Raw genomic sequence first — 50,700 nt, 5'->3', positions numbered from 1 at the left:
TGAAGCATCCCCCCTCCCTCCCTCGGTCAGCGGAACGTAGCCCCACTGGGAAAACACCAAGATCCCGCCTCTTCCCCCCCCCCTTCTCTTGTCTCCCGCTCGTCCACGCTGCCCCGGCCCCCTCCCCTCCTCCTTTTACTGTTGCTCTACACTCACACTATACTGCTGCTCTTAACCCCTCACTGCTATACTGCTGCTATACCCCTCACACCCCTCACTACTATATGCTGCTCTACCCCTCACTACTATACTGCTGCTCTACCCCTCACTACTATACTGCTGCTCTACCCCTCACTACTATACTGCCTGCTCTACCCCTCACTACTATACTGCTGCTCTACCACCTCACTCCTATACGCTCTCTACCCCTCACTACTATACTGATGCTCTACCCCTCACTACTATACTGCTGCTCTACCCCTCACTACTATACTGCTGCTCTCCCCCTCACTACTATACTGCTGCTCTACCCCTCACTACTATACTGCTGCTCTACCCCTCACTACTATACTGCTGCTCTACCCCTCACTACTATACTGCTGCTCTACCCCTCACTACTATACTGCTGCTCTACCCCTCACTACTATACTGCTGCTCTACCCCTCACTACTATACTGCTGCTCTACCCCTCACTACTATACTGCTGCTCTACCCCTCACTACTATACTGCTGCTCTACCCCTCACTACTATACTGCTGCTCTACCCCTCACTACTATACTGCTGCTCTACCCCTCACTACTATACTGCTGCTCTACCCCTCACTACTATACTGCTGCTATACCCCGACTACTATACTGCTGCTCTACCCCTCACTACTATACTGCTGCTCTACCCCTCACACCCCTCACTACTATACTGCTGCTCTACCCCTCACACCTCTCACTACTATACTGCTGCTCTACCCCTCACACCCCTCACTACTATACTGCTGCTCTACCCCTCACTACTATACTGCTGCTCTACCCCTCACACCTCTCACTACTATACTGCTGCTCTACCCCTCACACCCCTCACTACTATACTGCTGCTCTACCCCTCACTACTATACTGCTGCTCTACCCCTCACTACTATACTGCTGCTCTACCCCTCACTACTATACTGCTGCTCTACCCTCACTACTATACTGCTGTTCTACCCCTCACTACTATACTGCTGCTCTACCCCTCACTACTATACTGCTGCTCTACCCCTCACTACTATACTGCTCTACCCCTCACTACTATACTGCTGCTCTACCCCTCACTACTATACTGCTGCTCTACCCTCACTACTATACTGCTGCTCTACCCCTCACTACTATACTGCTGCTCTACCCCTCACTACTATACTGCTGCTCTACCCCTCACTACTATACTGCTGCTCTACCCCTCACTACTATACTGCTGCTCTACCCCTCACTACTATACTGCTGCTCTACCCCTCACTACTATACTGCTGCTCTACCCCTCACTACTATACTGCTGCTCTACCCCTCACTGCTATACTGCTGCTCTACCCCTCACACCCCTCACTACTATACTGCTGCTCTACCCCTCACTACTATACTGCTGCTCACCCCTCACTACTATACTGCTGCTCTACCCCTCACTACTATACTGATGCTCTACCCCCTCACTACTATAACTGCTGCTCTACCCCTCACTACTATACTGCTGCTCTACCCCTCACTACTATACTGCTGCTCTACCCTCACACCCTCACTACTATTACTGCTGCTCTACCCCTCACTACTATATCTGCTGCTCTACCCCTCACTACTATAACTGCTGCTCTACCCCTCACTACTATACTGCTGCTCTACCCCTCACTACTATACTGCTGCTCTACCCCTCACTACTATACTGCTGCTCTACCCCTCACTACTATACTGCTGCTCTACCCCTCACTACTATACTGCTGCTCTACCCTCACTACTATACTGCTGCTCTACCCCTCACTACTATACTGCTGCTCTACCCCTCACTACTATACTGCTGCTCTACCCCTCACTACTATACTGCTGCTCTACCTCACTACTATCTCCTACTACTACTGCTGCTCTACCCCTCACTACTATACTGCTGCTCTACCCCTCACTACTATACTGCTGCTCTACCCCTCACTACTATACTGCTGCTCTACCCTCACTACTCTGCGCTCTACCCTCACTACTATACTGCTGCTCTACCCCTCCACTACTATACTGCTGCTCTACCACCCCTACTATACTGCTGCTCTACCCCTCACTACTATACTGCTGCTCTACCCATCACTACTATACTGCTGCTCTACCCCTCACTACTATACTGCTGCTCTACCCCTCACTACTATACTGCTGCTCTACCCCTCACTACTATACTGCTGCTCTACCCCCTCACTACTATAATGCTGCTCTACCCCTCACTACTATACTGCCTGCTCTACCCCTGATCCCCTACCTATACTGCTGCTCTACCCCTCACTACTATACTGGCTGCTCTACCCCTCACACCTCACGCTATACTGCTGCTCTACCCCGTCACACCCCTCACTACTATACTGCTGCTCTACCACCTCACACCCTCTCACTACTATACTGCTGCTCTAGCCCCTCACTACTATACTGCTGCTCTACCCCTCACCCCCCTTCACTATACTATACTGCCTGCTCTACCCCTCACACCCTCAATACTATACTGCTGCCTCTACCCCCTCACTACTCTACTCCTGCTCTACCCCTCACTACTATACTGCTGCTCTACCCCTCACTACTATACTGCTGCTCTACCCCTCACTACTATACTGCTGCTCTACCCCTCACTACTATACTGCTGCTCTACCCCTCACTACTATACTGCTGCTCTACCCCTCACTACTATACTGCTGCTCTACCCCTCACTACTATACTGCTGCTCTACCCCTCACTACTATACTGCTGCTCTACCCCTCACTACTATACTGCTGCTCTACCCCTCACTACTATACTGCTGCTCTACCCCTCACTACTATACTGCTGCTCTACCCCTCACTACTATACTGCTGCTCTACCCCTCACTACTATACTGCTGCTCTACCCCTCACTACTATACTGCTGCTCTACCCCTCACTACTATACTGCTGCTCTACCCCTCACTACTATACTGCTGCTCTACCCCTCACTACTATACTGCTGCTCTACCCCTCACTACTATACTGCTGCTCTACCCCTCACTACTATACTGCTGCTCTACCCCTCACTACTATACTGCTGCTCTACCCCTCACTACTATACTGCTGCTCTACCCCTCACCCCTCACTACTATACTGCTGCTCTACCCCCCCTCACTACTATACTGCTGCTCTGCCCCTCACTACTATACTGCTGCTCTACCCCTCACACCCTCACTACTATACTGCTGCTCTACCCTCACCCCTCACTACTATACTGCTGCTCTACCCTCACTACTATACTGCTGCTCTACCCCTCACTACTATACTGCTGCTCTACCCCTCACTACTATACTGCTGCTCTACCCCTCACTACTATACTGCTGCTCTACCCCTCACTACTATACTGCTGCTCTACCCTCACTACTATACTGCTGCTCTACCCCTCACTACTATACTGCTGCTCTACCCCTCACTACTATACTGCTGCTCTACCCCTCACTACTATACTGCTGCTCTACCCCTCACTACTATACTGCTGCTCTACCCCTCACTACTATACTGCTGCTCTACCCCTCACTACTATACTGCTGCTCTACCCCTCACTACTATACTGCTGCTCTACCCCTCACTACTATACTGCTGCTCTACCCCTCACTACTATACTGCTGCTCTACCCCTCACTACTATACTGCTGCTCTACCCCTCACTACTATACTGCTGCTCTACCCCTCACTACTATACTGCTGCTCTACCCCTCACTACTATACTGCTGCTCTACCCCTCACTACTATACTGCTGCTCTACCCCTCACTACTATACTGCTGCTCTACCCCTCACTACTATACTGCTGCTCTACCCCTCACTACTATACTGCTGCTCTACCCCTCACTACTATACTGCTGCTCTACCCCTCACTACTATACTGCTGCTCTAGCCCCTCACTACTATACTGCTGCTCTACCCCTCACACCCCTCACTACTATACTGCTGCTCTACCCCTCACACCCCTCACTACTATACTGCTGCTCTACCCCTCACTACTATACTGCTGCTCTACCCCTCACTACTATACTGCTGCTCTACCCCTCACTACTATACTGCTGCTCTACCCCTCACTACTATACTGCTGCTCTACCCCTCACTACTATACTGCTGCTCTACCCCTCACTACTATACTGCTGCTCTACCCCTCACTACTATACTGCTGCTCTACCCCTCACTACTATACTGCTGCTCTACCCCTCACTACTATACTGCTGCTCTACCCCTCACTACTATACTGCTGCTCTACCCCTCACTACTATACTGCTGCTCTACCCCTCACTACTATACTGCTGCTCTACCCCTCACTACTATACTGCTGCTCTACCCCTCACTACTATACTGCTGCTCTACCCCTCACACCTTCCTCACTACTATACTGCTGCTCTACCCTCACTACTATACTGCTGCTCTACCCCTCACTACTATACTGCTGCTCTACCCCTCACTACTATACTGCTGCTCTACCCCTCACTACTATACTGCTGCTCTACCCCTCACTACTATACTGCTGCTCTACCCTCACTACTATACTGCTGCTCTACCCCTCACTACTATACTGCTGCTCTACCCCTCACTACTATACTGCTGCTCTACCCCTCACTACTATACTGCTGCTCTACCCCTCACTACTATACTGCTGCTCTACCCCTCACTACTATACTGCTGCTCTACCCCTCACTACTATACTGCTGCTCTACCCCTCACTACTATACTGCTGCTCTACCCCTCATCTGCTGCTCTACCCTCACTACTATGCTGCTGCTACCCCTCACTACTATACTGCTGCTCTACCCCTCACTACTATACTGCTGCTCTACCCCTCACTAACTATACTGCTGCTCTACCCCTCACTACTATACTGCTGCTCTACCCCTCACTACTATACTGCTGCTCTACCCCTCACTACTATACTGCTGCTCTACCCCTCACTACTATACTGCTGCTCTACCCCTCACTACTATACTGCTGCTCTTACCCTCACTACTATACTGCTGCTCTACCCCTCACTACTATACTGCTGCTCTACCCCTCACTACTATACTGCTGCTCTACCCCTCACTACTATACTGCTGCTCTACCCCTCACTACTATACTGCTGCTCTACCCCTCACTACTATACTGCTGCTCTACCCCTCACTACTATACTGCTGCTCTACCCCTCACTACTATACTGCTGCTCTACCCTCACTACTATACTGCTGCTCTACCCCTCACTACTATACTGCTGCTCTACCCCTCACTACTATACTGCTGCTCTACCCCTCACTACTATACTGCTGCTCTACCCCTCACTACTATACTGCTGCTCTACCCCTCACTACTATACTGCTGGCTCTACCCCTCACTACTATACTGCTGCTCTACCCCTCACTACTATACTGCTGCTCTACCCCTCACTACTATACTGCTGCTCTACCCCTCACTACTACCTCCTCACTACTATACTGCTGCTCTACCCTCACTACTATGCTGCTGCTACCCATCACTACTATACTGCTGCTCTACCCCTCACTACTATACTGCTGCTCTACCCCTCACTACTATACTCCTGCTCTACCCCTCACTACTATACTGCTGCTCTACCCCTCACTACTATACTGCTGCTCTACCCCTCACTACTATACTGCTGCTCTACCCCTCACTACTATACTGCTGCTCTACCCCTCACTACTATACTGCTGCTCTACCCCTCACTACTATACTCTGCTCTACCCCTCACTACTATACTGCTGCTCTACCCCTCACTACTATACTGCTGCTCTACCCCTCACTACTATACTGCTGCTCTACCCCTCACTACTATACTGCTGCTCTACCCCTCACTACTATACTGCTGCTCTACCCCTCACTACTATACTGCTGCTCTACCCCTCACTACTATACTGCTGCTCTACCCCTCACTACTATACTGCTGCTCTACCCTCACTACTATACTGCTGCTCTACCCTCACTACTATACTGCTGCTCTACCCCTCACTACTATACTGCTGCTCTACCCCTCACTACTATACTGCTGCTCTACCCCTCACTACTATACTGCTGCTCTACCCCTCACTACTATACTGCTGCTCTACCCCTCACTACTATACTGCTGCTCTACCCCTCACTACTATACTGCTGCTCTACCCCTCACTACTATACTGCTGCTCTACCCCTCACTACTATACTGCTGCTCTACCCCTCACTACTATACTGCTGCTCTACCCCTCACTACTATACTGCTGCTCTACCCCTCACTACTATACTGCTGCTCTACCCCTCACTACTATACTGCTGCTCTACCCCTCACTACTATACTGCTGCTCTACCCCTCACTACTATACTGCTGCTCTACCCCTCACTACTATACTGCTGCTCTACCCCCCCACTACTATACTGCTGCTCTACCCCTCACTACTATACTGCTGCTCTAACCCCTCACTACTATACTGCTGCTCTACCCCTCACTACTATACTGCTGCTCTACCCCTCACTACTATACTGCTGCTCTACCCCTCACTACTATACTGCTGCTCTACCCCTCACTACTATACTGCTGCTCTACCCCTCACTACTATACTGCTGCTCTACCCCTCACTACTATACTGCTGCTCTACCCCTCACTACTATACTGCTGCTCTACCCCTCACTACTATACTGCTGCTCTACCCTCACTACTATACTGCTGCTCTACCCCTCACTACTATACTGCTGCTCTACCCCTCACTACTATACTGCTGCTCTACCCCTCACTACTATACTGCTGCTCTACCCCTCACTACTATACTGCTGCTCTACCCTCACTACTATACTGCTGCTCTACCCCTCACTACTATACTGCTGCTCTACCCCTCACTACTATACTGCTGCTCTACCCCTCACTACTATACTGCTGCTCTACCCCTCACTACTATACTGCTGCTCTACCCCTCACTACTATACTGCTGCTCTACCCCTCACTACTATACTGCTGCTCTACCCCTCACTACTATACTGCTGCTCTACCCCTCACTACTATACTGCTGCTCTACCCCTCACTACTATACTGCTGCTCTACCCCTCACTACTATACTGCTGCTCTACCCCTCACTACTATACTGCTGCTCTACCCCTCACTACTATACTGCTGCTCTACCCCTCACTACTATACTGCTGCTCTACCCCTCACTACTATACTGCTGCTCTACCCCTCACTACTATACTGCTGCTCTACCCCTCACTACTATACTGCTGCTCTACCCCTCACTACTATACTGCTGCTCTACCCCTCACTACTATACTGCTGCTCTACCCCTCACTACTATACTGCTGCTCTACCCCTCACTACTATACTGCTGCTCTACCCCTCACTACTATACTGCTGCTCTACCCCTCACTACTATACTGCTGCTCTACCCCTCACTACTATACTGCTGCTCTACCCCTCACTACTATACTGCTGCTCTACCCCTCACTACTATACTGCTGCTCTACCCCTCACTACTATACTGCTGCTCTACCCCTCACTACTATACTGCTGCTCTACCCCTCACTACTATACTGCTGCTCTACCCCTCACTACTATACTGCTGCTCTACCCCTCACTACTATACTGCTGCTCTACCCCTCACTACTATACTGCTGCTCTACCCCTCACTACTATACTGCTGCTCTACCCCTCTCCCCCTCACTACTATACTGCTGCTCTACCCCTCACTACTATACTGCTGCTCTACCCCTCACTACTATACTGCTGCTCTACCCCTCACTACTATACTGCTGCTCTACCCCTCACTACTATACTGCTGCTCTACCCCTCACTACTATACTGCTGCTCTACCCCTCACTACTATACTGCTGCTCTACCCCTCACTACTATACTGCTGCTCTACCCCTCACTACTATACTGCTGCTCTACCCCTCACTACTATACTGCTGCTCTACCCCTCACTACTATACTGCTGCTCTACCCCTCACTACTATACTGCTGCTCTACCCCTCACTACTATACTGCTGCTCTACCCCTCACTACTATACTGCTGCTCTACCCCTCACACCCCTCACTACTATACTGCTGCTCTACCCCTCACTACTATACTGCTGCTCTACCCCTCACTACTATACTGCTGCTCTACCCTTCACTACTATACTGCTGCTCTACCCCTCACTACTATACTGCTGCTCTACCCCTCACACCCCTCACTACTATACTGCTGCTCTACCCCTCACTACTATACTGCTGCTCTACCCCTCACTGCTATACTGCTGCTCTACCCCTCACACCCCTCACTGCTATACTGCTGCTCTACCCCTCACACCCCTCACTACTATACTGCTGCTCTACCCCTCACACCCCTCACTACTATACTGCTGCTCTGCCCCTCACTACTATACTGCTGCTCTACCCCTCACACCCCTCACTACTATACTGCTGCTCTACCCCTCACACCCCTCACTACTATACTGCTGCTCTACCCCTCACTACTATACTGCTGCTCTACCCCTCACTACTATACTGCTGCTCTACCCCTCACTACTATACTGCTGCTCTACCCCTCACTACTATACTGCTGCTCTACCCCTCACTACTATACTGCTGCTCTACCCCTCACTACTATACTGCTGCTCTACCCCTCACTACTATACTGCTGCTCTACCCCTCACTACTATACTGCTGCTCTACCCCTCACTACTATACTGCTGCTCTACCCCTCACTACTATACTGCTGCTCTACCCCTCACTACTATACTGCTGCTCTACCCCTCACTACTATACTGCTGCTCTACCCCTCACTACTATACTGCTGCTCTACCCCTCACTACTATACTGCTGCTCTACCCCTCACTACTATACTGCTGCTCTACCCCTCACTACTATACTGCTGCTCTACCCCTCACTACTATACTGCTGCTCTACCCCTCACTACTATACTGCTGCTCTACCCCTCACTACTATACTGCTGCTCTACCCCTCACTACTATACTGCTGCTCTACCCCTCACTACTATACTGCTGCTCTACCCCTCACTACTATACTGCTGCTCTACCCCTCACACCCCTCACTGTGTCCCACTGTGCTTCTCATTCTCCATCTCAAAGCGCACTCCCTCAGTCTGCTTTTAAAAATCGTTCTCTCTCACAAACACACACATGCTGAAAACAGTCCCTTCTTCCACCCCTTTCCTTTCCCAAGACCACCTGTGTGAGGGGATTCAGTCGGTTGGGATGCGTGCTCGCTCGTCTGTCTGGTTACTTAGCAACGGCCGATCTGTTTGCTTAGTGTATGTGCAGAAATGGGCTTCTCAGAACACGCTCACTCTAGAAAATAGAAAGTGTGTGTGTGTGTGTGGGTGTGAGACAAATGGGATCTCTGCTACATACACATGGAGAATGAAAAGGAACCACACACACCCCCTCACATAGCCGGTGGCGTCCATCTCTTTCTATCCGAACAAGTAAAACCCAATTACCTCAGATAGACAGCAGGCCTTGAGAGAGGAGAGGCGGAGGGAGGGAGAGGTGGATGGAGAGCTGGAGAAGGGTTTAGACGGAAAGATAGAGCGAGCGAAAGAGATTGTGTGTGTACTCCTCCCTCCACCTGGTCCCACTCATCTGGAGGTCGTTAATCCCTCCATACACACGCCAGACACCCAACGCCTCAGTACTGGCACTCAGCCCAGCTCTTACTGGCTCTCTGTGTTTGTGTGTACTTGGTTTGTGTGTGCTCCCAGTACCGTAAATGTCTCCCTCTCTGTGTGTGTGTGTGTCATAGAGAGAGGGAAGGAAGTAGAGATACAGTGTGGTTCCAATTTCATTTTTAGCATATTCCTCAGCATGAACCAAGCCAACAATGATGCAGTATAGACAGCCCCCTCTCTACCAAAGCTGTGGCAGGCCCCACATCTAACCTTGCTCGTCTCTCACACTTTCTCTCACACTTTCTCTCACGCTTTCTCTCACGCTTTCTCTCACGCTTTCTCTCACGCTTTCTCTCTCGCTTTCTCTCTCTCGCTCTTTCTCTCTCGCTTTCTCTCTCTCGCTCTTTCTCTCTCGCTTTCTCTCTCGCTCTTTCTCTCTCTTTCTCTCTCGCTTTCTCTCTCGCTCTTTCTCTCTCGCTTTCTCTCTCGCTCTTTCTCTCTCGCGCTTTCTCTCTCGCTTTCTCGCTCTTTCTCTCTCGCTTTCTCGCTCTTTCTCTCTCGCTTTCTCGCTCTTTCTCTCTCGCTTTCTCGCTCTTTCTCTCTCGCTTTCTCGCTCTTTCTCTCTCGCTTTTTCTCTCTCGCGTTCTCGCTCTTTCTCTCTCGCTTTCTCGCTCTTTCTCTCTCGCTTTCTCGCTCTTTCCTCTCGCTTTCTCGCTCTTTCCTCTCGCTTTCTCGCTCTTTCTCTCTCGCTTTCTCGCTCTTTCTCTCTCGCGTTCTCGCTCTTTCCTCTCGCGTTCTCGCTCTTTCTCTCTCGCTTTCTCGCTCTTTCTCTCTCGCTTTCTCGCTCTTTCTCTCTCGCTTTCTCGCTCTTTCTCTCTCGCGTTCTCGCTCTTTCCTCTCGCGTTCTCGCTCTTTCTCTCTCGCTTTCTCGCTCTTTCTCTCTCGCTTTCTCGCTCTTTCTCTCTCGCGTTCTCGCTCTTTCCTCTCGCGTTCTCGCTCTTTCTCTCTCGCTTTCTCGCTCTTTCTCTCTCGCTTTCTCGCTCTTTCTCTCTCGCGTTCTCGCTCTTTCCTCTCGCGTTCTCGCTCTTTCTCTCTCGCTTTCTCGCTCTTTCTCTCTCGCTTTCTCGCTCTTTCTCTCTCGCTTTCTCGCTCTTTCTCTCTCGCTTTCTCGCTCTTTCTCTCTCGCTTTCTCGCTCTTTCTCTCTCGCTTTCTCGCTCTTTCTCTCTCGCTCTTTCTCGCTCTTTCTCTCTCGCTTTCTCTCTCGCTTTCTCTCTCGCTTTCTCTCTCGCTCTTTCTCTCTCGCTTTCTCTCTCGCTCTTTCTCTCTCGCTCTTTCTCTCTCGCTCTTTCTCTCTCTTTCCTCTCGCTTTCTCGCTCTTTCCTCTCGCTTTCTCGCTCTTTCTCTCTCGCTTTCTCGCTCTTTCTCTCTCGCTTTCTCGCTCTTTCTCTCTCGCGTTCTCGCTCTTTCCTCTCGCGTTCTCGCTCTTTCCTCTCGCGTTCTCGCTCTTTCTCTCTCGCGTTCTCGCTCTTTCTCTCTCGCTTTCTCGCTCTTTCTCTCTCGCTTTCTCGCTCTTTCCTCTCGCTTTCTCGCTCTTTCTCTCTCGCTTTCTCGCTCTTTCTCTCTCGCTTTCTCGCTCTTTCTCTCTCGCGTTCTCGCTCTTTCTCTCTCGCGTTCTCGCTCTTTCTCTCTCGCTCGTTCTCGCTCTTTCTCTCTCGCTCGTTCTCGCTCTTTCTCTCTCGCTCGTTCTCGCTCTTTCTCTCTCGCGTTCTCGCTCTTTCTCTCTCGCTCGTTCTCTCTCGCGTTCTCGCTCTTTCTCTCTCGCTCGTTCTCTCTCGCGTTCTCGCTCTTTCTCTCTCGCTCGTTCTCTCTCGCTCGTTCTCGCTCTTTCTCTCTCGCGTTCTCGCTCTTTCTCTCTCGCGTTCTCGCTCTTTCTCTCTCGCGTTCTCGCTCTTTCTCTCGCACGCGCTTTCTGTCTCTCACTTTCACTCTCGCTTTCTCGCTCTTTCTCTCTCGCGTTCTCGCTCTTTCCTCTCGCGTTCTCGCTCTTTCCTCTCGCGTTCTCGCTCTTTCTCTCTCGCTTTCTCGCTCTTTCTCTCTCGCTTTCTCGCTCTTTCTCTCTCGCTTTCTCGCTCTTTCTCTCTCGCTTTCTCGCTCTTTCTCTCTCGCGTTCTCGCTCTTTCCTCTCGCGTTCTCGCTCTTTCTCTCTCGCTTTCTCGCTCTTTCTCTCTCGCTTTCTCGCTCTTTCTCTCTCGCTTTCTCGCTCTTTCCTCTCGCTTTCTCGCTCTTTCTCTCTCGCTTTCTCGCTCTTTCTCTCTCGCTCTTTCTTTCTCTCTCGCTCTTTCTCTCTCGCTTTCTCTCTCGCTTTCTCTCTCGCTCTTTCTCTCTCGCTTTCTCTCTCGCTCTTTCTCTCTCGCTCTTTCTCTCTCTTTCCTCTCGCTCTTTCTCTCTCTTTCCTCTCGCTTTCTCGCTCTTTCTCTCTCGCGTTCTCGCTCTTTCCTCTCGCGTTCTCGCTCTTTCCTCTCGCTTTCTCGCTCTTTCTCTCTCGCTTTCTCGCTCTTTCTCTCTCGCTTTCTCGCTCTTTCTCTCTCGCTTTCTCGCTCTTTCCTCTCGCTTTCTCGCTCTTTCTCTCTCGCTTTCTCGCTCTTTCTCTCTCGCTCGTTCTCGCTCTTTCTCTCTCGCTCGTTCTCGCTCTTTCTCTCTCGCGTTCTCGCTCTTTCTCTCTCGCTCGTTCTCTCTCGCGTTCTCGCTCTTTCTCTCTCGCTCGTTCTCTCTCGCGTTCTCGCTCTTTCTCTCTCGCTCGTTCTCTCTCGCTCGTTCTCGCTCTTTCTCTCTCGCGTTCTCGCTCTTTCTCTCTCGCGTTCTCGCTCTTTCTCTCTCGCGTTCTCGCTCTTTCTCTCGCACGCGCTTTCTGTCTCTCACTTTCACTCTCGCTTTCTCGCTCTTTCTCTCTCGCGTTCTCGCTCTTTCCTCTCGCGTTCTCGCTCTTTCCTCTCGCGTTCTCGCTCTTTCTCTCTCGCTCGTTCTCGCTCTTTCTCTCTCGCTCGTTCTCGCTCTTTCTCTCTCGCTCGTTCTCGCTCTTTCTCTCTCGCGTTCTCGCTCTTTCTCTCTCGCTCGTTCTCTCTCGCGTTCTCGCTCTTTCTCTCTCGCGTTCTCGCTCTTTCTCTCGCACGCGCTTTCTGTCTCTCACTTTCACTCTCTCTCTCTCGCTTTCGCTCTCTCTCTCTTCTCCCCGTAGATTATTTTGCTGACCTGCAGGGCCACTCTGATGACGACCCAGAGATCCACTGGGAATTCTACGGCAGTGCTGTTTGTGGTGAGTTCAGCTCTGTGTCTATTTGTGTGTGTGAGAGTTCCATTGTGTGCAAAGAGATGAGCCATGTGTGTGTGTTTGTTTTCATTGTGTATTATAACTCTGTGTACACTGCCTTCAGAAGGTATTCATAACCCTTGACTTAATCCACATTTTGTTGTTACAGCCTGAATTCAACATTGATTAAATATATTTTTTTCTCACCCATCTAAAAGACAATGACGAAGTGAAAACATGTTTTTAGAAATTTTGCAAATGTCTGAAAATGAAATACAGACATATCTCATTTACATACATTACCTTTCAAATTTTTGGACACACCTACTCATTCAAGGGTTTTTCTTTATTTCTACTATTTTCTACATTGTAGAATAGTAAAAACATCCAAACTATGAAATAACAAATATGGAATCATGTAGTCCCCAAAAAAGTGTTAAACAAATCCAAAATATATGATATATTTTAGGTTCTTCAAAGTAGCCACCATTTGCCTTGATGACAGCTTTGCACACTCTTGGCATTCTCTCAACCAGCAACACCTGGAATGCTTTTCAAATCAAATTTTATTGGTCACAAACACATGGTTAGCAGATGTTAATGCGAGTGTAGCGAAATGCTTTTGCTTCTAGTTCCGACCATGCAGTAATATCTAACAAATAATCTAACAATTTCACAACTACCTTATACACACAAGTGTAAAGGAATGAATAAGAATATGTACATATAAATATATGAATGAGTGATGGCCGAACGGCATAGGCAAGATGCAGTAGATGGTATAGAGTACAGTATATACATATGAGATGAGTAATGTAGGGTATGTAAACATGATATAAAGTGGCATTGTTTAAAGTGACTAGTGATATATTTATTACATCCACATTTTAAAATTAAAGTGGCTAGAGATTTGAGTCAGTATGTTGGCAGCAGCCCCTCAATGTTAGTGATGGCTGTTAGAAGCTGTTTTTCAGTCTCTCAGTCCCAGCTTTGATGTACCTGTACTGACCTCGCCTTCTGGATGATAGCGGGGTGAACAGGCAGTGGCTCGGGTGGTTGTTGTCCTTGATAATCTTTTTGGCCTTCCTGTGAGATCGGGTGGTGTAGGTGTCCTGGAGGGCAGGTAGTTTGCCCCCGGTGATGCGTTGTGCAAACCTCACTACCCTCTGGAGAGCCTTACGGTTGTGGGTGGAGCAGTTGCCGTACCAGGCGGTGATACAGCCCGACAGGATGCTTTCGATTGTGCATCTGTAAAAATTTGTTAGTGTCAAATTTCCTTCTTGTTAGTGTCAAAGTTAAGTCAAATTTCTTCAGCCTCCTGAGGTTGAAGAGGCGCTGTTGAGCCTTCTTCACCACGCTGTCTGTGTGGGTGGACCATTTCAGTTTGTCTGTGATGTGTACGCCATAGGAACTTAACTTTCCACCTTCTCCACTACTGTCCCGTCGATGTGGATAGGGGGGTACTCCCTCTGCTGTTTCCTGAAGTCCACGATCATCTCCTTTGTTTTGTTGACGTTGAGTGTGAGGTTATTTTCCTGACACTACACTCCGACGGCCCTCACCTCCTCCCTGTAGGCCGTCTCATCATTGTTGGTAATCAAGCCTACCAGTGTAGTGTTGTCCGCAAACTTGATGATTGAGTTGGAGGCGTGCATGGCCTCGCAGTCATGGGTGAACAGGGAGTACAGGAGAGGGCTGAGAACACACCCTTGTGTTGTTTCCTACCCTCACCACCTGGTGGCGGCCCGTCAAAGTCCAGGACCCAGTTGCACAGGGCGGGGTCGAGACCAAGGATCTCGAGCTTAATGACGAGTTTGGAGGGTACTATGGTGTTGAATGCTGAGCTGTAGTCGATGAACAGCATTCTTACATAGGTATTCCTCTTGTCCAGATGGGTTAGGGCAGTGTGATTGCGGTTTACATAGAGTCCAATGAAGTTCTTTCAGGGCAGTTGAGGTGTCTGCTTGGGGGGAGAGGTGTACACGACTGTAATTATAATGGAAGAGAATTCTCTTGAAAGATAATGCGGTTGACATTTGATTGTAAGGATTTCTAGGTCAGGTGAACAAAAGGACTTGAGTTCCTGTATGTTGTTATGATCACACCACGACTAGTTAATCATAAGGCATACACCTCCGCCCTTCTTCTTACCAGAGAGATGTTTGTCTCTGTCGGCGTGATGCGTGAAGAAACCAGGTGGCTGTACCGACTCTGATAACGTATCCTGAGTGAGCCATGTTTCTGTGAAACAGAGCATGTTACAATCTCTGATGTCTCTGGAAGGCAACCCTTCCTCGGATTTCGTCTACCTTGTTGTCAAGAGACTGGACATTGGTGAGTAGTATACTCTGGAGTGGTGGGCGATGTGCCCGTCTACGGAGCCTGATCAGAAGACCGCTCCGTCTGCCCCTTCTGCGGCGCCATTGTTTTGGGTCGTTTTCCAGCAGTCTTGAAGAAGTTCCCACATATATGCTGAGCACTTGTTGGCTGCTTTTCCTTCACTCTGTGGTCCAACTCATCCCAAACCATCTCAATTGGGTTGAGGTCAGGTGATTGTGGAGGCCAGGTCATCTGATGCAGCACTCCATCACTCTCCTTCTTGGTCAAATAGCTTTTACACAGCTGAAGGTGTGTTTTGGGTCATTGTCCTGTTGAAAAACAAATGATGGTCCCACTAAGCACAAACCAGATGGGATGCCGTATCGCTGTAGAATGCTGTGTTAGCCATGCTGGTTAAGTGTGCCTTGAATTCTAAATAAATCACAGACAGTGTCACCAGCAAAGCACCATCACACCACCTCCTCCGGGCTTCACGGTGGGAACCGCACATGCAGAAATCATCCTTTCACCAACTCTGCGTCTCACAAAGACACGGCTGTTGGAACCAAAAACCTCAAATTTGGACTCATCAGACCAAAGCACAGATTTCCAATGTCCATTGCTCGTGTTTCTTGGACCAAGCAAGTCTCTTCTTATTATTGGTGTCCTTTAAGTAGTGGTTTCTTTGCAGCAATTTGACCATGAAGGCCTGATTCACGCAGTCTCCTCTGAACAGTTGATGTTGAGATGTGTCTGTTACTTGAACTCTGTGAAGCATTTATTTGGGCTGCAATCTGAGGCTGGTAACTCTAATGAACTTATCCTCTGCAGCAGAGGTAACTCTGGGTCTTCCTTTCCTGTGGCTGTCCTCATGAGAGCCAGTTTCATCATAGCGCTTGATGGTTTTTGCAAATGCATTTGAAGAAACTTTCAAAGTTCTTGAAATTTTCCGGATTGACTGACCTTCATGTCTTAAAGTAATGATGGACTGTCGTTTCTCTTTGCTTATTTGAGCATAATATGGACTTGGGTCTTTTACCAAATAGGGCTATCTTCTGTATACCACTCCTACCTTGTCACAACACAACTGATTGGCTCAAACGCATTAAGAAGGAAAGAAATTCCACAAATTAAACTTTAACAAGGCACACAAGGCACACCTGCACACCAGGACTGGCAATTGAAATGCATTCTAGGTGACTACCTAATGAAGCTGGTTGAGAGAATGCAAAGCTGTCATCAAGGCAAAGGGTGGCAACTTTGAAGAATATATTTTGATTTGTTTAACACTTTTCGGTTACTATGTGATTCCATATGTGTTATTTCATAGTTTTGATGTCTTCACTATTATTCTACAATGTAGAAAATAGTCAAAATAAAAACCCTTGAATGAGTAGGTGTGTCCAAACGTTTGACTGGTACTGTAAGTATTCAGCAGGTAGCCTGGTGGTTAGAGCGTGGAGGCGGCAGGTAGCCTGGTGGTTAGAGCGTTGGACTAGTAACCGAAAGGTTGCAAAATCGAATCCCCGAGCTGACAAGGTAAAAATCTGTCGTTCTGCCCCTGAACAAGGCAGTTAAGCCACTGTTCCTAGGCCGTCATTGACAATAAGAATTGTTTTTTAACTGACTTGCCTGGTTTAATAAAGGTAAAATTAAAATAAAAAAATTCACACCCCTTAGTCAATACATGTTAGAGTCACCTTTGACAGTGATTACAGCTGTGAGTCTTTTCGGTTAAGTCTAAGAGCTTTGCACACCTGAATTGTACAATATTTGCATATGATTATTTTTAACCCCCTACAGGGGGGGGGGGGGTAGTTCTACTAAGCTATATGGAATTGTTTTAAGATGGTCATACCAAGGATCATTTAGCTTTTTGATTTGGAATTTTAGGACCCCTTTAGGTATAAACAAAAATATACACTACCGTTCAAAAGTTTGGGGTCACATAGAAATGTCCTTGTTTTTGAAAGAAAAGCACATTTTTTGGTCCATTAAAATAACATCAAATTGATCTGAAAAACAGTGTAGACATTGTTAATGTTGTAAATGACTATTGTAGCTGAAAACGGCAGAATTGTTATGGAATATCTACATAGGCGTACAGAGGCCCATTATCAGCAACCATCACTCCTGTGTTCCAATGGCACTTTGTGTTAGCTAATCCAAGTTAATCATTTTAAAAGGCTAATTGATCATTAGGAAACACAGCTGAAAACTTGTGCTGATTTAAAGAAGTAATAAAACTGTCCTTCTTTAGACAAGTTGAGTATCTGGAGCATCATAATTTGTGGGTTCGATTACAGGCTCAAATGACCAGAAACAAAGGACTTTCTTCTGAAACTCGTCAGTCTATTCTTGTTCTGCGAAATTAAGGCTATTCCATGCGAGAAATTGCCAAGAAACTGAAGATCTCGTACCACGCTGTGTTCTACTCCCTTCACAGAACAGCGCAAACTGGCTCTAACCAGAATAGAAAGAGGAGTGGGAGGCCCTGGTGCACAACTGAGCAAGAGGACAAGTACATTAGAGTGTCTAGTTTGAGAAACAAACGCCTCACAAGTCCTCAACTGGCAGCTTCATTAAATAGTACCCGCAAAACACCAGTCTCAACGTCAACAGTGAAGAGACCACCGGGATGCTGGCCTTCTAGGCAGAGTTCCTCTGTCCTGTGTCTGTGTTCTTTTGCCCATCTTAATCTTTTATTTTTATTGTCCAGTCTGAGATATGGCTTTTTCTTTGCAACTCTGCCTAGAAAGCCAGCAACCCAGAGTCGCCTCTTCACTGTTGACGTTGAGACTGGTGTTTTGACTTATTTACTCCTGACTGTATTTAGTCTTGACATAACAAAGGGGTTGAATACTTATTGACCCAAGACATTTCAGCTTTGCATTTTTAAATTAATTTGTACAAAATTCTAAAACCTAATTCCACTTTGGCATGATGGGGCATTGTGTGTATGCCACGGACACAGCATCTCATGCTGTAACACAACAACATGTGGAAAAGTCAAGGGCTGTGAATACTTTGAGTCATTAGAAGAGGGCAGTGGACTTGTGTTATTCTAACTGTGTATCCCTTTCTCCATGTCTCAGAGTCCTTAGAGGAGGGCAGTGTGTGTAACATGCTGGCGGATCCCCCAGGGCCAGAGGAAGATGACGAGGACAGGAGGGAGCTCTTTGAGTTTGAGTTCTCCAACCAACCCCTCCTCCCCTGCTACAACATCCAGGTGTCCTTGTCACAGGGGTGAGTGTATACACACACACACACACACACACACACAGAAATCAATATGATTGGATAGAAGGAGCGAACGAGGGAAAGAGGAGTACAGAATGAGAGAGTGAGATGTAAGTGACAGATAATAAACCAAGACCATTTGTTCATCTCTTGTGTGTGTAAATGCTTACGGTCCCGAATCCTCCCCCCACCCCCCAGGTCCAGGAACTGGCTTCTCCTCTCAGATGTTCTCCGGAAGCTGCGGATGTCGGCCCGTTCCTTCCGCTCCTCCTTCCCCCACATGAAGGTGGTGACGATGGCCGAGGCAGAGTTTTACCGCCAGGCCTCCCTCTCTCAGCTCTTCTCCTGCCCAGACGAGCTGGAGGGCTTCCAGCCAGACAGCAAGGAGCTGCTGGACCTGGTGGAGGGGAGTGCTGAGCTGGCCGCTCTGCTGGGATCCACCCTGGAGTGCCTGGATGACCGCTGGGACGAACCCCTGGAGGCTAACGTTAATGCTAAGGCTAATGTCAATGGAAACATTAGGGCTAATGCTAACGCTAAGACTAACGCTAAGACTAAAGTTAACGCTAATTTTAAAGCTAAGGCTAACGCTAACAGGAGGTTGTTATCCCTGACCCTGAACTTTGACTCTGATTTCTGAATCCCTACTCTACAGTGGGGGTCTACGATACGTGAATGAGTAAGACCCCTGCCCTGAGATCTGAGATTAACTCCTGCGCTGGACCAGTGGACTGTATGGACGAACGGACAGACAGAGCAGCAGAGACCTGAATGTGTCTGTACATCAAGCGAAGATGAAGAGGCGACTGTAAATTAACAATTGTCTTATTTTTTATAAATGTATTAATATAAGTATAAATATATAAATCTGGAAATGTTATCTTGATTTCTCTCCTGCAATTGTGTGAGCGAGAGTGTGGTTGTGTTATCATGATTGGAAGGTTGTGTGTGTGTGTGTGTGTGTGTGTGTGTGTGTTAAACAGTATAATATATGTGTGTGTGTCAGTTTATATGCCATAGTGTGTGTCTGAGCACTGAGGCAGCGCTTTGAATGTCGAATTTTTTGTTCATAGGAAGCACATGATGAGGATCAGTTGTATAGTTTTTTGTTCTCCTCAGACAGAGTTAGCACTCTCATCACCCTCAGGGGCTGTTTTGTACCTGTGTTCAATCTGCTTCTCATTTAGTCTCTAATTTCACTTGCAAAACTGAAGAGATGTGTTTTTGTATACTATTAAAGGTTTAAAGATGAGAAGATATTCGCCCTTCGGTACAGAACTTGTAAATAACAGGGTGGCTATTGCAGTACAGTAACAGTTATACTATTTGTGTTTTTTTTGTAATTAAAATATCTCATTTGTATTTATATTTTGCCAGCAAAATTATCAAAATAAATCTTAACATTTGCAAGAAAGTTTATCTGAGTGTTATGCTCCACATTTTGTTATTACTATTGAAGGGTTTACATGGACCCAGCTAATCTTTGAACATAAGGCACATTCTGGCTTTTCAAGACCAAATCTGTCTAGCCTGGACCTGTGATGACATCCAGACAGTTAGTGCAAATCCAAAGTTGGGCTACTTCAATATTTCATCTGTACACTTTTACCTACATACAGGAGCTACTTGTTTAGCTCCCGAGTCGCGCAGCGGTCTAAGGCACTGCATCTCAGGTTCGAATCCAGGCTGTATCACAACCGGCCGTGATTGGGAGTCCCATAGGACGGCGCACAATTGGCTCGGTATCATCTGGGTTTGGCCGGCATTGGCCCGTCATTCTAAATAAGAATTTGTTCTAAACTGACTTGCCTAGTTAAATAAAGATTAAAATAGTGTAGCTAGGCTATTCTGAGCCACATCCTGAATGCTCACCAATAAGGGGTTGGACGGGAGAAACAGTAGCCTACTCAAGTAAACTCAAACTCCCTCAAGCCAAATGAAGCCAACAAAGTAAAGAAAACACAGCATACCGTTTGCTATGGATAATCACACAGCTTTGGGGGGAGTACTGCTGCTACCTCACTCTCAAACCAAGGTGCTTGAATTGAGGAGCAAACTGAAGTAGAGAATATTCAGCAACTCTTAGAGAACAATGGAAGTAAATGCAAAAAGCTTGTTAATTGTTAAAAGTGAAAACACCGCATGGAGCCGACAGAGATGGTCACCTCGTTTCAGGTCCTTAGAAAACTATGGAGTAATTCGTTTTTTAAAGTTTTATTTCTGACATTGTTAGCCCAGAAAACCTCAAGTGTTATTACATACAGCCGGGAATAACTATTGGATATAAAAACGATTACGACCAGGAATACGTCTTTCCCGAAGCAGATCCTTTGTCATGGGATCTTATCCCAGAGGCTGACCTAAAACAACGAGGTCGCCACAGGAAAGGCAGATGGAGCAGCCTACTGGTCAGACTTAGAAGGCGAGCACACCATCCACCGCTTCTGAGCATATTACTCGCCAATGTCCAATCTCTAGATAACAAGGTGGATGAAATTAGGGCACGAGTTGCCTTCCAGAGAGACATCAGAGATTGTAACATGCTCTGTTTCACGGAAACATGGCTCACTCGGGATATGTTGTCAGAGTCGGTACAGCCACCCGGTTTCTTCGGTTTCTGCATCGCGCTGACAGAAACAAACATCTCTCTGGTAAGAAGAAGGGCGGAGGTGTATGCCTTATGATTAACGAGTCGTGGTGTGATCATAACAACATACAGGAACTCAAGTCCTTTTGTTCACCCGACCTAGAATTCCTTACAAACAAATGCCGACCGCATTATCTTCCAAGAGAATTATCTTCGATTATAGTCACAGCTGTGTATATCCCCCCCAAGCAGATACCTCGTCGTCCCTGAAAGAACTTCACTGGACGTTATGAAAACTGGAAACCATACATCCTGAGGTTGCATGTATTGTAGCTGGGGATTTTAACAAAGCTAACATGAGAACAAGACTTAATCAATTCTATCAACATATCGAATGCGCGACCTGAGCTGGTACCATTCTGCATCATTGCTACGCTAACTTCCGAGATGCATACAAAGCCCTCCCCCACCCTGCCTTCGGCAAATCTGACCATAACTCCATTTTGTTGCTCCCAGCCTATAGACAGAAACTAAAACAGGAAACGCCCGTGCTCAGGTCTACACAATGCTCATCTGACCAATCAGATTGCTTCGATCACGTGGACTGGGATATGTTCTGGATAGCCTCAGACAATAACATTGATGTATACGCTGATTCGGTGAGCGAGTTTATTAGCAAGTGCATCGGAGAATTAAAACCTTTCCTAACCAGAAACCATGGATTGATGGCAGCATTCGCACAAAACTGAAAGCGCGAACCACCGCTTTTAGTCATGGCAAGGCGACTGGAAACATGACCGAATACAAACAGTGCAGCTATTCCCTCCGCAAGGCAATCAAACAAGAGAAGCATCAGTATAGAGACAAAGTAGAGTCGCAATTTAACGGCTCAAACACGAGACGTGTATGTGGCAGGGTCTACAGTCAATCACGGATTACAAAAAGAAAACCAGCCCCGTCGCGGACATTGTCGTCTTGCTCCCAGACAAATTAAACAACTTATTTGCTCGCTTTGAGGACAGTACAGTGCCACTGACACGGCCCGCTACCAAAGACTGTGGGCTCTCTTTCTCCGTGGCCAATATGAGTAAATAACGTGTTAACCCTCGCAAGGCTGTCGGCCCAGACGACATCCCTAGCCGTGTCCTCAGAGCATGCGCAGGATGACCTGGCTGGTGTGTTTATGGACATATTCAATCAATCGCTATCCCAGTCTGTTGTCCCCACATGCTTCAAGATGGCCACCATTGTTCCTGTTCCCAAGAAAGCTAAGGTAACTGAACATCGCCCCATTGCACTCACTTCTGTCATCATGAACGGCTTTGAGAGACTAGTCGAGGTTCATATCACCTCCACCCTACCTGATACACTAGACCCACTCCAATTTGCTTACCACCCCAATAGGTCCACTGATGATGCAATCACCATCACACTGCACACTGCCCTATCCCATCTGGACAAGAGGAATACCTATGTAAGAATGCTGTTCCTCGACGACAGCTCAGCATTTAACACCATAGTACCCTCCAAACTCGTCATTAAGCTCGAGACCCTGGGTCTCAACCCCGCCCTGTGCAACTGGGTCCTGGACTTTCTGACGGGCCGCCTCCAGGTAGTGAAGATAGGAAACAACATCTCCACCCCGCTGACCCTCAACACTGGGGCCCCAGAAGGGTGCGTTCTCAGCCCTCTCCTGTACTCCCTGTTCACCCATGACTGCATGGCCATGCACGCTTCCAACTCAATCATCAAGTTTGCAGACGACACCACAGTGGTAGGCCTGATTACCAACAATGACGAGACGGCCTACAGGGAGGAGGTGAGGGCCCTCGGAGTGTGGTGTCAGGAAAATAACCTCTCACTCAATGTCAACAAAACAAAGGAGATGATCATGAACTTCAGGAAACAGCAGAGGGAGCAGCCCCCTATCCACATTGACGGGACAGTAGCGGAGAAGGTGGAAAGTTTTAAGTTCCTCGGCGTACACATCCCGACCAAACAGAAATGGTCCCCCTACACAGACAGCGTGGTGAAGAAGGCGCAACAGTGCTTCTTCAACCTCAGGAGGCTGATAGAATTTGGCTTGTCATCTAAAGCATTCACAAACTCTTACAGATGCACAATTGAGAGCATCCTGTCGGGCTGTATCACCACCTGGTACGGCAACTGCACCTCCCTCAACCGCAAGGCTCTCCAGAGGGTAGTGCAGTCTGCACAACGCATCACCAGGGGCAAACTACCTGCCCTCCAGGACACCTAAACCACCCGATGTCACAGGAAGGCCAAAAAGATCATCAAGGGCAATAACCACCCGAGCCACTGCCTGTTCACCCCGCTATCATCCAGAAGGCGAGGTCAGTACAGGTACATCAAAGCTGGGACCAAGAGACTGAAAAACAGCTTCTATCTCAAGGGCATTAAATAAAGCCACTTTAATAATGTTTACACATCCTACATTACTCATCTCATATGTATATACTGTATTCTATGCCATCTACTGCATCTTGCCTATGCCGCATCGCTCATCCATATAAACTCAGCAAAAAAAGAAACGTCCCTTTTTCAGGACCCTGTCTTTCAAAGATATTTCTTAAAAATCCAAATAACTTCACAGATCTTCATTGTAAAGGGTTTAAATACTGTTTCCTCCCATGCTTGTTCAATGAACCATAAACAATAAATGAACATGCACATGTGGAACGGTTAAGACACTAACAGCTTACAGACGATAGGCAATTAAGGTCACAGTTATGAAAACTTAGGACACTAAAGAGGCCTTTCTACGGACTCTGAAAAACACCAAAAGAAAGATGCCCAGGGTCCCTGCTCATCCACGTGAACGTGCCTTAGGCATGCTGCAAGGAGGCATGAGGAGTGCAGATGTGGCCAGAGCAAATATTTGCAATGTCCGTACTGTGAGACGCCTAAGACAGAGCTACAGGAAGACAGGACGGACAGCTGATCGTCCTCGCAGTGGCAGACCACATGTAACAACACCTGCACAGGATTGGTACATCCGAACATCACACCTACGGGACGGGTACAGAATGGCAACAACAACTGCCCGAGTTACACCAGGAACGCACAATCCCTCCATCAGTGCTCAGACTGTCCGCAATAGGATGAGAGAGGCTGGACTGAGGGCTTGTAGGCCTGTTGTAAGCCAGGTCCTCACCAGACATCACCGGCAACAACGTGGCCTATGGGCACAAATCCACCATCGCTTGACCAGACAGGACTGGCAAAAAGTGCTCTTCACTGACGAGTCGCGGTTTTGTCTCACCAGGGGTGAGGGTCCGTTACACCGAGGCCTGTACTCTGGAGCGGGATCGATTTGGAGGTGGTCTGGGGCGGTGTGTCACAGCATCATCGGACGGAGCTTGTTGTCATTGCAGGCCATCTCAATGCTGTGCGTTACAGGGACGACATCATCCTTCCTCATGTGGTACCCTTCCTGCAGGCTCATCCTGACATGACCCTCCAGCATGACAATGCCACCAGCCATACTGCTCGTTCTGTGCGTGATTTCCTGTAAGACAGGATTGTCAGTGTTCTGCCATGGCCATCGAAGAGCCCGTATCTCAATCCCATTGAGCACATCTGGGACCTGTTGGATCGGAGGGTGAGGGCTAGGGCCATTCCACCCAGAAATGTCCGGGAACTTGCAGGTGCCTTGGTGGAAGAGTGGGGTAACATCTCACAGCAATAACGGGCAAATCTGGTGCGGTCCATGAGGAGGAGATTCACTGCAGTACTTAATGCAGCTGGTGGCCACACCAGATACTGATTGCTACTTTTGATTTTGACCCCCCCTTTGTTCAGGGACACATTTCTCCATGTCTGTTTGTCACATGTCTGTGGAACTTGTTCAGTTTATGTCTCAGTTGTTTTATCTTATGTTCATACAAATATTTACACATGTTAAGTTTGCTGAAAATAAACACAGTTGACAGTGAGATGACGTTTCTTTTTTTGCTGAGTTTATTTATATGTATATTTTCTTATTCATCCCTTACATTTGTGTGTATAAGGTAGTTGTTGTAGAATTGTTAGATTACTTGTTAGATATTACTGCATTGTCGGAACTAGAAGCATTTCGCTACATTCACATTAACATCTGCTAACCATGTGTATGTGACCAATAAAATTTGACTTGATTTGTTTTGATTTGATTTACTGCTCTTGTGGTGGTGTCAGATATGCAAAGAAAGTAAATTATTTGACATCTAATGTGATAAAGCTGACCAGGGGCAGACTGGGACAAGGATTCTGCCCTGGAATTATATCCACACCAGCCCACTTCACTGCATGCACACCATCTTGTCAACCCACTCACCCAGTCTGTCTGTGTTAAGCCTTATGTTATTAAAACCAAGCCAACAACTTTGGCAAATTAGTGCCTGTCATATGTGTTCCCCTGAATCAACACCTACCCTAAGTATTAATTACTGTTACCGGACTTTTCCCCTGGTGTTACTGGTGCCACTAACTTTTAAAGTGGGTGGTACCAGCCCTTGATTTGGTCGATGAGTAATCATCTGATAAAGTAATTCATAGTGTTTTATTAAGAAGTATCATAAATACTGAGCTATTCAAGAAATAAGTTGTTTCATCTAACACGTCCAAGCAGGAATGGATGATTCAAGATATTTTGATGGGCAACCTAATCCAGTGATTGTCAGGAAGTTTGGGTTGACAATTAGTTGATAGTTGCTATTTTACTGTCAAAATAGGACTCCAGAATATCCTGATCTTGTTGTTCAATAGAGATTAATTACATGTATATTTTTGTGCAATAACTAATATCATAGGTTAATTAATTTGGGGAAGTTTATGTTTTATTAGTCGTATGTACAGGATGCACATGGTATGCACCATCCAACTAAACACTTACCTGCAGCTTCCTTCTCAACAATGCAACAACAATAAGAAATTAAGAAAAGATAAGAAAAAGAACATAAAGTAAATGGCTCAGTAGAATATAATAAATGTTTTACCATAAGTATAATACAGGGCACAATTTATAGTACAATATTTACACATGTATCAGGGAAGGGGGGGATTGGGGGGCAAGTGTTTAAATTGTGCAGTATTAGCAATAGTAAATACGATTCTGGTATCAGCAGTTGTGATGTGTGTGAGTGACCGCATGTGTGCTGTTCGCTGCAGCTAGCGACTGGAACGAGCCGCAACAAACACTCAAACTTGACAGTTTTATCTCAATATCTTCAAAGACTCATTCATGGACACTTACTGACAGTTGTGGCTGCTTTGCGGGATGTATTGTTGTCTCTACCTTCTTGCCGTTTGTGCTGTTGTCTGTGCCCAATAATGTTTGTACCCTGTTTTGTGCTGCTACCATGTTGTGTTGCTACCATGTGTTGTCATGTTGTATTGCTACCATGCTGTGTTGTCATGTGTTGCTGCCATGCTATGTTGTTGTCTTAGGTTTCTCTTTATATAGTATTGTGTTGTCTCTCTTGTCGTGATGCGTGTTTTGTCCTATATTTTTATTTAATTTATTTATATTTTTAATCCCAGCCTCGCAGGAGGACTTTTGCCTTCTAGTATGCCGTCATTGTAAATAAGAATGTGTTCTTAACTGACTTGCCTAGTTAAATTAAGGTTAAATAAAAAATAAAAATAAATAAAAATATAAACTGTCTCTCAGTTGGTATCAGACCTCATGCTCTGATACTGTCTGCCCGACAGTACGGGAGAGAACATCTCATGGCTGGGATGTGTGGGGTCCTTTGATGCTGCGTAACTTCCTCAGGCACCATTTCAAGTAGATGTCCTGGAAGGTGGGAACACGTCCCCAGTGATGGATTGGGCTGTCTTCACCACCAGCTTCCGGTCGTGGATGGAGCAACTCACTACCAGGCCGGGATGCAACCGGTCAAGACAATGTCGATGGTGCAGTGGTAGTAATCCAAGAGAGGACCTTGGGTGGCATGCCGAATTTCTTCAGCCGTTTTAGGAAGTAAAGGAACTGTTGCGCCCTCTTTACCTGGTGTTGGTGGTCCATGTCAAAACACATTAACTAGATCGCTAACTCTAAATATAATACCCACTGCTAGTAGCAGTGGATGTATTCATCCAACAGTAAATGTAATATCCTTTAAAAACTTTGCAGTTGTAGGCTACTACCACGGAGACCTATAGTCTAATCCTCGCAATGGCCATTGCACATTTCACGCATGCTGCTCCATCTCAAAGCCATATCAAATATCTTGGTTGTAAAATAGTAGCTATTGAGCTGGATATTGAGAAATTCAAATGATACCTTCAGAAAGCTGAGACCCTGTTCTCTTTGACAGGGACAAGGGGACAAATCTTCCAAAATTGTGTTTTTCCCACAACTGCATTTTGAAATGTTGTGCCCTCGCTTGGGGCGCAGGGGCAGATACTTTCATTACAGGAATCATAAGAATAATGCACTTCACTTTTTGACCAAATCATGGCTTTAGCCGCCCAAAAATAGGAAGTTTTGAGTGAGGTTACAATGTAGAATGTGCTCTTTCTACGTTAATAGGCACACTTTCTGTTTTTTACAATCCATGATCTAACTGATGACAGAGTCGGAGCAGGTCTCTTTGCTGATGCCGCTTTTGACGTTGAATGTGAGTTTGAGTAACCTCAGCTCAGCCTATCAGCTCAGCCTATCAGAAAACCAGGCCGGCCAATCTTGATAGGGGGGCCGGCTGTTGCCCACTGATCAGCCAAAGGCTCATTATAGATTAGTATAACAGAGAAATTGCACAAACATCTTACTAATTAAATATTTACAGGCCCATTGGTCACCTTTTTCATTATTTTATTTTTTATTAAAAATCTATATTTTTTCTGTGTCAATTCTGACCAGCCCATCCAACAAAAAATGGTCTAGCCCATCTGGCATTTGCCAGAGTTGCCAGAGGACCAATCCATCCCTGAAGCTGACCTTAAAATTAAATAAACATTTATTGACATCCACAATTTCCCTTAACATTCACAAATCCTTTTAATTGCGTTGTCCGAGTAAGCCCTAAATGGACCCTGGTTGGTTAATGTATGATCATATACCTCCACCCAGTGGATGTACTTGATATTACAGGTGAAGAGGACATGAACGATGATGTTTTGTTCAACAGTTTATTGAAAAGTCCCTACTTCCGGTATTGATTTCCCTTAGCTGAACATGTCAAAGGATGGAAACAATTAACTACATATTTCAATAGCCATACAATATATTTTTTTGCAGAAATCAATCAATGTTTCTGGCTTTCTGAAAGACCAATTCATGCCCATAATGCATTCCTACCATCTTCGTGACAATAGGTACAATGATGCAAAAGTGTAAGAATGGTGCTAAATTCAGACCTTCAACGCCTGAGTACATACCTTTGTCTCCTGAATACAAACCAAGTAATCTTATTTTTAGGTATTCTTTGCTACCGAAGATTTTTTGAAAGAGTGGATTCCTGCTTTTTGGCCGACCCATACGTTTTGTCAAGCTGGGTAAAGGAAAAACTAGGAATGGTTACATCTGTGAAAGTTTAGAGAAGTGGAATTGATTTGATTTTTTGTACATCGTCTGCGCAGAAGAAGCGGTGCTTCATACGGCTCCAGGTTCAACCTGTGGCGTGCTTTGCTCCCCGGAACAGTGCGCCACTCAAAGGGGTGATCAGTGGGGTAGCGTTCAGTGTCGAGGTGGATCAAATGAAAAATAATATTCCTGGTGTTTCTGACAACTGCAGTTTGGTGAGACATAGACCCGGTGGTAATGGCAAGACAGAGAATACCGTCTGTATTGTTGAGCTTTGACACAGAGTTTCTACCTGATAAGGTCAGGTTAGATTATATTTGCTATTCTATGAGGGTCTATGTTTCCGAACCCGCTACAGTGCTTTAGGTGCCAAGGATTCAGAAATGTTGCAGCAGTGTGTAGAAGGGAGATCCCAAGATGTGAGAAAGTTGAAGGAGGGCATAGTCAGAGGGAGTGTACAGTTGGGATAGAGAAAGCACTGTGTGTCAACATGCACGGGTGAGAGATCGACAGGTTGAGATTGTTAGAGTTGGGCATAAATGTTCCTATGCTGAGGCAATGAAGAGACTAGAGGATAGCCCAAGGGTGAGTGATTCGACTGTGAGTCCCCCAGTGAGTAGGCCTGAAAAGAGAGGTCCAAAGAGGATGAGTTATAGTATTTTATTTATTTATTTCATCTTTATTTAACTAGGTAAGTCAGTTAAGAACAAATTCTTATTTACAATGATGGCCTACACCAGCCAAACCCGGACGACACTGGTACAATTGTGCGCCATCCTATGGGACTCCCAATCACGGCCGGTTGTGATTCAGCCTGGATTTGAACCAGGGTGTCTGTAGTGACGCCTCTAGCACTGAGATGCAGTGTCTTAGACCACTGATTTCTTGCATTTATAGCCATGGTGATCAAATGCACTGTGCCATTGGTGCGAAAATCACAGAAGATATACGTGGTAGTTGCAGCAGCAGGGAAATATTTGGGGGTGAGAGATTTAAGTGCTGAAGGGCTATAGAAAGATGGTGTAGGACCTTTTTGGGCGAAAGGAGTGGGTTGTGTATAGGTGCAGGGTTAGATGGTGGTGCAACTTAAGACTTTCCCATTCCCCTTTTTCTTGTTGTTTGTGACCAAAATGTGCAATCCGCACTCTGACCTGCGACAGGCAGCAAAACACAACACAGCGTCTATTCTTCCGGAAAGCCACACGAAGAAGATATTCGTGGCAAGCGAGTCATCTGATCTACGTTAGAGCAAGGGGAATTATGTTGCTGGAAAATCGCCGAAGGATGGAGACTTTATTCAGCGTAGCGTTTATCTTCTGCTCGGCTTTTACGGCAGGTAAAAAATGGAAATCTTATATCTGATTATTTATCTACTGATCTAGATCGTTTTCTGGAAAGGATCTCATGCAGATACTGTAATGTTAACGAGTCCTTTGCATTAATGAAAACGGTAACATAACGTTAGCTAAGAGGCACTAACAGTTTTAGCTAGCTAACGTTAACGCTAAAGAAATGACTTTAAAGAACACTTCCAATCGTGTTGATATAAATATTGTTGGCAATTTGTGGCCTTTCCCTTATAAATATGTTATAACGATTAAATACTGCTTTTTAGTTGGCCTAATTTCCCTAGCTTGCTAGTAAGCTAACTTGACAGCCTGACCGCCAGGCAGCAACCACCAGCGAACTGGAACGACACACATGAGCTAACATGATGCGCCATTTCCCGCAGTTTTACCCCTTTTGTTGTTATGCACAACAGTATCTAGCAATATGGCTATGGTTCATTGTAAGCTGTCTTGCTAACCAGACTCACAGGGGAGCGACTCAGCTAGCCAGCTGTATCATGTGACATACAGCATTCATTAGTCGGATTCCGTTGCTAAACGTTTGGTGTATTGCAAATCGTTTTCTCCAAACGGAAGACGTTTTGAACGTTAACGAGAGTTTCTATTGGATAAATTCAGGTAGGTCCCTCCACGTTTCGTCCTGTTTGCTTCCGTTTGGTTCCTAGAGTCACCATTGCAAAACGTTTGCAACTGACAAAACGTTTTGCATTGGCATCCAACTAATGAATACACACCATATTCGCTTAACTTCCTCAAAAATCCTTCTGCTTTCCCAGTCACGAGACTCTGGCTAACGAACTAGCTACTGTAGCCTGGCATTCCCAATCATGAAATGGGTGTCTTTCACAGTTTGTAATTAACAGTCAAGTGGGAGCAAATGGCAACACCAAATCAAATTTATTTATATAGCCCTTCTTACATCAGCTGATATCTCAAAATGCTGTAATCTAGCCTAAAACCCCAAACAGCAAGCAATGCAGGTGTAGAAGCACGGTGGCTAGGAAAAACTCTGTAGAAAGGCCAAAACCTAGGAAGAAACCTAGAGAGGAACCAGGCTATGAGGGGTGGCCAGTCCTCTTCTGGCTGTGCCGGGTGGAGATTATAACAGAACATGGCCAAGATGTTCAAATGTTCATAAATGACCAGCATGGTCAAATAATAATAATCACAGTAGTTGTTGAGGGTGCAACAAGTCAGCACCTCAGGAGTAAATGTCAGTTGGCTTTTCATAGCCGATCATTAAGAGTATCTCTACCGCTCCCGCTGTCTCTAGAGAGTTGAAAACAGCAGGTCTGGGTCAGGTAGCACGTCCGGTGAACAGGTCAGTGTTCCATAGCCGCAGGCAGAACAGTTGAAACTGGAGCAGCAGCACGGCCAGGTGGACTGGGGACAACAAGGAGTCATCATGCCAGGTAGTCCTGAGGCATGGTCCTAGGGCTCAGGTCCTCCGAGAGAGAGAAAGAAAGAGAGAATTAGAGAGAGCATACTTAAATTCACACAGGACACCGGATAAGACAGGAGAAATACTCCAGATATAACAAACTGACCCTAGCCCCCCGACACATAAATTACTGCAGCATAAATACTGGAGGCTGAGACAGGAGGGGTCAGGAGACACTGTGGCCCAATCCGATACCCCCGGACAGGGCCAAACAGAAAGGACATAACCCCACCCATTTTGCCAAAGCACAGCCCCCACACCACCAGAGGGATATATTCAAACACCAACTTACCATCCTGAGACAAGGCCGAGTATAGCCCACAAAGATCTCTGCCACGGCACAACCCAAAGGGGCGCGCCAACCCAGACAGGAAGATCACGTCAGTGACTCAACCCACTCAAGTGACGCACCCCTCCTAGGGACGGCATGAAAGTGCACCAGTAAGCCAGTGACTCAGCCCCTGTAATAGGGTTAGAGGCAGAGAATCCCAGTGGAGAGAGGGGAACCGGCCAGGCAGAGACAGCAAGGGCGGTTCGTTGCTCCAGAGCCTTTCCGTTCACCTTCACACTCCTGGGCCAGACTACACTCAATCATTTGACCCACTGAAGAGATAAGTCTTCAGTAAAGACTTAAAGGTTGAGACCGAGTCTGCGTCTCTCACATGGGTAGGCAGACCATTCCATAAAATGGAGCTCTATAGGAGAAAGCCCTGCCTCCAGCTGTTTGCGTAGAAATTCTAGGGACAATTAGTAGGCCTGCGTCTTGTGCCCATAGCGTACGTGTAGGTATGTACGGCAGGACCAAATCGGAAAGATAGGTAGGAGCAATCCCATGTAATGCTTTGTAGGTTAGCAGTAAAACCTTGAAATCAGCCCTTGCCTTAACAGGAAGCCAGTGTAGGGAGGCTAGCACTGGAATAATATGATCATATTTGTTTGTTCTAGTCAGGATTCTAGCAGCCGTATTTAGCACTAACTGAAGTTTATTTAGTGCTTTATCCGGGTAGCCGGAAAGTAGAGCATTGCAGTAGTCTAACCTAGAAGTAACAAAAGCATGGATTAATGTCAGAACCCATCTAGATGAACCTCCAAAGTCATATGATGTAGACCTAGGTATGTGGCCCTGGTGTCCCCTCCACCTACACCGTATTGAACTCCAAACAGTAGCTAGCTTTGATAACTAGAAGTTGTTTATAGACAATATTATTTGAACCAAACCAATTCCTTCTGTTTTCCCTCAGGCGTTCAGGGGGACAGCCTCACCATATTGCAGGCCCCTGGGTACGTGTCCTTCCAAAAGGGAGACTGGCCAATCTCTGGGGAGAAGATTCCAGATATGGTGGCTCTGACTATGGGTTTCTCTGTCCAGGAGGTACACACACACTTTAGGGTCCAACAATTTGGACCAGGACCTGAGGACAATCAGACCTGACCCGATCATTGAAAAAAATACAATGGAGACTCAAACAGACCCTAGAACAATCAGACCGGAGGACAACTTGACCTAGACCTAACCCATACCCTAACAGTATCGACCACACCCGATTGGTCCCCAACATCATGTTTATCAGCCAAGTTGCTCTTCTGCTTAACAAATAGGTCTTTATATTATATTGACCAGGCCTTCTATAAGTCAATAAATTAACCTTATTCGCATAAAATAAATATGCTATAGGCTATGCAGGTCCACTCTGGTCTATCAGATGTAGTTACATTGACCCGATGACAATCAAACAGGACCTGACCCGGACCCGAGGGACAAGTTAGAATTTTGGGGTTGGGTCTCAGGTATATCGGGTCCACTTGGACCCGTGAAGACCCACACAGGCGCATATCCTATGTTTGAACAGGTGCGCAAGCCTCTGGTATTTTACACGATACTCTAACATCTGTGTTTGTAGGATCTCTCCTGGCCTGGCCTCCGGGCAGGTCAGTTGTTCCAGCGTCCCAGGGCCAACGTGCTGGTGGTGGTGAGGGGGGTGGACAGCCTGGCCCTGCCACAGAATGTGGCCTCCTACCCCTTGGAGAACGTGAGTGAGGCCAGGCTCCCCATCAGGGGTGATGGTTGAGCAGCAGCAATGTTCTAATTTGAATGAGATTCTTCACCAAGGCTCTGTTATTCATAACTCTTCCCTTGTTCCCTCTCTCCTCCAGCCGGTACCCTTCACCCTAGACAGTGTGGCTGAGACGGTTCATTCTCTCTTTGCTGAGGACACTCCTGTGGTCCTCCAGCTGGCCCCTAGTGAGGAGGTATTGTATTGACCAGCATATGTGTAAAGGTTTCTTTATACAGAGGGTTTGTATGTGCAGGGGGATAGTAATGTTATCAAATAAAAATGTATTTGTCACGTGCGCCGAATACAACAGGTGTAGTAGACCTTACTGTGAAATGCTGACTTACAAGCCCTTAACCAACAATGCAGTTGGTTAGGAGCCCGTAAAACGTCAGCCATCCATCATCCATTATTGTGTGTGTGTGTCTACGTGTGTCTACAGAGGCTGTACATGCTGGGGAAGGCCAACGCGGTGTTTGAGGACCTGCCTGTGACCCTGCAGCAGATCCGTTCTCGTCTCTCCCAGGATGGCTCCGTGCTGGCCTCCCTGCCACTTAACTCCCTCAACCGCAACGCTGAGGTAACATGCATAACTACTGCTGGTTCTATCTGCGTCCCTCAGTTAAAGTGAATAAGGGTTGGTTGATCTCTGAACTCTGACCTTCTTCCTCTCTTCTTATAGGCTGATCTGCTCTTCCTGTCTGAGGTCCAGGTTCTGTATGACATCACTGCCCTGGTAAGACTGAATATGTTGTTTGTTGGGCATAGGGGAATTGGATCATTTCAACGCTGGTCGTCTGTTGTAGCTAACCCCCTCACCCTCATGTAGCTGCGGAGACACCGGCACCTGGCCCAGGACCACTCCCCTGACCTGTACTCCCTGGAGCTGTCTGGCCTGGAGGAGCTGGGCCGTCGCTACGGACAGGACTCCCCTCAGTATCGAGACGCCACCGCCATCCTGGCCAACGTCCTACAGAAGGTAAGCACAGTATTTCCCATAGGATTTCTTTCAGCAGCGGTGGCAGAGTTTGCGGGGGGGGGGTCTTCCTGGGGGCATCTATATATCAAATAAAATGGTTAGTGGCAGTGGCACGAGTAGTGTGTCTGGGTTTTTATCGATATACGTGACCACCTGTTTGTCATCTCTCGCTCTCTTTTGCTCTCTCTCTCCTGTGCTGTAGTTTGGTGAGGACATGTTTGGTCTCTATGGTGACAGTGCGGTGGTCGAGGTTGTCACGGTGAAGAGCTTTGAGGCACCATTGACCAGGAAGTCCCGCTCCATCCTGGAGTCCAAACAGATTGTATGTTTGTTTATATTAGCTTCATCTGCCCCAATCTTCTGTTTTTATGTTTTATTTACTTATCTCTGTATCAGTGGAGGCTGGTGGGAGGAGCTATAGGAGGATGTCTCATTGTAATGGCTGGAATGGAATAAATGGAACGGAGTCAAATGTGTATTCTATGTTTTTGATAGCGTTCTAATTATTCCATTCCAGCCATTACAATGAACTCGTCCTCCTATAGCTCCTCCCAACAGCCTCCTTTGCTGTATATATTTATGTATCAAACCATGAGCATTTTTAGATGTGTCTGGAATTCTATACTTCATAGATGAGATTTGCAACTACTGAAATCCTCTCTTTCCTCCTTTCCCTCCTCATCCCACAGAGTAACCCTGGCAGTCCCTATAACCTGGCCTATAAATATAACTTTAATTATGCAGTGATCTTCAACATCGTGCTATGGCTGATGATCATCCTTGCCTTGGCTGTCATTGTCATCTCATACAATCTGTGGAACATGGACCCAGGATATGACAGCATCATCTACAGGATGACCAATCAGAAGATCAGGTTGGACTGAAGTCTGCCCAGCAACACTCCAGCCCTCCAATTAGCCCTCTCCTAGTGGAAGTTTATTGTTTTTCTTGTTTTGTGTGAAAAATACAGATGTGGAGCCTTGGAGTCTTAGCCCCTACTCTCTAGGTACTTGTTTAGATCTGAGAGAGTTGGATAGGTATAAGCAATATGGTGAAAATAATTCCACCCAGCTTGGTATATAAGCCATGGTCGAACTAAGTATAAACCAAATAGTGTATACCTATCCAAACTCTCAGATATACACAAGGTGATAGGGGTTGATTGTGGACTGAGGAGTAGAAATCAGAATAGCAGTTGTTCAGGTGGAGGTAATAGTTTAATCCAATATGTATGACATGTATGTGAGTTGCAGTTCACTATAATGTCACTGGTTAGCTCCTTTTGAGAAAGTACTGCAAAGGTTGACTATATAGAATTGTAACACTGTAGAGCTGTGTCTGAAGCCTAGTCCTGTACCTTCTATCCCACACTTCACATTTATTTTGAGTGTCAACAGTAGTTGTCCTACTTCCTTGGTGATTGAAAATGTCCTGTTTTATTTTTTTGTAAAAATAAAAAAATAATATTGTAATGCCCTGAAAGACTGAGAATTATATGGTGTGTGTGATGTAAATGATTGTATTTTTTGAGATATGAAACTTAAGTTAAAGTGAAATGTGTATATATTGAAGTTAGAAATGCAAATATCTTGAATAAACTGCTGTATTGGTATGGTGAGAAGGTCTGTAATATTCACTGGCATGTTGCATGAATTTTGCAGTTGTGTGACGATATGAAATGGAAATATTATGTACAATATGGGCAATAAATGATTTAAAATCATAAGTTTGTGTACTTCAATCAGCAAATTGAATTAACATGTTTATTAAACCACTATAGTCTACAGAAACCAGTGATACATTGGCACAAATGACCTTGGACAAATTGTCCCACAGTTAGTTTTAGTAAATGTGTCACTCAGTCTGACACCGAGTTTATAATAAACACGTTTTCTAATTCAGAGTGATATGACATGTTTACCACCACCAAAAATACTCCTCAATTCACTTATCCAATACATAAGCAGATCACGAGACTAGGTCAGTCGTAACTATTGAGATATATAGAAGTAGCCAATCAGTGAAGCCGTGTAGCTATCTGCTCCAATAGAGAGACGAGTTCCTGAAACTCCACCTCTAAGGTTATCCGCAATACGTAACTGGGTGTGCTTTTGTGTAACTGGTTTGGTAACAGCAGATCGACTATACTACTAAAAGACATCGATCAAGCAGCAAAACATTCCTCTATCTGGCGACAAAAACATCCCTTTTCTGAGGAGAAAGAAGAACAGACTCTCGTGCCATGGTCTGACTGCTGATCAAAGGTGCGGGCCGATCTCTTCATTCTAGTTGTTACAAAGTAACATATATGAAGTAATGTTACTTAGGCTATACACAGCTATGCCAATGATATCTTGTGAGCTGTCATTTCAATAATGTTTTGCTAATAACCTGCAGGGATATATTATCTGTCTCATTCTCTCCATCTTTCAGCCAGCATCTGGACGGTGAGGAAGATTCGGGCCCACATTGCTGAGGGAGAGCAAGAGGAGAAGCCCATCTTCACACCATGTGGTGTTATTGGTAAGAACAGTAATGCCATAGATATGCAACAATGCTGATTGTTACCAACTTATTTACAATGCCACGTAAGAACACCTGCGTTACCTAACAATGCCGTAGTAAAGGGTGCGTTCGTAAATTGCCTCCAGTGTGTCAGAGTGCACTTTGGGTTGTTCGTAAATTCAGAGCGTTGTTAGATTGTCAGTTGGTAAATTCAGAGCGTTTCATTCTCCGAGCGTTCAAAGCGCTCACTGAACGCGCTGGTCGAGAAGGGTTCATCCGAGCATTCTGACCTGGCAACGGCAGTCAAGCACCCACGTTAACTGGCTAAAGTTGGCTAGCTTGTCAGCTACTTCCGGACACAAATGTCAGAACACCTCACTGACCATTTCACTCACCATGACAGAGCTGTTTAGGCTGTTATGTTATCCAAAGCGTTAGTGACTAGCTGTGCTGCTTGCAACAATTTTCAAACTTTTTTTTGCCTACGTTTGACACCGGTCATATTCAATGGGTGTTGCGTGTTCGTAAATTCATTAGTTATTTTGCGCTCTGGCACACATGAGAGTGCTCTACATTCGGAGTAGATGGCTAGAGTGAATTTACGAACGCACCCAAAGATGCGCTGTCTAAAAATCGCTCCACCTTTTCCTGGTTGCTAAAATTCTAATTGTTCGCCTAAATTCAGTTTGTGATAAAACAAAAATTATAGTTTAGAGAATCATTATACCATTCTAAACCACCGTGAAATATATTTTCCATAACCAATAATATGTATTTTCAGCTGGTGTACAAAACCGAAAGGAAGATGCAAAAACAAAACTTAAGAACAGGAAGTATACAAATAACGCATGGATTTTTTTTATGGGGCATTATATGTCATATCACTTCATATATGTCATTTCATATATGTCATATCACTCTGAATTAGGAAACGTGTTTATTATAAACTCCGTGTCAGACTGAGTGACACATTTAATACAGATCTACCCCTTATACTTGCTTTCAATGACTACGGTTACATGCACACCATCTGGTTATTGTGGCTAGTCAGATTAATATCATAGTTCGATTAAAGTTTACATGCTTTGCAAAAAAGAATGATTTCCCCAAATTAACCTGTTTACATGGACACATCTGAAATCTGGTGGCACCCTGATGAATGCAGAAAATCGCCAGTCAAAATAAACTACTATTCTACCACAGTGACCATGCTATTTTTGGGAAGTATATTTGATTCTGAGTTCGGAGCGCCGATTAAGGTGTTTAGATTGTTCAGAAAACCAGGTGTACAGTTGAAGTCAGAAGTTTACATACACCTTAGCAAAATACATTTAAACTCAGTTTTTCACAATTCCTGACATTTAATCCTAGTAAAAATTCCCTGTCTTAAGTCAGTTAGGATCACCACTATATTTTAAGAATGTGAAATGTCAGAATAATAGTAGAGAAAATGATTTATTTCAGCTTTTATTTCTTTCATCACATTCTCAGTGGGTCAGAAGTTTACATGCACTCAATTAGTATTTGGTAGCATTGCCTTTAATTTGTTTAACTTGGGTCAAGTGTTTTCAGGTAGCCTTCCACAAGCTTCCCACAATAAGTTGGGTGAATTTTGGCCCATTCCTCCTGACAGAGCTGGTGTAACTGAGTCAGGTTTGTAGGCCTCCTTGCTCGCACACGCTTTTTCAGTTCAGCCCACAAATTTTCTATAGGATTGAGGTCAGGGCTTTGTGATGGCCACTCCAATACCTTGACTTTGTTGTCCTTAAGCCATTTTGCCACAACTTTGGAAGTAAGCTTGGGGTCATTGTCCATTTGGAAGACCCATTTGCGACCAAGCTTTAACTTCCTGACTGATGTCTTGAGATGTTGCTTCAATATATCCATAGAATTTTCATTCCTCATGATGCCATCTATTTTGTGAAGTGCACCAGTCCCTCCTGCAGCAAAGCACCCCCACAACATGATGCGGCCACCCCCGTTCTTCACGGTTGGGATGGTGTTCTTCGGCTTGCAAGCCTCCCCCTTTTTCCTCCAAACATAACGATGGTCATTGTGACCGAACAATTCTATTTTTGTTTCATCAGACCAGAGGACATTTCTCCAAAAAGTACAATCTTTGTCCCCATGTGCAGTTGCAAACCGTAGTCTGGCTTTTTTATGACGGTTTTGGAGCAGTGGCTTCTTCCTTGCTGAATGGCCTTTCAGGTTATGTCGATATAGGACTCGTTTTACTGTGGATATAGATACCTTTGTACATGTTTCCTCCAGTATCTTCACAAGGTCCTTTGCTGTTGTTCTGGGATTGATTTGCACTTTTCGCACCAAAGTATGTTCATCTCTAGGAGACAGAAGGCGTCTCCTTGAGCGGTATGATGGCTGCGTGGTCCCATGGTGTTTATACTTGCATACTATTGTTTGTACAGATGAATGTGGTACCTTCAGGCGTTTGGAAATTGTTTCCAGGGATGAACCAGACTTGTGGAGGTCTACAATGTTTTTTCTGAGGTCTTGGCTGATTTCTTTTGATTTTCCCATGATGTCAAGCAAAAAGGCACTGAGTTTGAAGGTAGGCCTTGAAATACGTCCACAGGTACACCTCCAATTGACTCAAATGATGTCAATTAGCCTATCAGAATCTTCTAAAGCCATGACATAATTTTCTGGAATTTTCCAAGCTGTTTAAAGGCACAGTCAACTGTCTGTAAACAATTGTTGGGAAAATTACTTGTGTCATGCACAAAGTAGATATCGTAACCGACTTGCCAAAACTATAGTTTGTTAACAAGAAATTTGTTGAGTGGTTGAAACACTTAGGTTGGAGTCATTAAAACTCGTTTATTTAAACTTCCGACTTCATCTGTATGTCTTCTTCGATTTTAAGATAGAGTAAGGTGTTTACATGACTATTGCATAATCTGCCTACTGCCATAATCAGTTTAATATTGAATTACTACTGTGTGAATGACAGATCTATAACTCACATTTATATGTGAATTTGGTCACCCAAAAAGTTGCATATTGCAGCTTTAAGAACATTGGAATTACCAAACAATGCCACAGAGCTAACTACCTCTATGGCATAGTTAGAACAATGGCGCCACCTAACATTACTATTGTTAAGTATACTGGCATTACCGAAAAATGCCATAGGGCTAACTACCTTACAACCATAGAAATAAGAATGAATTGATTTATTTGTTAAAGAAGGAAATATACTCTCTTATAGAAAGTTCTTAGAAAAATAGAACTTCCCAATACATTATAAATCATTTGATTCTATATGCAAAGCATTACCTTCAGGACTTACTCAATTAATTAAATGTCATTTGTGTTTTGGAGAACATGTCAAGATAGATGCACAACTTCTGTTAGGTTTCCCCCTGCTGGACAACAAATGTAATAATACATTCTTAAGATAACTTTTTAACTCCAAGAACAAGATCTCTCCTTGAGGGAAATTCTTCTGGAATGCATATGTTACTGAAATTGAATGGAAGAAAGCTTGATTGCTCCCTCACACATTTTCTATATCAAATAAAGTAAAAGAAATTCACTTTAAAATCTTGCACAAAGTATACCCTTGCAGTAACTTGTTGTCCTCTAAATCCATGAATTTAGACATCTGCCTTTTCTGTGATAAAGAAGGGGAAACTATTATACACTTTTTTATGAGTGTGACTGAAGTTATTTTGGATCGAGTTAAATATATATTTTTTAAATTATTGTATTTACACATTTATTGTATTTACAATGAAAGATGTAATACGTTATTATTATTTTTGTGCCGGCTTCACACACTTCATCAGTCTCTCATTCACAATTTGACAAGCAATTTCCCGGCTACATCCCCTTTGTGTGGCCGTAATGCCCCCTAAAAACATCCATTCCCAAGGGCCGTTGGACCCTTGGGCTGAATATAATAGTTATCATTCCCTCCTCCCGGCTGCGTGCTGAAGCACCTCTCACTCACATGACTCTTTGTCACGTGATCGGGTCTTTCTCACAGGCTACAAGACAGACACATTGTGGACGCAACTGCGTGCTTCCTTATCCAATTCCGAGGTGCATATTGAAGATATTGGAAGAACTGTCCACATTTACATTTCGACAGCCAACAAGATGAGTAGGCCCAACGAACAGCAAAACCACTAGTCTATGTCAATCTACTATCCCCCGTAGTACAAAAGTTGACCTATTCTGTGCGAGAAATAAATATTCCAAACATAATCTGGGACAGGTGTGGGACACGATAGATCCCAAATTAATACAACCACTAATACAACCACTAAAAACCTGTTTTAAGCAATGAGCCTGATGCAACAGATCAGAACATTTAGCTTAAAACGTTGATAAACTATTTGGATATTTCTTCACATTAGCAGCGCAACAATGCGCTCATGGCAGTAGGCTATAAGCGGGAATGTTCCATTAGCAGGAAAACACCATTCTCAAATGTGACCGCAAATGTGATTATACAGGTAATGCTTTTATTAGAAAGGTGCATTTGAACATTATGTTCCCCAAACTTGAAACTCACGTGCTGGATATTTTATGCCAGTTAGGCTCTACATCCGTTGTAAAGCAGATTAATGTGCTTCATTTAAAGTTATTTGGCCACTTTAGTTGTGATAAAAACCTTATCAAAACATATAGGCCTATGGGCTGGACAACATGAAGTGTGTGACTATGATTAAAAAAAGTCTCAAAAACAAGGCATGCTCTGTTTCTTGCCTTAAGCTGGGCATCATTCACAAGTTATAATATATCATTCACAAGTGATAGGCTAATATTGTCACCCATCACACTATTCTTGGTTTAATCTTGTCTTTACATTTACTAAATAATATATGTGTAAAATTTGTTTTGATTTAGAATGGACCATTATCGTGCACCTGTATCGAAACGGCAGCAGGAAAAAATACATGTCATCTATGCACTTAAATAGCGAATGGAGGATGCTTTTCCCATTGTTCATTTTCATTTCATGCCAGCCAGGTAGTCTAGACTCCTGTTATAAAGAGAAGCAGTGTGCTTAATATTAGGAAAGTTGAGAAATTAATATAGTAGGCCTAGCCTATAGAAAGCTGATGGATCCTCCTCTTTTTAATAGAGGTCATCACTCTGTTTTCTTGTGCAATTGCATAGCCTATAGAAATATTGCGCAACATGAGCTCATGGGCTCCCATTAAGTGTTTGATTAGATTTTTGATTACATTTGCATTGATGTCAGAGTGATTAGGGCGAGTAGAGTGCTGAGTACCCGGCAGTTAGCAAGTTTGGTAGGCTACTAATGACCATCAACAGCATCAGAGCTTGGAGAAGCCTAATTACCGTGACTAAACGGTCACGTGGAATTTGACTGCCGTCATGACTCGTGATCACCGGTGTGGCGGAAATACGGTTAACGTAACAGCCCTAGTTATGATTACACAAGCACATGTGTTTATAACCTCCTACTAGGCGCGGTCAACTCCTTACATATCTAGACAGCCAATACATCCTTGCTCCCCCCTAGTTCTGCAGCTGGCCTGCCTTATCAGAGACTATTGCCCTTCAGCTGGCCTGCCTTATCAGAGACTATTGCCCTTCAGCTGGCCTGCTTTATCATACATGTAACATAATCAATAAGTTATTATATAGTGACAGGAATAAGTATATTTCAAGTTAAAACCCAACATTATGCAGCATAAACAGCCAAATATATCCATATTTGATTTTAATAACCACATTGTGGGCCTGTTAGAACACATAAATCATGACGGATTTGATGAATATCCACTTTGTTAGAACCAATTTTGTTTTTGAATGGCCACCAATAACCACGTCCTTGTGTTTTCCCCCACAGTCTGCAGGCTCTTTTCAATTCGCTGCCTATGTCAGCTCAATAACTCAGAAATGACCTTTACATCTCTAGCACGCAATCTGTAGTTCATCAATCCGCGTTGAATAGAGCCCTGCGTTTCATGAACCTCTTTACTGCATGTATACATTTAATAGGGCAATACATTACACTGATATGTAGCACAGACGGTTCAACCTCTGTTTCTGTTGTCAACCAATGTGAAATCAACAAAGTATTTCACCATGGCATTGGATTTATGTTAAAAGTTGGGTGAAAAATACTAAATTCCATTTTTGCAAATCCAATCAGTTTTTCATGTTGATTCATCGTCATCACATTATTATTATTATTTTATTGAAGTGGAACAATGTTGACTCAACCAGTTTTTGCCCAGTGGGCAGGCTGTCACTGGTAATAGGTTCCCTTATCAGAGACTGAGTTATCCCATGGCTTGCAGGCTAAGTCTTCTAATTTCAATTAGCTTATTGCATCTCCACATTTTAAGCACAGGCTGAGAAGGTTAATCTCTAAACCCTGGTTGGACAACATTTGTTAGATCTGTGTAGCAACTTCTATAATTACACTCTAAGGTCACTCCATATGTCTTTAAAAGACGGCTGTAACGTTTACCCTGTGTCAATCGTGACGGCAACTGTTTTGACAATTGGATACTTCTTGAGCTCTTGTTTGATAACCAGCTATGTACGGCTAGGATTTATAAAGCATTATCAGTCACTACGATTAGGCAGGCTAATTGCATCTTTTGGTAACTAAATAAATCTTGGCGCTGGTCTGCTAAACCTTGTTTGGCCTTTGCATAACCTTTGCATAGAACGTGTGTGTGTGTGTACTACTTCTCTTTATTTCCTGTCCCCTCAGGTTTTAAGAAGGAGCAGTTGACATCAGGTTCTGATCCACCGGCGGCCATAATGACCCCTGAACCTGATGATGGTATCGCTAACGGCGGCCCGGCGCCGTCGTCAGAGACAGCCGTGCAGAAGTGCGGATCCTGAGGTTAAAGGTCACACTGGATAACTGGCTGGGACCAATAAATGATTATTAAGCATGTCTTGAAAAAGGATGCATTTACAGAACTGTATGTCGACAGACGCAGTCGCCCTGGTCCTCGCTCCCAGACAACTTTGCAGTATTTAGAGTTGTTTGTGTTATTTCTTACCTTATTTACTCAGAACATTTCTAGTATTGTTACTTACACCCGGAAAAAAACTTTTGGACGTTAATCAGGGAAATTCTACTTCCCTGATCTGGACTGTCTATAAACAACATTCACATACATTATTCTGATACGTCTTCATTTCTTTTTCAAAAGTTTGGATTATGTATGTATTGTATTACTAGAAACATAAGCATTTTGCTGCACCTGCAAATCTGTACGTGACCAATAAACTTTGATTACTTTTTTGTATAGCCCAACACGCTCTTACTTAACTTTACTGACCTTAGTCAAAGCGTTCCCATACAAAATGTCACTATGACCATAATGATGACTAGTTTTGAGATCAAATTATGACATGACAAGTCATTCCATTTAATTTACGTTGTGTAGGTTTCTGAACCCAAGTATCCTAATACGATATCGCAATAAAAAGTTGATTATTTACTGATCTATAGAAGATATTCTTTAACAGCCCTCCAACTGAAAAACGTTTATGTTGTCATGCCCTTGCTGTCCCAGCCTCTGTCCAGTGTGCCCATACTCAGCGGACCAAATACTAAGCTGAGATACCTGCTGTAATTCCAACTTTCACTCACATCAGTCACTAAATCAGTGTGAAGATTGTGTGAAGTTAGGACATTTTCATATACCCTGATCTCAGGTCAATATTGGGTCCAGTGAGCTCTGTTTAACTTCTGACACCAGATGACCCTTGTGGCTGCAGCGTGTGACGGCCTGCTCACCAACCCCTCCACCCAGGGACTGAGCGGTTCTGATGCCCCTGCTGCAGCTTCCCCAATAAAAACTTGAAAACTATCTGGTCGACTTGTCTTTTATTGTGTTGTAGGCATATAACTTCCCAGAATATCCATTATGAGCTATTAGGTATTATACTCACTAATGAACGTTAAAAATGATCAAGAAGTGCTATGAATCATAAACATTTCTTACATAACTGCATCATGAAATTACAGCCTAGTTACAATTGGTATGGTTATACACTGAGTGTAGAAAACATGAAGGACATGTTTCTCCATGACAGGCTGACTAGGTGAAGCTATGATCCCTTATTGACGTCACTTGTTAAATCCACTTCAATCAGTGTAGATGGAGGTGAGGAGACCAGTTAAAGAAGGATTTTAAGCCTTGAGACAATTGAGGCATGGATTGTGTATGTGTGCCATTCAGAGGGTGAATGGGGAAGATAAAAGATTGAAGTGCCTTTGAACAGGATATGGTAGTAGGTGCCAGGCACACTGGTTTGTGTCAAGAACTGCAATGCTGCTGGGTTTTTCACGCTCAACAGTTTCCCAAGCTTATCAAGAACAGTCCACCAGCCAACTTGACACAACCGTGGGAAGCATTGGAGTCAACATGGGCCAGCATCCCTGTGGAATGCTTTCAACACCTTGTAGAGTCTATGCCCCGACAAATTGAGGCTGTTCTGAGGGCAAAAGAGGGGAGGAGGGGGGTGGAACTCAATATTAGGAAGGTATCAGTAACGATGCGCGCTGAGAGTCGGGAAGCAAGTTCAGGGAGTGAGTGTTTTAATAAATGCAAACATAAAACATAGCAGGAACAGCACACAAACTTAACACTTTAACAGAAACAATAAACCCTGGGGAAGGAACCAAAGGGAGTGACATATATAGGGAAGTTAATCAGGGAGGTGATGGAGTCCTGGTGAGTCTGACGATGCGTAGGTGCGCGTAATGATGGTGACCTAGAGGCCGGAGAGGGAGCACACGTGACAGTATCTTTAATATTTTGTATTCTCAGTGTATAAGACAGGTTACCTTAAGGTAAAAAACGAAAGGAGGTTGGTTGGTCGTGTTGTATAAAGTGAACATCTAGCAACCAAAACTTGCGTTTTCTCATCACAGACAATTTTAGCTAATTAGCAACTTTGCAACTACTTTTTAGAGACTGTGCTACTATTTAACATGTTAACTAAGCTTACCGCTAACCCTTTAACCTAATGCAAAACCTTAACCCTAACGTTAACCTATAACCCGTAGCTTAGCTAACATTAGCCACCTAACTAACGTTAGCATTAGCCACCTAGCTAACATTATCCACAAGAAATTGGAATTCGTATCATATCATACATATGCACTCACATTCACACACGCGCGCACACACACACAAAAATAGTACCACACATGCACACAAACACACACAATTGGCCTTTCTGTTTTCATTTGATTGTCTTTGGTGTGTTTTGTTGTTACATTGTTGTTTTGTTGTTTTTTCCTTTGTTCTTTTCTCTTTTTCTCAGTATTTGTATTTTTTATTGGTTGTTGGCACATCAGGAGGGTAGTTGTTGGGTTGGGCAGGGATGGTTCCTCGGAGGGGGGATGGAGGAGGAGGTTTTTGGGGAGGCCTTGGATAGCTGAGCAGCTTCACTGCAGGTGGATTGTATGTTTTTTTAAATGACCCTAACCAGTCAGGCTTGAAGAGAAGTCACTCAACCGAGGCTGCTCTCCTCTGTGTCACGGAGGCTGCTCTCCTCTGTGTCGCGGAGGCTGCTGCTCTCCTCTGTGTCGCGGAGGCTGCTCTCCTCTGTGTCGCGGAGGCTGCTCTCCTCTGTGTCGCGGAGGCTGCTCTCCTCTGTGTCGCGGAGGCTGCTCTCCTCTGTGTCGCGGAGGCTGCTCTCCTCTGTGTCACGGAGGCTGCTCTCCTCAGTCATTTAGCAGACCATCTTATCCAGAGCGACTTACAGTTAGTGCATTCTTCTTAAGACAACTCGGTGGGACAACCACATATCACAGGCAGAGAAAGTACATTTTCCTCAACGTAGCCGTCAGTGGAGTCAGAGGTCAAGTGCTGGTTTATTTAGTTTTAAATAAGTAAAAGGTGAGGAGGATTGTTTAAGAAACTGTTTGAAGAGGTAGGGTTTCAGATGTTTTCAGAAGATGGGCAGGGACTCTCCTGTCCTAGCTTCAGTGGGAAGCTGGTTCCACCATTGGGGTGCCAGGCCAGAGAAAAGTTTGGAGTGGGCTGAGCGGGAGCTGCCCTCCCGTAGGGGTGGAAGTGCCAAGAGACCTGAAGTGGCAGAACGGAGTGCTCGGGTTGGGGTGTACAGTTTGAGAATAGCCTGAAGGTAGGGAGGGGCAGTTCCTCTTGATGTTCCTTAGGTAAGCAACATGGTCTTGTAGTGGATGTGAGCTGGGTGACATGAGAGAACTTGGTGGGCTGCAGTGTTCTGGATAAGTTGCAGGGGTTTGATGGCACAAGCGAGGAGCTCAGCCATCAGTGAGCAGTAGTCCAGACGGGAGAAGAGAAGTGCCTGGATTAGGACCTGCGCCGCTTCCTGTGTGAGGTAGGGTCGTACTCTACGGATGTTGTAGAGCATGAACCTGCAGGAGCGGGTCACAGATTTGATGTTTACAGAGAACAACCAGGTGTTGTCCAGGGTCAGGCCAAGGTTCTTTGGACTCTGGGAGGGTGACACTGTGTAGTGGTCAACCGGGATGGCAGTCTTTGAGCATGCAGGCCTTCCCTGGGAGGAAGAGCAGTTCCGTCTTGTCGAGGTTGAGTTTGAGGTGGTGGGCCGACATCTAAGTGAAGATATCTGCCAGGCACACGTAGATGTTTTTCTCCTCCTGGAGAGACCATCTGAGGATATGTCTGGTTTTTCACATGATTCCATTGGGAGAGCTTTCCAGTTCTCTGATACTGAAATCAATGCCGCTTACTTCATAAGCAAACACAACTAATAGCCCACATTTCATATGAAATGTAAGCTAGGTTTATACATTTTGCAGACTAATTTTTATGAATTAAAATAAATAACACCATAATCTACAAACGAACCATTTTCGTCATGTAATGTTGATTGATTTCAAAATGTGAACCTTAGTTGTCTTCTGTCCTCCACAGTGCTTTAGCTTACTGCACCACAATGTGTTGACTTCTGTATAATGTCTTGATCTCATTATCATACTTCTTTACTGTATGGTGTATTTCTGTTTTTCTGTTTTGTATATAATGTTTCCATGTCTAGATGTTCACCTATGTCTAGATGTTTTTGGGACTACAGATGGAAATGAGCTATTGGCTAAATCTGGTGCTCCACATGTTCTCAGTGATCTGAGACTTAGCTTATGTTTTTGTTGTGCATTATCCCTGCCAAATATACGTAATAATCAAATCAATCTCTTTCTCAGATAGTTTCCTTTTAGCTCACAAATATATAAAGTAGCTAACCCTCCACCACACACATTTTGGTAAAATTTTATATTGCATATTTCAAATATTACATTAGATCCTATACATTACCCATTACATTACCTCCGTGGCTGACGTGAGTAAAACATTTTAAATTGTTAACCCTCGCAAGGCTGCTGGCCCGGACGGCACACTTAGCAGCGTCCTCAGAGCATGGCTGGCGTGTTTACGGACATATTCAATCTCTCCCTATCCCAGTCTGTTGTCCCCACATGCTTCAAGAGGGCCACCATTGTTCCTGTTCCCAGAAAGCTAAGGTAACTGAACTAAATGACTACCTTCCCGTAGCACTCACTTCTGTCATCATGAAGTGCTTTGAGAGACTAGTCAAGGATCATATCACCTCCACCTTACCGGCCACCCTAGACCCACTTCAGTTTGCATACGGCCCCAACAGGTCCACAGATGACGCAATCGCCATCACACTGCACACTGCCCTAACCCATCTGGACAAAAATAATACCTACGTAAGAATGCTGTTCACTGACTACAGCTCAGCATTCAACACCATAGTACCCTCCAAGCTCATCATCAAGCTGGAGGCCCTGGGTCTCAACCCCGCCCTGTGCAACCAACAAGTATGTGGACAATAAGCAGCAGGGGGGAAGGACAATGTCCTGGAAACCTGTCACCATGGGTGACATGCTCAACTACATTTCCTTGGTGATTTACATGATACTGGTAAAGGTATCAAGACTAGTTGACAACTGGAGCAAGTCCCCACTCTATCGGTTCGAGGTCCCCACCTCCATCATGAGTGAAAACCGATTCTTGTCCATCAACCATACTCTTCACATGAGTGACCCACAAAAGGATCTGGAGAATGACCAGAAGAAGGGGGCTGCAGGGTATGATCGTCTTGTAAGAGTCAAGCCCCTTTATCATGACATGTTGGAGGCATGCAAAACCTACTTCCTGCTCAAAATCTATCTATAGATGAAGCAATATATGAAAAATAAGCCGACCAAACGGGTCTACAAGCTCTTTGTGCCGATTCAGCCTCTGCCTACATGTGGAACTTCTTCATCTATGAAGGCAAGGCGATCACACCCACTGGGAAGGGCCTTGGTTATGACTGTCATGCAGCTGATGGACTTCCCCTTACTTGGCAGTGGGCAATGTTTGTACTAGTCCCATGCTTTTCATAGACCTCTTGAAAACAAATAGGGGCTTGTGGCACCATTCGTCCTAACAGAATCAGTTTCCCCAAGACCAAGGTAAATGACATGACAAAGACAGCAGAGAGGGGACCATACGTTGGATCAGGACTGACAAGCTGCTGTTTGTGAAATGGAAGGACACTAGAGGGGTAACCATGCTCACCACACAGCATGAGGCATTCAATAACTACCAATGTCTCAAGGAGGGTGAAAAGTGCCAATGGGGCATGGGTGAGGAAGAATGTCCCTATTCCTGTTTCTGTGAAGGACTACAATGCCAGCATGGAGGGTGTCGACCTATCTGATGCTCTAATAGGCTACTACCAGGTCCTCCACAAGACCACGAAGTGGTATAAGACTTTTTTCTTACCACTTTGTGGACATTGCTACAGTAAATGCTTACATTCTCCACAAGCGGATGGTCAAAGCAAAAGGTCAAACCCCTCTCTCCCAGTTGGCCTTCAGAGAGCAGCTGGTGTTGGAAATTGCTGAATTAGGGGCCCAAAGCGCCACTATCCAACACATATGCCAAAAGACAAAAGGAAGAACTGCAAGCATTGCACAAAACACAGGGGGGAAAAGGGTGAAATGCCAGAGTTTCTGTCTGAAATGCCAGTTTGCTTTTTGTTTTCTGGCAGAGAGGGACTGTTTCAAAGACTATCACACCATGCACAAGCTATGGTGAAAGTGAAATCTAATCATCTACACCTGTGATGTAAAACCAATACGAATGCCATTTGTAAATAATTCCGCTTTTTTTCAATTTTTGCACCTTTTTATTAAAGGATACATGTGTAACCAAGTTTGTGTTTGACAAGACACTTTTATATATATTTTTATTTATATCTGTTGCTTTTATAAACAGTTCATTTGTATGTGGGACCAATATATTGGATATGCCTAGGCTAAATGTTGAGGCACTTTGGAGACACCTCAATGTTTGAGAGAGATTGGTATTGTAGAAATTGGTTTTATAGTTTTATAGTGAAAAATAACTTTTAGGCACCCCCAGTGTGCAAAAACAGTGGAATTACCATATCCGGACATGTTGGAGTGTCACGTTCCTGACCTGTTTTCCTTTTTTCTTGTATTTATTTAGTTGGTCAGGGCGTGAGTTGGGTGGGTTGGTCTATGTGTGTTTTTCTATGTTGGGGTTTTGTGTTCGGCCTGGTATGATTCTCAATCAGAGGTATACCCGGTGCCACCTCCACGTACCAGTCCACCGGT

The 50,700-nt window shown here is 45.2% G+C and overlaps 2 protein-coding genes and 1 long non-coding RNA gene across 3 annotated transcripts; all 3 read left to right on the top strand.

The window, feature by feature from the left end:
- Positions 1-12,888: 12,888 nt before the first annotated feature.
- LOC120057980 (BCL-6 corepressor-like) lies at positions 12,889-20,037 on the top strand. Its single transcript, XM_039006466.1, has 3 exons — positions 12,889-13,065; positions 18,474-18,624; positions 18,817-20,037. The coding sequence occupies exons 2-3, from the start codon at positions 18,503-18,505 to the stop codon at positions 19,256-19,258; spliced, it is 564 nt and encodes a 187-aa protein (XP_038862394.1). The 5' UTR covers positions 12,889-13,065; positions 18,474-18,502; the 3' UTR covers positions 19,259-20,037.
- Positions 20,038-29,935: 9,898 nt separating this feature from the next.
- LOC120058474 (renin receptor-like) lies at positions 29,936-36,282 on the top strand. The gene is made up of 9 exons (XM_039007159.1): positions 29,936-30,069; positions 32,765-32,895; positions 33,425-33,553; positions 33,678-33,773; positions 34,020-34,157; positions 34,260-34,313; positions 34,407-34,556; positions 34,759-34,878; positions 35,246-36,282. The coding sequence occupies exons 1-9, from the start codon at positions 29,994-29,996 to the stop codon at positions 35,438-35,440; spliced, it is 1,089 nt and encodes a 362-aa protein (XP_038863087.1). The 5' UTR covers positions 29,936-29,993; the 3' UTR covers positions 35,441-36,282.
- Positions 36,283-36,646: 364 nt separating this feature from the next.
- On the top strand, positions 36,647-44,899 carry LOC120058473. Its single transcript, XR_005478015.1, has 3 exons — positions 36,647-36,820; positions 36,990-37,079; positions 43,786-44,899. It is a non-coding gene; the product is annotated as an uncharacterized LOC120058473 (long non-coding RNA).
- Positions 44,900-50,700: the final 5,801 nt, after the last annotated feature.

This window comes from Salvelinus namaycush, chromosome 13 (genome assembly GCF_016432855.1).
Source record: "Salvelinus namaycush isolate Seneca chromosome 13, SaNama_1.0, whole genome shotgun sequence".
Taxonomy (NCBI): domain Eukaryota; kingdom Metazoa; phylum Chordata; class Actinopteri; order Salmoniformes; family Salmonidae; genus Salvelinus; species Salvelinus namaycush.
The sequence above is the reverse complement of the archived record's forward strand: the minus strand, read 5'-3'. Positions and strand labels throughout refer to the sequence as shown.

Coding starts and splice junctions, on each gene's coding strand:
- LOC120057980 (XM_039006466.1), top strand. CDS start 18,503: ATGCTGGCGGATCCCCCAGGGCCAGAGGAAGATGACGAGGACAGGAGG. Junction 18,625..18,816: donor CAGGTGTCCTTGTCACAGGG/GTGAGTGTATAC, acceptor CCCACCCCCCAG/GTCCAGGAACTGGCTTCTCC.
- LOC120058474 (XM_039007159.1), top strand. CDS start 29,994: ATGTTGCTGGAAAATCGCCGAAGGATGGAGACTTTATTCAGCGTAGCG. Junction 30,070..32,764: donor CTGCTCGGCTTTTACGGCAG/GTAAAAAATGGA, acceptor GTTTTCCCTCAG/GCGTTCAGGGGGACAGCCTC. Junction 33,554..33,677: donor CCTCCTACCCCTTGGAGAAC/GTGAGTGAGGCC, acceptor TCTCTCCTCCAG/CCGGTACCCTTCACCCTAGA.